The following is a 72,089-nucleotide window of genomic DNA, read 5'->3' as shown; positions in this document are numbered from 1 at the left end:
TCACACTTATCTTGCAAGTTTTAGAGTATCCACTTTCACTTGTCTATGAACTATGCAAGGGGTCCAAGTTTCCATATCCGAGGAATCCGGCTATTCGAATAGATAATGATAACCCTTCAGGGGTGTACTTCTTCACACATGCTCCCACCACTTACCGTCGTTTACACGACATGTACTCGGCAACCTTCAAGCGGAAGCCCAACGAGGGTGTCGGCCACGGCCTACCTAAACACTAAAGTCTCTAGTCCAGGTTTATCGCCTATCCAGGTTCCATCCGCAAGGAGTCCGACCGAGGTTTCCACATACGGCCCCGAACGATGTGAACAGGGTTCCTGAGACACCAAACGGGCGCCCGGTACACCATGCCACGGTGTATCTACTGCATCATAGCCCACCCCTAGGGTCAGCGCTACGCACGGCCGCCAACACATAACCTACAAACACCAGAAACTAGTTGCAACTCCTGGACAGAGTACTAGGGTGATTAAGAAGCCGAGAGGGTCAATTAAGGATCCCAATGAGTGGTAGTAGCTGTTCATGGATCACAGACACAGAACTCAGTTCCTGAGGACGTTTCAATGAGACAACCCACCATGTACTCCTACATGGCCTCTCACCACTACCTTTACCAAATCGTGTTCACACACTTAGCTCACACACAGTAGGACATGTTCACACACCTCCGATTCATCCCCGATGAATCAGACCTGACACAACTCTATGCAATAGCGGGCATGACAAACAAGCATGAATGAGTAGGCACATTAGGGCTCAAACAACTCCTACTCATGCTAGTGGGTTTCATCTATTTATTGTGGCAATGACAGGTCATGCAGAGGAAAGGGGTTCAACTACCGAGCATGTAACAGTTGAATCATTGTTGTCCTAATGCAGTAAAAGAGAGTAGCAGCGAGACAGTGGGATTGTATCGGAATGAAAAAGGGGGTTTTGCTTGCCTGGCACTTTTGAAGATAGTATAGTTCTTCATCGGTGTCATCGAACTCATTGTCGGAACCACGTCTATCGAGAGGGGACAAATACCGGCAAACAAAGAGGAACACAATCAATGCAATGCAACAATTATGATGCATGATAATGTCATGGCAATATGTTGTCGATTGAGCTAATGCAACTAGCAATCATATTAAATGAAGTTGGTTTGAACCAAGGGTTCAAATTCAAACTCCATATGTGCTTATTTAAATGCCAATCATGCAAATTGCCATGTACAGCAACCCTAGGTTGTTCAAACATGCATGCAAATGCCATAAACAGATTCCTTGAATTTTTCTGATAAATTTTCATATATAATTTATTTCATTTGGAGTTATAGATTATTTTCTATGATTTTTAGAAGTTTTAGCTATTTTCTGAAATAAATAAATCATTTCTGATTTATTTAAAATCCCAGAAAAGCTTTACTGTGTCAGCATTGCGCAAGGGTGATGTCAGCGGTTCAACTGGTCGACCAGGTCAAACCTGACCTGCGGGACCCATTGGTCAGTGACAGAGGCACTAATCCCGCGTTGACTTGGGCTTTGACCCGCTGCGGGGCCCGTTGTCAGCGTCTAAAAGTGGTTTAGCTGCTGGTGATTAGCACTAATTACTCGGCCACGTCAGCACACCGGAGTTTGGTCGGCGACGACCTCAAGCCACGGCGGAGTCCGCTCGGGATTGAGGTATGGGCGACGGTTTTGGGCGAGGTTTGCGGCTATGGGTTGCTGGCACACACGCGCATCCAGTGGTGGCCACAGGAGGGAGGGAAGTGGACTGTGGCGACGGTGGCGATGATGAGTGCGGTGGCCGGAGTTCGGCTAACAATGGTTTGGGCGATGCGGGGCACGGAAGGAGCCGTGGATGGTCGTGTTCGACTCGAGGGAGTGCGGTGAGTGCAGCCGTGAGCTCGGATGCGAGCTTGCGCGGCCGTAGCCATGGTGGTGACATGGCCGGCGACGGGGAGATCTCGACCTCAACAGTGGCCTGGTTAGGGCGTGCTATCGAAGAAGGGGACAGGGGGGAAGTGATCAGGGGCTCACTGGGGGCGGAGGAGAAGGCCAGCGGGCTCGGGGACGCGTCGGAGCGGAAGCACGGTCACCGGCGATCTCGGTGACCCGAGGAGGAAGAAGACGTCGGGGCGGCACTCCGAGGCTCTTCTCGTCACGTGGCTCGGTGGAGATGGCGTATGGGTCAACGGTGGAGCTCGAGGTCACGTCGGAGAGGCACGGGGAAGGTTGTGGTCGCGGTGGTGCTCGCCGGCAGTCTAGGCGCCCACGAACAGAGAGAAGGGAGGAAGCAGAGGAGGGGATGAGTGCGAGCGAGAGTGAGAGGAGGTCGGGGGAGCTGCGTGGCGTCATCCAGAAGCATTCGGGCAAGCAGGCAGAGAGGAGGTGGCGCTTGGAGGGCACGCGTGCGGCGAGCACACGCTCTGCGTCCTACTGGCGCAAGGTTGAAGACAACCTTGCCCCTGGTGGGCTGGGCTGGCTTTGCCCAGTTGGGCTGCTACAGAGGTGGGCCAGTTGGGGCGCCAGGTAAGCCCAGGTAGCTCTGCTGTCTCTCTCTTTTATTTCTGTTACCTTTTCTAATTTCTGCTTTTCTGTTCTGGTTTAAAATAAATAGAAAACCATTCATAAAATCCTGGAAATAATTATGGGTGCTTTCTGAGTTATTCCAGTGACCCTTAACAATTTCCAACATATTTGGAGCAACTAAAATATATATAGCATTTAAATAGCTCCAATTCAAATATGGTTGAATTAATTCAAAGTCCAAATATGTCCTGCAAAAATGTCAACCATTTTTGGTAGATGCTTCCACCTTGATCCAGAAATGATGAACATTTTTAAAGGGCATTTTGAAATCATTGAAAAAGATTTTAGTAAACCCTAGTTGGTTTAAGGCGGTGCTGGGGGTTCTGTCATCCCCATTTCAAGTTTCTGAGGAATTTAAACATGATGCAACACCAGATGCTAGCACTAAGCAGAACCAGAAGCTAGGGATGTGACATGGGGATGTTGCATCCCAAGGGGCGCCCCAGTAAGGTAAGCTAAAAATGCGGAAGGATACACGCCACAGGGACAGGCCCATGCGACCTGGGAATAATGAAGCCCAAGGGGCGCTCCCAGCTGAATGAACTTGGAAAATGTCACCTGGTTTTGTTGTCGAAGGAGTGTTGGGGTAGCTGAAGGCGCGCGCTGAGGAAGTCACTCCTCATGAGCCGCCAAGACCCTGATCCTCGGGAGGCTCTGGGTGCTCAGGTGGCTCCCTGAGGACCGTCTCCATCTCCGCTAGGGTCGCACGATGCCTGGCCTCCTGGGTTTCCAGGATGCTCCGTAGGTTGCGCTAGAAGGCGGCCGCCACACTCGGCAGGCCAAACGGCATGCGAACGTAGCTGTGAGGTGGACCCTCGCACCGGCCAGCGAGCGAAGGCCAGAAGCGCTCCTAAGATGCGGCCCTGTTGAGCCCTGGGATGTCAATGCAGACGCGCAGCTCGCCACCCTCGCCTGGATGGGGAGCTACACCAGGTGGGCGGCAGTCGCCGTGTATTGCCCTTGCTTCCTGACGCTCCTAGGTGGCCTTGACAACGAACTCCTGAGCGTCGGGCGCTCCTCACCCGGTGCCCTCCTGAGGGAAACGTGTCGCGAAGCACGCCTCCACATGGTGCCCGAGCGCCTCCCTCGTGATGTCGGCTGGGTCTAAGGCCCTCCAGAAGAGAGCCCCCAAGCCCTTCCCGAGGAGGGCACCGGGCACGCCTTCCTATGCGAGGGAGGGAGGTGCCTCAGGTGCCAGCGCCGATCCTGATGTGGCACCGCTAGAGGAGCCTCTCCCCTGAGGCCCTGTGTGGAGTAGTTGCTTCTTCTTCTTGGGGTGGCCTCAGGAGGGTACTGCGTGCCCTCACTATTAGGGTCTTCGATTGTTGCGGCCTGGAAGGCGCGCTCGAGGGAGCACACTGCATCTCTTTCTTCGCAGGGGACTGTGATGATCCCGCCGCTTCCTGGCATCTTAAGGATGTTATAGTCGTGGTGGGTCACTGCCATGAATTTGGCTAATGCTGGGTACCCGAGGATGGCATTGTACGACAGACAGATGTGGGCAACGTCAAAGTCGACGAGCTCGGTCTGGTAGTTGTCGCACTAACCGAAGGTGATAGGGAGACGAACTTGCCCTATCGGGGTGGCGGAGCCGTCATTCACTCCTGAGAAGGGCTTGGTGGGCTGAAGCTGATCGTATGGCACTTGGAGGCTGCCAAATGTCTCGACGGACAGGACACTGAGCCCCGCGCCGCTGTCGATGAGGGTCTTGGTGACTTGGACATTGCTGACGACGGGTGAGCAGAGCATCGGGAGGACGCCAGCGGTCGCCGCGCATTTGAGATGGTTCGTCGAGCTGAAGGTGATGGCATACTTGGACCAGCTGAGCGGGCGCGTGGCCTCGAGCCTGGGGAGGGCTGCATTCACCTCGCGAGAGAACTGATTGAAAATGCGTTGGGAAGCCGGGGCCTGAGCACCACCCAAGATGCAAGTGATGGCGCGCGGCTCCTGGAAGCCCCCGGCCCCCTCGTCCTGATGGTGGTCGTCGTTCCTTCTTGGTGGTGGCGGCAGCGAAGGGAGGCCAGGATTGCCCTGAGGATGGTCCTCACGAGGCTGGTCACGCCAGGCACCCTCACGAGGCTGCTCCTACCAATGGTCCTCACGAGGCCGGTCGCGCCACTCCTGGCGGGGGCTGCGATCGTCCTAGTGTCCTCCACCTCGTCCTCCTCCTCAGTCGTATCCCCAGTCATTGTGCTCGGGGCGTCGACCGAAGCGTCCATCTCGGATGGCCCTGAGCTCTTGCCAATCGTTGGTGTTGTGCCTGTGTACATTGTGGAAGGCGCAGAATGGACGACTGCTCTTGGATGACTCGAGGTGGTCCCGGCGGCGCTTCATGTCCAGCTCCGCCGCGAGTATGGCTACTCCCTTGCGCTTCACGTCCTTGGCCTTGGTTTTCTTCTCCTCTGGGTCGGCAGCAGGGAGCTCGAGGAGGGAGAGACACCCCTCCTCAGCTCTTGCACACTTGGTTACTATGTTGAACAGCTTCAGAGTTGTTGATAACCCACAAGTATAGGGGATCGCAACAGTTTTCGAGGGTAGAGTATTCAACCCAAATTTATTGATTCGACACAAGGGGAGCCAAAGAATATTCTCAAGTATTAGCAGATGAGTTGTCAATTCAACCACACCTGGAAACTTAATATCTGCAGCAAAGTACTTAGTAGCAAAGTAATATGATAATAGTGGTAACGGTAGCAAAAGTAATGTTTTGGGTATTTTGTAGTGATGATAGCAATAGCAACGGAAAATTAAATAAGAAAAGAACAATATATGGAAAGCTCGTAGGCAATGGATCGGTGATAGAGAATTATGCCGGATGCGGTTCATCATGTAACAGTCATAACCTAGGGTGACACAGAACTAGCTCCAATTCATCAATGTAATGTAGGCATGTATTCCGAATATAGTCATACGTGCTTATGGAAAAGAACTTGCATGACATCTTTTATCCTACCCTCCCGTGGCAGCGGGGTCGTAACGGAAACTAAGGGATATTAAGGCCTCCTTTTAATAGAGTACCGGACCAAAGCATTAACACATAGTGAATACATGAACTCCTCATACTACGGTCATCACCGGTAAGTATCCCGATTATTGTTGCTTCGGGGTTAACGGATCATAACACATAATAGGTGACTATAGACTTGCAAGATAGGATCAAGAACTCTCATATATTGATGAAAACATAATAGGTTCAGATCTGAAATCATGGCACTCGGGCCGTAGTGACAAGCATTAAGCATAGCAAAGTCATAGCAACATCAATCTCAGAACATAGTGGATACTAGGGATCAAACCCTAACAAAACTAACTCGATTACATGATAGATCCCATCCAACCCATCACCGTCCAGCAAGCCTATGATGGAATTACTCACGCACGGCAGTGAGCATCATGAAATTGGTGATGGAGGATGGTTGATGATGATGATGGCGACGGATTCCCCTCTCCGGAGCCCCGAACGGACTCCAGATCAGCCCTCCCGAGAGGTTTTAGGGCTTGGCGGCGGCTCCGTATCGTAAAACATGATGAATCCTTCTCTCTGGGTTTTTTCTCCCCGAAACACAATATATAGAGTTGGAGTTGGAGTCGGAGGAGCTCCAGGGGGCCCACGAGGTAGGGGGCATGCCCCCACCCTCGTGTACAGGTGGTGAGCCCCCTGGCCTTCATATTTTGTAGGTAATTTTTATATTTTCCAAAAAGTTGCTCTGTGAAGTTTCAGGTCATTCCGAGAACGTTTGTTTCTGCACATAAATAACACCATGGTAATTCTGCTAAAAACAGCGTCAGTCCAGGTTAGTCCAATTCAAATCATGCAAGTTAGAGTCCAAAACAAGGGCAAAAGTGTTTGGAAAAGTAGATATGACAGAGACGTATCAACTCCCCCAAGCTTAAACCTTTGCTTGTCCTCAAGCAATTCAGTTGATAAACTGAAAGTGATAAAGAATTTTTTTACAAACTCTGTTTGCTCTTATTGTTGTAAATATGTAAAGCCAGCATTCAAGTTTTCAGCAAAGATTATGAACTAACCATATTCAAAATAACGCATAGGTCTCATGTTTACTCATATCAATGGCATAATCAACTAGCAAGCAATAATAATAAATCTCGAATGACAACACTTTCTCAAAACAATCATAATATGATATAACAAGATGGTATCTCGCTAGCCCTTTCTGAGACCGCAAAACATAAATGTAGAGCACCATTAAAGATCAAGGACTGACTAGATATTGTAATTCATGGTAAAAGAGATCCATTCAACTCATACTCAATGTAAACTAATAGTAATGAATGCAAATGATAGCGGTGCTCTCCAACTTGTGCTTTTAAAAAAAGGATGATGACTCAACATGAAAGTATATAGATAGGCCCTTCGCAGAGGGATGCAGGGATTTGTAGAGGTGCCAGAGCTCGGTTTTGAAATAGAGGTGAATAATATTTTGAGCGGTATACTTTCATTGTCAACATAACAACCAAGAGATGGCGATATCTTCCATGCTACACACATTATAGGCGGTTCCCAAAAAGAATGGTAAAGTTTATACTCCCCCTCCACCAACAAGCATCAATCCAAGGCTTGCTCGAAACAATGAGTGCCTCCAACTAACAAGAGTCCCAGGGGGAGTTTTGTTTGCAATTATTTTGATTTGATTTGCAGAAAGCACGGGACTGGGCATCCCGGTGACCAGCCATTTTCTCGTGAGTGAGGAGCGGAGTCCACTCCTCTTGAGAATAACCTGCCTAACATGGAAAATACAGGCAGCCCTAGTTGATACATGAGCTATTCGAGCATACAAAACAGGATATTTATTTGAAGGTTTAGAGTTTGGCACATACAAATTTACTTGGAACGGCAGGTAGATACCGTATATAGGTAGGTATGGTGGACTCATATGGAATAACTTTGGGGTTTATGGGATTGGAAGCACAAGCAGTATTCCCGCTTAGTACAGGTGAAGGCTAGCAAAAGACTGGGAAGCGACCAGCTAGAGAGCGACAACAGTCATGAACATGCATTAAAATTAATCAACACCGAATGCAAGCATGAGTAGGATATAATCCACCATGAACATAAATATCGTGAAGGCTATGTTGATTTTGTTTCAACCACATGCGTGAACATGTGCCAAGTCAAGTCACTTAAATCATTCAGAGGAGGATACCACCCTATCATACCACATCACAACCATTTTAATAGCATGTTGGCACGCAAGGTAAACCATTATAAGCTCCTAACTAATCAAGCATGGCACAAGAAACTATGATCTCTAGTTGTCATTGCAAACATGTTTATTCATAATAGGCTGAATCAGGAACGATGAACTAATCATATTTACAAAAACAAGAGAGGTCGAGTTCATACCAGCTTTTCTCATCTCAGTCAGTCCATCATATATTGTCATAATTGCCTTTCACTTGCACGACCGAACGATGTGGATAATAATAATAATAATAATAATAATAATAATAATAATAATAATAATAATAATAGTGCACATGCATTGGACTAAGCTGGAATCTGCAAGTATTCAATAAATAGGAGAAGACAAGGCAATATGGGCTCTTTTGTCAGATCAACAATAATGCATATAAGAGCCACTTCAACAATTTAATCATGGTCTTCTCCTATCTACCCCCAAAGAAAAGAAAAGAAATAAAACTATTTACACGGGAAATCTCCCAACAAGCAAAAGAAGAACAGGAAATACTTTTGGGTTTTCTTTTTAATTACTACTACAAGCATGGAAAGTAACAACCCGGCGTCCACTTCAAAGGGACCATAAGCCGAGGCTTGATACCCTTCAGGATCTCTTGATTCGCCCTCTCAGCTTGACCATTAGACTGGGGGTGAGCCACGGACGCTACATCAAGCCGGATGTGCTCTTGTTGGCAAAACTCCTCCATCTCACCTTTGGAAAGGTTCATACCATTATCTGTGATGATGCTGTGTGGAAAGCCAAAACGGAAAATAATCTTTTTGAGAAATTGAACCGCCGTGGCTGCATCACATTTACTGATGGGCTCCGCTTCAACCCATTTGGTGAACTTGTCAACCGCCACCAACAGGTGGGTCTTCTTGTCCTTGGAGCGCTTAAAGGGTCCAACCATATCAAGCCCCCAAGTAGCAAACGGCCAAGTGATGGGAATCATGCGTAACTCTTGAGCCGGAACATGAGCTCGACGTGAAAATTTCTGACAAGCGTCACACCACTTTACCAAGTCTTCCGCATCAGAATGAGCTATCAACCAGTAGAACCCATGTCGGAAAGCTTTAGCCACCAAGTTGATACGAACTCAGAAAAATGCAAATAAGATATCAGGATGTTCAGAAAACATCACCTACATTTGCACGTAATTTTTATTCATGAAAAAAATATTGTTTATACATTTTTATTTTTTATAATGTTAATAACATTAATTACCTCAGGTAGTTTAAAGGGTGCTTTTGTCCTGTATGCAAATGATATGCACATAAAGGCAATGTTTATCTGAACATTTTGATATCTTATTTGCATTTTTCTGAGTTCATATGAATTAGTTATGAATTTTCAAAGTTTTGGTCAAACGGTCAAAGAACATTCGAGGGACCTCGACGAAAAAAGTAAGGGTAAAACTGAGCAAGCTCGGAAAGTAAGGGCAAAACCCGTGGGTAGGAACCAACTAGGGGTAAAAATGCAATTGTCCCTTTCTTTTTAATTACTACTACAAGCAATGAAAGTAAACTAATTAAAAACTACAACTAATTTTTTTTGGTTTTTTGTAAGGTTTATAAAACACACAAGAAGAAAGCATAAAAAGGAAAATAAACTAGCATGGATGATACAATGAAAAAGTATGAGCACCGACATCTAGCAATGAGTGTGTGAACATGAATATAATGTCGGCGAGAAATGCGTACTCCCCCAAGCTTAGGCTTTTGACCTAAGTTGGTCTATGGCCACGGCTGGCCTGGCGGATATCCATAATAATAGTTGGGGTCGTACTGAGATGCAGCGGCTATCGCCTCCTGAGCTGCAACATGGCGACGAACGGCCTCCGCCCTCCTCTCATATTCATCTGCCTCCTATCTGGTAATAACACGTCTTCCTTTTGCCTGATAATCAAAGAAGGCAGGAGCAGGGAGAGTAATACGGACAGCATGGCGTCTGTCAAAGATTAAGCGATACTGGAGAGGTGATTCATTCCTCTCGACAAACTAGTGGTGAACCATAGCCTCATAATCCAAATAAGCAGGAGGCAACTCAATGTCATCTGCTCGTATGGCTATACCAAGAAAGTTAGCTATGTGGGTTGCATAAATTCCACCAAAGAAGTCTCCATTAAATCTATTAAGATGCAACCTACGTGCAACAATGGCTCACAAATTATAAGATTTATCTCCTAACACAGCACTCCTAAGAATACTGAGGTCAGGGACACACATGTGACATGCCTCATCTTTACCATTGATGCATCTACCTATGAAGAGAGCAAAATAATGTATAGCAGGAAAGTGAATGCTTCCTATGGTAGCTTGCGTTATATCTCTAGATTCCACAACAGTTATACTAGCAAGAAAATCTCTAAATTCAGATAAAACAATGGAAATTTGCAAGCAGTGGTAAAATCCTCTAAGTCCATAGTGTAAGAATTTTCATAAAGATCAAACAGGACAGTTGGAGAATTACCTGAAGAAGAAAATTCAAACCTCCTCACAAAGGAACTAGTGAGATAGTGATACTGACTGCACTTTTCTTCCTCGAAGCTCACAAGATCAGTGTTACGCAAATATGTGTTAAATTCTTCCTTAATTCCCGCTCGATCCATAAAGTTTTCCGAAGGCCATTCACAAGGACGCACTGGAGCGTCTCTTGGTGGCTCTTCATCAGCATCACGCATTGCAAGCCTAGGTCCTTGCTTCCTTGAAGAACCACCTTGGTACATTTTCCTAAGCATATTTCTTCCTCAAGGAAAAATCTCCCCAAGCAGTTTTGTGAGATGTGCTTTGAGCAAGGAGATCGAATGTAGCGACCCGACCTCAAACGGCCAAGTCTCTGTGCTTCAGTGTCATCCCTGGATCGGTAATGCTGACACACACAGTACTCGAGGATTTATAACAGAGTAGCAATCACACACTTATTACATTGAATGTCTCAAAAGAGAACTTATTACAGTAAATATGGCTTAAGGCCATCTAATACGATAACAGCGGAAGGCTTGGAAGATAAAGTGAGTCCATCAACTCCAACGGCAGAGCTGAGCTGCACGGCATCGACCTAACGAACCTTACTCCTCCTTTGGCAGGTCTGCAACATGATATGTTGCAACCAAACAACGGGTCAGCACATGGAATATGCTGGCAAAATAACACAGTAGAGCAAGAACAGAATAATGCTATAACTACATGCATATTTGGCCGGTGGAAAGCTCTATGGTCATAGTTTTTGCGAAAAGCCAATTTTTTCAACAACAAAGGAATAAATTTTAATTTAACTATCATGGTAGTTGAAACATCATTGAGAAGGTTCCTCCAACTCAATCCCAATTAAAGTAATTAACAACCCAACAATATTAGTTTAGAGTGATGAGATACTTAGGATACTCCAAGTACTAGATACTCAAGATGTCCATAACCGGGGACACGGCTAACCATGACTAGTTTATACACTCTGCAGAGGTTTGCGCACTTTTCCCCACAAGACCCGATCTCCTCCGTTGGATTTCTCGCACTACATGGTGTTTGAGAAACGGATGACCGAGACACAGTCTTTCAGAAGCATTAACCCCTTACTTCGGGAAGACCATACCAAACCTACATCCAACTACCTGCTGATCCACCTCTTCGGGAGCTTCACGCAACTTACTCAACTATGCTAGAGCCGATAATAGCTTGTGGCTGCACACGGAAGTTTCTAGCATGAAAATATCTCAGTTCCCTTTGAGCCTGGGTAGCGGACCATAGGATTATCACACGGGTACTCCGGGATATCCTAGGACAACACTGGATTCCCCAGGTGCCCAACAAACAATCCACCCAGAGGTGTATTCAAGTTGCCACCTTAAGTTAAACCATTAATTAACAATCTCACATCTGTCATGGATTTCACTCACCCAAACCATGTCTACGAGCATAGCATAGCAATATAAGCAATACATAAAAGTAACTCCCAAGGGTTTGAATATAACAGGGCAATAGGTTCTACCTCATCAACTACTTCCCAACCCACATGTTAATCACATCCTAACCATGCAATGTTTGAGGATTGGAACTAATGCATAAAAACTGGGTGATAAAGGGGTATGATCAAAGTGTTACTTGCCTTGCTGATGATCCGCAAAACCTAGGGACTCGTAGTAGCACGCTTCACACTCCGGGTGTTCTATCGCAAACAAACAAAAGCATACATAAGCAATCAAGCAAAGAAACACAGGTAAAACTCAAATAAGAAGATCTAACCAGAAAGTTCAACTTAAGAACTCCGGTTTGCAAAAAGAATCTGATCAAAGGAGCAACGAAACTCAAACGGCGAAAGAAACTAGAACCGTTTACTAATCTGGACTAAGGTCAAATTTTATAGTAGCAAAAGCTCGTTCAAGTTGGTTAAACGGAAAGAGGGTTTCGAGACGAAGATCTAGGCGCTTGAATCGCCTGATTCCGACAAACGAGCGAAAAGATAAACTAAAACGAAAATCGGATCAGAAATCGCGATCGAAAATAATCGCGGAAAAATCCGAGAAAAAGAAAACTGACGGACAGGCTAATGAACGAACGTTCGTTGTCTGTAACTATCGAGCGAAAACCATTCGTTAAAACGAACGTACGGACAAACGCCCGCTAAATTGGTAAACCGAGAAAACCGGCAAACTGATCTAAAAAACAAACTAGGGTTTTTTCTTAAAAAACCGAATCGGTTTTCTAAAAAAAACCGGCAGCGACGAACGGCACGTTACCTCCGCCGAGGCTCCGGTGAGAGGCGGGGCTGCGACGGCGGGGTGGCGGCGGCGCGGTGTGGCGAGGGGCGGCGGCGGCGAGCTGCGGAAGGGGCGGCGGCGCGGCGCTGCGGTGGCGGGCTGCGGGGCGGCGGGGTTGGTGGTGGTGGCGGTGGTCCGGGGGGTATTTAAAGAGGGGGAGGGGGCGGCTTGGAGGAGCGGCAAGGGCGGCGGGGAAGAGGAGTCCCGGCCGGACTCCTGTCCGAGGCGGCCGCGCGGGGGAGTGGGCCGGCAGCTGGGCTTCGGCCCAGCTAGCCACTGCGCACTTTTTTTAAAATAATTCCGTCGAAACTAAAAAAATCCTAGAAAATAAAAAAAAATTCTAAAAATGCCAAAACAAATTTTCACCGTCTAAATAAAATATTTAGAACAAGATGAACATTTTCTTTGGCCCTAAAATGCAACTTTGAAAAACGTGCAATTTTTCTAATGCAATTAAAATTGCGATAAAACCCGAATAAAATCAAATATTTGATTTTAATATTTTTCCTCCAATATTTCAATTATTTTGGAGAAGTCATATTATCTACTCTCATATATTTTCATATGAAATATTTTAGGAGAGAAAAATAATTAAAACCAAAATCCTCGTTTCAGTATTTGATAAAACTCACAAACGAAAACTGGGAAATCCCCAACTCTCTCCGAGGGTCCTTGAGTTGCTCAGGATTTCGAGGATCATGAAACGAAAATGCAATAAAATATGATATGCATGACTGATCTATGTATAACATTCCAAATTGAAAATTTGGGATGTTACAAATGTACCCCCCTTAAGATGAATCTCGCCCTCGAGATTTGGGTTGGCTAGAAAATAGGTGTGGGTGGTCTTTGCGAAGATCATCCTCTCGTTCCCAGGTTGCTTCATCCTCGGTATTGTGATTCCACTGAACCTTGCAAAACTTGATAACCTTGCTGTGGGTGACTCGGCTGGCAAATTCGAGAATCCTGACTGGCTTGTCTTCATAGGTCAAATCATTGTCCAACTGAATCGCATCTAAGGGTATTGTATCTTTTAACGGTATATCGGCCATCTCAGCATGACACTTCTTCAACTGTGAAACGTGAAACACATCATGAACTCCTGACAGTCCTTCAGGTAACTCCAACTTGTAGGCAACTTCTCCCATCCGTTCCAAAAGACGATACGGTCCAACCAATCTCGGGGCTAACTTCCCCTTAACTCCAAAACGTTTCACTCCTCGCAGGGGTGACACTCGCAGATATGCTCTGTCCCCAATTTCATAGGTTATTTCCTTGCGTTTCGAATCTGCATAACTCTTTTGTTTGGACTGAGCTATCTTTAATCTATCTCTGATCAACTTAACTTTCTCTTCAGACTCTTTGATCAGATCTGGTCCAAACAACTGTCGGTCTCCTACTTCATCCCACATCAACGGTGTTCTCCACCTTCGTCCGTACAGGGCTTCGAACGGTGCCATCTTCAAACTGGCTTGGTAGCTATTGTTGTATGAGAACTCCGCGTAGGGCAAATTGTCATCCCAACTAGATCCATAATCTAGCGCACAGGCTCTCAACATATCCTCCAGAATCTGGTTGACTCTCTCGGTCTGTCCATCTGTCTGCGGGTGGATTGTTGTACTGGACTCCAACCTTGTCCCCAAAGTTTGGTGCAGCTGATGCCAAAACTTTGAAGTAAATTGTGTCCCTCTATCTGATACGATGGTCCTCGGAACTCCATGCAGACATACGATCCTGGTCATGTATATCTTGGCCAACTTCGCACTTGTATAGGTGGTTTTCACTGGGATAAAGTGAGCCACTTTGGTCAAGCGATCAACTACTACCCATAAAGAATCATATCCTGATTTGGTTCTGGGTAATCCGGTGATAAAATCCATGCCAAGTTTATCCCACTTCCATTCGGGTATTGGCATAGGCTGTAACAATTCTGCTGGCTTTTGATGCTTAGTCTTCACTCTCTGACATAGATCACATACGGCTACATACTCGGCAATATCCTTCTTCATACTCGTCCACCAGAAACGTTCCTTCAAGTCCAAATACATCTTGGTATTTCCGGGGTGTATGGAGTATGGTGAGTCATGAGCCTCTTGAAGTATTAACTTCCTGATCTCTGGGTTATTGGGCACATAAACTCGATCCTCAAACCATAAGGTGTCGTGCTCATCCTCACGAAAACCTTTGGCCTTTCCTTCGCTCATTCTCTCTTTTATCTCGGCAATCTCTTTGTCCTCCTTATGAGCTTCTTGAATCTTTCCTAGCAATGTCGACTAAACTTCCATTTTTGCAACAAAACCTCTAGGAACAATCTCCAATCGAAGTTCCCTGAGATCCTCTGCTAACTCCTTCGGCAATCCCGTGCTCACTAGGGTATTAGCATAACTTTTCCGACTCAAAGCGTCTGCTACGACATTGGCCTTGTCTGGATGATAATGAAGCGTCATGTCATAATCCTTTATAAGCTCCAACCATCTCCTCTGCCTAAGGTTCAGCTCTTTCTGTGTGAAAATGTACTTCAAACTCTTATGATCCGTGTACACATCACAACGATTTCCAATAAGGTAATGCCTACAGGTCATCAACGCATGCACTACGGCAGCCAACTCCAAATCATGCGTGGCATAATTCAACTCGTGCGGTTTCAGTTGTCGTGAGGCATACGAAACAACTCTTCCGTCCTGCATAAGCACACTTCCAAGTCCTAAGCGAGAGGCATCGCAATACACTTGGAACTCCTTACGTATATCCGGCAGAATCAGCACTGGGGCTGTAATCAAATGTTTCTTTAACTCCTAAAAACTTGCTTCACATTCTTCTGTCCATTTAAATTTGGTATCCTTCTTCAATAACTCCGTCATTGGCTTCGCAATCTTGGAAAAATTCTCAATGAATCTCCGATAGTATCCTGCGAGTCCAAGAAAACTGCGGATCTCGCTAACTGAAGTGGGTGCCAGCCATTTAGTGACTGACTGAACCTTAGTAGGATCTACTGCTACACCTTCTCCTGATATAACATGTCCAAGGAATCTGACTTCCTTCAGCCAAAACTCGCATTTGCTGAAGTTGGCATACAACTGATGTTCCCTGAGTTTCTCGAGAACTAAGCGCAAATGCTCTTCGTGCTCCTCCCCGTTCTTCGAATATACCATTATATCATCAATGAACACCACTACAAACTTATCCAAATATTCCGTGAACACTTTGTTCATCATGCTCATGAAGTAGGCAGGGGCGTTAGCCAGTCCAAACGACATAACCGTATATTCATACAACCCGTACCGTGTGGTGAATGCTGTCTTTGGTATGTACTTTTCTCGTATCTTCAGCTAGTGATATCCAAATTCCCTTCATTGATGTGGTTTAAACTTACTAACAGATGGGTCCTAAGGGTTTGGGTTGGTGGTTTAAACTTATCCACAAATTCCCTTCATATGTATGAATGCGATGCACCAGTATCAAAAAGAACAAGGGCGGTAAAAGACTTAACCAAAAACTTACCAATAACCGCGTCTGGCTGCTCTTCAACCTAACCTCGTCTGGCTGCTCTTCAACCTCCTCCACATTGATGTGGTTCACTTGTCCTTTGTTGAATGGATTGGGCTTATTTCCAGCGCTCCCATTTTCGTTTCCATTCTTCGCTTTAGGGCACTCCGTGGCATAGTGTCCAGTCTTCCCGCACTTGAAACAAGTAACGTGTCGTAGGTCTCTCTTGGCGGGTGTGGCTGGATTGGGGCGGTTCTGATTGTTGCTTGCTCCATTCCCATTCCCATTCCTTGGGCATGTATGATTATGGTTACTTCCTCCATTGTGGGTGTGGCCTCCATGGTTATGAACAATTCCTCCCGAGTTTGGGGTTAGGCGAGGCTTCTGCTGAGCTCCTGAATTATACCTTCCTTGTCCATACTTCCTCTTACGGCTCTCAATCTGCTGCTGCTTCCCTTCAATCATAAGAGCCTTATATACCAACTCCTGGTAGTTGTTGAATGTTGCTACCATCAACTGGATGCTCATCTCATCATTCAGCCCTTCCATAAACTTCTCATGCTTTGCGGAATCTGTGGCCACATCATCAGGGGCATGGCGAGATAACTTGCAAAACTCATCCTCGTACTGAGCCACAGTACGGTTCCCCTGGCATAAGTTGCGAAACTCACGCTTCTTCATACTCATAGCTCCAGTTGAGACATGGATTGTACGGAAAGCTTGCTGAAACTGATCCCATGTCACCGTGGCTATAGGGTAGGTGACAGTGTAATTCTCCCACCATGAGGCTGCTGGTCCATCCAACCGATGTGCGGCAAAACGCACCTTCTCAGCATCGGTACATCCTGCAGTGGTTAACTCCCTTCCAATCCTGCGGAGCCAATCATCTGCTACTATGGGCTCAGTGCTACTGGAAAACACCGGCGGCTGCAACCTCAGAAAACGGGCTAAGTTGTCAACTGGTGGTGGTGGTGGTGGATTGTTGTTGTTGTTGTTGTTGTTGTTGCCTTGGTTTCTGAACTAACAACTGCATCAGGGTATTCTGCTGATGGATCAACTGAGTGAGCTCCGGTGGGAAGGTAAATTCGGGGTCACGTCTCGGAGGCATCTGATGGGTTTAGAGGGAAGAGATCAGAATAGAAAAGGGGTATAATGAGAAGGCACTACCCATATGCACATGAGACAAACACAAACATTTCACTCAATCAATCAAGCAAGGGCATACAATCGATCTAACTATCATTTACAAAAGTGCTCGAACTATACTATTTACATGGTGGAATACTACTACTGATGTGGTGGTCTACTAGAAATATTCTTCGGTTGAAGACTCCGTGATGTCTGCTCTAGCTTCATCTTCATAGTCATCATCGCTATTGCCGGGTCTGAGTCGGTGTCGTCGATGATGATGTAGTCCTCCGGGCGAATCTCCTTGGGTTCTTCGTCTTCTCCTCCTGGTGCGGGGTCTCCCAGGAATACTCCTAACTTCCTTTCCAGATCGTCATTATTCTCCACTAGTACGACGATTTCCTCCTCATAATCTTCACGTGTAGCCTTGAGTTCTTCCTCCAATTTTGTGATCCTAGTCATTGCCTTCTTCAGATCTATCATTCCTGCGCACATCTGGTTCTCCTGGCGATGAATGTGTTGGTTTAACTCTTGGATGAAAGCTGCAATTGATCTATCCTTCCTAGTGCTAATCATCGCCCATTGCTCATCTCGGTGCCCATAAATCTGATAGATAGTATCCTTAAGCTCCTTATGATAAACTTCTCCAACGCGTCCCATGGTGACGTGAGCTGCCATACTCTTTCCTAGACTCCAGGTTGGTGCATCGAAGGAAAACTCTATGGGCTTAGTGACTGGCGTGAATGTCCTTCCTGGAACTTGAACTTGAATCATCCATCGCTCCTCTTCTGGCAGGGTGGCGTTGTAAGTCCCAGTGAAGCTTGGTATTCCAATGTTCAGGTACCTAGTGACTTCCTTCAAGTGTCGTCCAAAAGGTGCTTCTTCATCCGGTTGTGCAAACTTGTTCCTTTCGTCCGCCATCCTAAAGAGTAGAAAATGGTGAGTCAGAAATGAGGAGAGAATAGTGATCTAGGGCTTTAGCTTAGTGGTCGTGTCCTACACTCAGCGTGTGCTCTGATACCATCTTGTAGCGACCCAACCTCAAACGGCCAAGTATCTGTGCTTCAGTGTCATCCCTGGATCGGTAATGCTGACACACACAGTACTCAATGATTTATAACAGAGTAGCAATCACACACTTATTACATCGAATGTCTCAAAAGAGAACTTATTACAGTAAATATGGCTTAAGGCCATCTAATACGATAATAGCGGAAGGCTTGGAAGATAAAGTGAGTCCATCAACTCCAACGGCATAGCTGAGCTGCACGGCATCGACCTAACGAACCTTACTCCTCGTCTGGCAGGTCTGCAACATGATACGTTGCAGCCCGAAAATGGGTCAGCACATGGAATATGCTGGCAAAATAACACAATAGAGCAAGAACAGAATAATGCTATAACTACATGCATATTTGGCTAGTGGAAAGCTCTATGGTTATAGTTTTTGCGAACAACCAATTTTTCCCTACAACAAAGGAATAGATTTTAATTTAACTATCATGGTAGTTGAAACATCATTGAGAAGGTTCCTCCAACTCAATCCCAATTAAAGTAATTAACAACCCAACAATATTAGTTTAGAGTGATGAGATACTTAGGATACTCCAAGTACTAGATACTCAAGATGTCCATAACCGGGGACACGGCTAACCATGATTAGTTTATATACTCTGCAGAGGTTTGCGCACTTTTCCCCACAAGACCCGATCTCATCCGTTGGATTTCTCGCACTACATGGTGTTTGAGAAACGGATGACCAAGACACAGTCTTTCAGAAGCATTAGCCCCTTACTCCAGGCAGACCATACCAAACCTACATCCCACTACCTGCTGATCCACCTCTTCGGGAGCTTCACGCAACTTACTCAACTATGCTAGAGCCCATAATAGCTTGTGGATGCACCCGGAAGTTTCTAGCATGAAAATATCTCAGTTCCCTTTGAGCCTAGGTGGCGGACCATAGGATTATCACACGGGTACTCCGGGATATCCTAGGACGACACTGGATTCCCTAGGTGCCCAACAAACAATCCACCCAGATGTGTATTCAAGTTGCCACCTTAAGTTAAACCATTAATTAACAATCTCACATCTGTCATGGATTTCACTCACCCAAACCACGTCTACGAGCATAGCATAGCAATATAAGCAATACGTAGAAGTAACTCCCAAGGGTTTGAATATAACAGGGCAATAGGTTCTACCTCATCAACTACTTCCCAACCCACATGTTAATCACATCCTAACCACGCAATGTTTAAGGATTGGAACTAATGCATAAAAACTGGGTAATAAAGGGGTATGATCAAAGTGTTACTTGCCTTCCTGATGATCCGCAAAACCTAGGGACTCGTAGTAGCACGCTTCGCACTCCGGGTGTTCTATCGCAAACAAACAAAAGCATTGTAAGTGCATCTAGTGCCACCCCTAGTTGGTTTTGGAGTATTGACGACAAACCTGGTTGAGGGACTAATGTGTCTGTGAGAATTGCAGGATAACACAGGTAGAAGTCCCTCATTGATTCAGTTTTCCTACCAGAGATGACCCCTAAAAATGTATGAAGACATTGAAGTCAAAGGTGGTATGTGAAGACATTCACATTGAAGACTATGACAAGAGAAGACATCGCGTGAAGACTATGGAGCGCGAAGACTTAGTTGTTTCGTCGTTCTTTTTTCTTCTTTGTTGAGTCATAGGAACCGCCGTACTATCAAGTGGGGTGCAAGTGAACCAGTCAGAATGACTGAAATGATGCTTAACCAAAATCCTATGTCTTCGAGCGAAGACAATGAGAGCAAATCTTATCCAGAGCTGGATAAGTCAGCTTTGCTTGTAGCCCAAGTAAATTTGTTGTGTGTGTTTGAAATCTAACCGTTGGAACACGTGTCAGTTCCTTAGTGACCCAGGGTCATTTCGGACAAATTAGGTCGGGTTGCCTAGTGGCTATAAATAGCCCACCCCCTACAACCATAAACGGTTGGCTGCTCAGAGTTAGTGTACGGCTTTTGTCATTTGAGAGCAACCCACCTCGAAGCCTTCGAGAGAGAATTCCTTGCGAGGAAAAAGCCCTAAACACCCAGAGCCAAAGAGTGTTAGGCATCACTTAAGTCTTCCTGTCTGTGTGATCTGAAGGCTTATTACACTTGAAGACTGTGAATCCTCCAACCGGTTAGGCATCACGTTCTGAGCATCCAAGAGTCATTGTGGATCGCCGGTGAACGAAGTCTGTAAAGGTTTGGAAGTCTACCTTGAAGACTTACCAGAGTGATTGGGCGAGGACTAGGTGTCCTTAGCTCAAGGGGGATAAGGTGAAGACGCGGTCTTCTGAGTTGAATCTCAGCCTCCCTTACCAGACGTACAGTTGTCACAGCAACTGGAACTGGTCCAACAAATCATTGTCTTCAACGAGCCACTGGTTCTATCCTTCCCATCCCTTTATTTATAGTTGGTCCTTGTGAAGTCATTGCCTGTTTGCATTATCTTTTGTCTTCACTGAGTGACTGCTTGTTCTGATTGGCTTCATACTATCTTCCATCCTGATCTATACTGCCTAGCTGCTATCAGTCTTTGTGCTTTCATTTCATTGAATACTTGACTATGGCTTGCTTAGTGTACTCTACCTTCCGCTGCATGGTAATAGGTTTATTTCTATTGTTTGTCTTCAAAACTTCCATGTTTTGAAGACTTTCCCCAAAATCTCCTATTCACCCCCCCCCCCTCTAGTCGATCACTAGCACTTTCAATTGGTATCAGAGCAAGGTACTTCCTTGTTCTGTGTGATTTGGTTTAACCACCTGGAGTTTTAGCTATGTCGACTGCAGGGATAATCAAAGTCTCCGTTGCATGCCCAGTCTTCAATGGAACTGAATATCCCTACTGGAAGAATAAGATGCGCATGCATCTTGAAGCCATTGATGTCGACCTCTGGTATGTCGTCAAGAATGGCGTCCCCAAGGCCAATGAAGGTGTCACCGGTGCTGATGTCAAGAAGTTCGTTCAACTGGACTCCACTGCCAAGAACATCATTTGTGGTCATCTGACCAAAGGGCAGTATGGCCGTGTGAGTGCTTTGGAAACATCTAAGCTAGTATGGGACTGGCTCTCCAAGGTCAACGAAGGCGTCTCAACCTAGAGAGATCAAAGAATCAGTGTCCTTCGCAACCTCTTCAACCGCTTCAAGAGAAACGACAATGAGAATGTTCAGCTCACGTTTGATCGACTCACTGACATCACAAATGTGCTTCATGCCCTCGGCACTACTGAGATCACCAAGCATGAAGTCATCAAGACACTCCTGAGATCACTTGACAGCTCATTTGACACCCTAGCCCTGATGATTCAAGAACGCCCTGACTTCAAGACACTCGATCCGTATGACATACTTGAAAGGATCAACACACATGAGTTTCAGCTTTCTGAGAAAAGAGACATCTACGGTCCCAACTATGGGCGAACTCGTGCTTTGAAGGCAAAAGTTGTTTCCTCATCTGAAGAAGAATTTGATTGCAGTTCGGATGATCCTGAAGACATTGGAAAGGAGCTTGCTATGCTTGTGAAGAAGATTCAGAAATTCACCAAGAAGAAAGGCTTCAGAAAGTCCTCATGATCCAGCTCAAGGAATGATGAAGCTTCTGCTCATGACTACAAGAAGAGAACATGTCACAAGTGCAAGAAACCTAGTCACTACATCTCTGAGTGTCCGCAGTGGGACAATGAGAACAAGAAGAAGAAGAAGAAGAGCAAGGAATATGATTCTGACGACAAGAAGAATAAGAAATACTCAAAGTCTTCTTCCAAGTCTTCCTCAAATTCTTCATCACACAAAAAGGGCTCATCTGGCAAGGCTCGTGCGTTTGTTGGCAAGGAAATGGATTTAGAGGAGGAGTCCGCTTCTGAGGAGGCGGAGGTGGAGTCTGAGGAGTCCGATTGTAGAGTTGCAAGTCTGGCTACAGCATACGTTGCCAAGTCCATCTTCAACACTGAAGACAACGACTTCATCACCGACGCCGATGCTAATGACAAGGACAACTCCGCTCCCACCTACTGCTTCATGGCACGCGATGCCAAGGTAAAATCACGCACTACTCACTATCAAACATCCAGTGAAGATGACTCTGATTGTGGTTCCAAACCCAGCTACAAAACACTTGCTAAAATTGCAACTGAACAACAGAAAGCTATGGAACATATTCAAAAACTGTTAGACAAAAGCGATGACCTGTTAGACGCTGAAATGACTCGATCTCAGTCCTTAATTGAAGACATAAAAAATATTCATGTTAAGTATGAGGAACTTGAAAGTCGTCATGAAACGCTCTCAACAACTCATGAGAAGCTTTCCTATGATTATCTTCAAAGGAAGCAAGATCTTTAGAAATTGAGAGCGGCTCATGAAGATCTTCAAAAGGAAAACGAGTCACTTCGCGCCAAACAGATCAGTTCCGCTCAGGAAGGATTTGAACCACCATGTCTTAAATTCATTGAGCGTGACAATGCTACTTCTGTTGTTGGATGTTCTACTGATGCTACTATTGCAATGTCTTCAACTGTTGATGTGGTAATTAACCCCTCTGCTGAGGATACCACTGCTATTGCTGATGAAAATGCTAGGTTGAAGACATTGCTTGAAACAGGGATGTACAAAAGTCTCAAAGGGCATCAGACACTATATGATGTCCTCAAAAGGTAGATCCTGGACCGAAACCCTAGGAAAGAGGGTGTTGGGTTCAAAAGGAAAATGAATGATGATGGCTCTTACTGGAAACCTGAGCAGTACCCCAAAACCACATGGGTTGCTGCAAAGGAACCTTCAGTGGATCCATCCACCCTATCTGACTTCACTTGTGCTAATCCCATTGTTATTGATGAATCCTTTGATGCAAACTATAAACTGTTTAAGAATTAGAAGGGTGAAGTGTTTGCCAGGTATATTGGTACTAACTGCAGGTATGGGCCACCTATGAAGAAAGTCTGGGTGCCGAAAAAGTGTTTGGAGAATCTTCCTATGAATGTCGTCATGACACCACAAGTGAAGAAGAGAAACCCCAGACCACAGGCTTCATATGGTCCAAAGGCTTCATACAGACAGAGGACTCACCTGAGTCACACTAATGCAATTTTTTTGTAGGGAAATCATACTCAGGCCTATGAATATGAGCGGGTTTCATCAAACCTCCATGTTCATACGACCAAGAACTACTCTGCTTATTCTTATGAGTACTATTGTCCTCCTGCAAGACTATTTGCTAGGGCTCCAAAGCCAAAGTTCTCAGATGTTGCACTTAGAATCATTGCTTCGAAGCCACCCTTGAAGATGTGGGTGGCTAAGAAAGCTTAACTCTCTTTTGCAGGGAAGGGTCTCCAGCCGAAAATCAAATTCGTCTGAAGCTATTGCTGGGGACCTTAAACATCTTGTAGGGCGCAAGATCAAATGCCCAAATGGTCTTATTATGTATTTTGTTCTTGAGTCGCTTGCCACTTGCCCTATCAGTCCTAACCTCGATCTAAGCTTTCATAATCCACTTGCTCGTCAAATGTTTTTGCTTCACAATTCTCTTCGTGAAGCCTATCCCCCTAACTGCACTGTAGGGTGTGACACCAGCTGCTTCAGAATGGATTATTGATAGTGGGTGTACTAATCACATGACTGGCAAGCGAACTCTTCTCATGGGCTCAACTTTACGTCCATCTGACAAGAGTCACATCACATTTGCTGATACTGGTAAAAGCAAGGTATTGGGTCTAGGTAGAGTTGCAATCTCAATGGATCAACACATGGATAAAGTGATGCTTGTTGAATCCCTTGGTTTCAACTTAATGTCTGTCTCAATGCTTTGTGATTTAAACATGATTCTGATATTTGGAAAATATCATTGCCTTGTTCTAATGGAATCTGACAAGTCTCTAGTCTTTGAAGGGTATCGGAAAGATGATTTGTATGTGGTACATTTCTCAGCAGGACTACAGCTTCTCGTATGTCTTCTATCAAAAGCTTCAGAGTGTTGGCTCTGGCATCGAAGGCTAGGGCATGCTGGCATGAGGAACTTGCACACTCTTGCAAAGAAGAAGCATATCATAGGCATCGAGGGTGTCAAGTTCAAGAAGGATCACTTATGTGGTGCCTGTGAAGCTGGAAAGATGACGAGGGCCAAGCATCCCTCGAAGAAAATCATGACAACGACTCAACCCTTCGAACTGCTACACATGGACCTCTTCGGTCCCACTCACCACTCAACTCTTACTACTACTGCTTGTCTCTATGCTTCGTCATTGTTGATGATTATTCAAGATATACATGGGTGCATATAATCCTCTACAATACTGAAGTGCAGGATGTCTTCAGACGCTTCACCAATCGAGCCATGAACAACTATGGCGTCAAGATCAAGCACATCAGAAGTGACAATGGCACTGAATTCAAGAACAGCGGCCTCGACACTTATATTGATACCTTGGGCATCACTCATGAATTCTCAGCTCCGTACACGCCGCAGCAGAATGGCGTCGTGGAACGCAAGAACAGAACACTTATTGAGATGGCCCGGACGATGCTAGATGAATACAAGACTCCAAGAAAGTTCTGGCCTGAAGCCATTGATACTGCATGCCATATCATCAACCGTGTTTATCTTCACAAGCTTCTGAACAAAACATCCTATGAGCTCCTCACTGGTAAGAAGCCAAATGTCAGTTACTTCAGAGTATTTGGTGCCAGGTGCTGGATCAAGGATCCACATCACACTTCAAAATTTGCACCCAAAGCACATGAAGGTTTTATGCTTGGATATGGAAAGGATTCGCACTCCTACAGAGTCTTCAACCTCTTTCACTATAAAGTGGTTGAAACTATGGATGTGTGGTTCGATGAGACTAACGGCTCGCAAAGAGAGCACCTGCCCAATGTGCTAGATGAAGTTCCATCCAGTGAAACCATCAAGCTTATGGGAACTGGAGAAATCATACCATCTGAAGCTCAGTCTGAAGAGGAACTCATCATCTCTGCACCTGATCAACCTGAAGACAATGCTCAGCCTGAAGACAATCCTTCTAACGATGACAATGATCAGCAAGAGCAAAATCTTCGTCCTGTTCATCCTCGTGTTGCAAATGAAGTACAGATTGAGAGAATAATTGACAGCATCAATGCACCTGGTCCACTCACTCGTTCAAGGGCAACACAACTAGCAAATTTTTGTGGACACTTCGCATTTGTCTCAATATCTGAACCCAAGAAAGTAGATGAAGCCTTCATGGAACCTGAATGGATTCAAGCTATGCAAGAAGAGCTTCAATAATTTGAGTTGAATAATGTATGGGAACTGTTCAAGCGTCCTGATCCTCGTAAGCACAATATCATAGGCACTAAATGGATATATCGCAACAAGCAAGATGAGCACGGTCAAGTTGTCAAAAACAAAGCTCGTCTCGTTGCTCAAGGATACACTCAAGTTGAAGTAATTGACTTCGATGAAACATTTGCTCTTGTGGCTAGGCTTGAAGCTATACGCATACTGCTGGCCTATGCAAATTATCATAACATTCTTATGTATCAAATGGATGTGAAGAGCGCTTTTCTCAATGGTAAGATTGAAGAAGTGTATGTTGCACAACCGCCTGGCTTTGAAGATCCAAAATATCCTGACATGGTTTATAAGCTCAACAAGGCACTGTATGGCCTCAAACAAGCCCCTCGTGCTTGGTATGGCACACTCAAGGACTTCCTGAAGAGCAAAGGCTTCAAACCTGGATCTTTGGATCCCACACTCTTCACGAAGACATATGATGGTGAACTGTTTGTGTGCCAAATATATGTGGATGACATTATCTTCGGCTGCACCAACCAGAAATACAGTGATGAGTTTGGGTATATGATGCAAGAGCAATATCAGATGTCCATGATGGGTGAGCTGAAGTTCTTCCTTGCTCTTCAATACGACAGCAACGCAATGGCATCTTCATATCTCAAGAGAAATACCTAAAAGATTGCCTGAAGAAGTTTGGAATGCAAGACTGCAAAGGTTACACGACGCCAATGCTAGCTAAACACCATATGGGTCCCGACGACAATGGTAAAGAGTTTGATCAAAAGGTATATTGCTCCATGATTGGTTCTTTGCTTTATTTATGTGCATATAGGCCAGATATCATGCTTAGTGTTTTCATGTGTGCCCGATTCCAAGTGGCACCAAAGGAATTGCATCACTTAGCTGTGAAGCGAATACTTTGATATTTGGCTCACACCCCAACACTAGGATTATGGTATCCAAAGGGCTCAGGGTTTGATCTAGTTGGATTCTCGGATGCTGATTATGCTGGTGACAAGGTGGATCGCAAGTCTACATCAGGCACATGTCACTTTCTGGGACGATCACTTGTATGTTGGTCTTCAAAGAAGCAGAACTCTGTCTCTCTGTCTCCACTGCTGAATCTGAATACATTGCTGCTGGATCTTGCTGCGCTCAGCTTCTATGGATGAAGCAAACACTCAAGGACTATGGCATTCATCTGAAGCAAGTGCCACTCTACTGCGACAATGAGAGCGCCATCAAGATTGCTAACAACCCAGTTCAGCACTCAAAGACAAAGCACATTGAATTTCGTCATCACTTTATCAGAGATCATGTCATGAAGGAAGATATTGATATCATACACGTCAACACTGAGGAGCAACTGGCAGATATCTTCACAAAGCCCTTGGATGAGAAGAGGTTTTGCAAGTTACGGTGTGATCTAAATATCTTGGAATCCTCAAATGTCCTGTGATCTGGCACACATCCTAACACTTATGCATGTTGATGACTTAGATGTGCAACACATGAAGTAACGTATGTCTTCAAGCAATGAAGACTTACATTCTGAGTGTGAATACATTAACGTGGAATTTGACTTCGGAGCGCCATGATAATTGTGTGTCGTGTCTGGGTCTAATATTTCCTATACGGTGGGTAACGCCACCACCAAACTCCTGTTTGGAATACTTTCTGTTGGTGTTACATTGCAAAGTCTTCGCATTTCGTTTGTCTTCAATGTGAAGATGGCTTCGTGTTTATCTTCAATGTACTGATTTGGTTTCTGTCCTCTACAGCATTCACTTATAGCTATGTCTTCACGTTGAATCTTTTGAACTAAGTGAACGTGATCGGACCCTAACACCTCTATGCTTCTATATTAAGTCTATCTATGCAAATCATATGCATTCTATTGAAACTGTCAAAATGTCTTCTCTGCGTCCTTGTCAGCAGAAGACACAGAGACAAACATTAATCTGCTTTCAATGCTAAATCCTTCTACCTGAAACCCGGAGAAGTGGGAACGACCACCCGACAATCCAGGCATGCGTGGGAACGTGGAACAACCTCCAATGTGTTGCATGATCGCCACGTGTCCTTCATCTGTGAACCGCCAGGGGCACCTCTGTAATAACACTGTGTCGTCCCTGTCCCTATAAATACACGCCTCACCCCAGTCATTATCTCTTCTTCCACTCTCGCACAAACCCTAGCGCCACCGCTAGCCCTCGACGACGCCGGTGACGAAGCGCTTAGCTGCCGCGACCTCACCGATGCCGTCCTCACGCCAGCCGCGGACATCGTCTTCTCCGCCGTCGTCGTAGGTGTCCTCCGTCGCCAAGTTAGGGCACGGAAGATCGAACTGCTCGGCCTCCTCTCCCACTCCGTCTAGCAGTTCCTCGTGTGGTAAATAAAAACCTTCTTTTTGTAGCCTTTTCGATCCGATAGATTCATCCTTTTCAACCACAAGAAGTTTCGGTTCACACAAGTTGGATCTATCTCATACTGCATCTCATAACATGCCTAGTATGTTCACTTATGCTTCACAAAGTAGTTAGATTCCTCACTTGTACTTATTCGTGGATTCGTACAAATCTGGAACCAACTCTCTACCTATGAGTGAATGTCTTCGCACTATGAGGTCAATGTCTTCTAAACTAATTTATCTTCAAAATCTTCTGAGAATGCATATGACCTCTTCCCCTTCCCTCGCACCTCTAATGTTGTCACAGGTACATGTCCGTGGGAGAATCCCTTGGTTCTCATAGTTTGCATTCATTTGCAGAGTTCTTACAGCATCATATAAATTCTCATGAAGCCAGTTCTTGTCTGACCAGTAGACGGAAGACTTTGATAGCTTTGAAGCCTTTTAGTCTGAACTTCATGGAAAAAGAAAAATCTGCAAGGAAGGGCGGCAGATAGCGCCGTGGGGGTACATCAACGGACCTGCCCGAAGATCTTTATGAACTGTACAAAACTGACCCCGAAGAAAGCTATGGTCACCGCAAGACACGAATTCAATGGATCCGAAGATACTGGGCCGAGCAATGGTTCAAGTACAGGTTCGTGACCCAGGAATATGCTGAGAAGAATGCAATCAAGCGACCCTGGGGAGACATCTTGTACAAAAACATTCAACCCAGGTCCAGAGCTGAAGCCATTGAACAAGGCTTCTATCCTTGCATGGTCCGTGGACCACAGCCTGCAGATGCGGACCCATCTTCATTACTATGGTGCCGTGATGATAATCTGTTCAAGCGCAACTTCCAGTTTGCCAAGAATTCGGCCAAAGAAAACAAGAAGTCGCGGGGATTAGACTTCAATCCAGGCCCCTCTGCTCCTCGTGCTGATGGCACACGCGAAGCCAAACCCATCTTGTTGGGCCCTTCTACAACCTAGAAGGTCTCATCACTCATGTTATGGTTCAAGGGACAGCCGTGGATGAACCCGCAGACGATGCTGATTCTGACGAAGCGCCTGCACCATCGAAGCCAAAGAAGCTGAAGAAACCTAAAGCTTCGAAGCCTTCCCCTGCACCAAAGGTTTCATGGGCGAAGCCTCTGGCCACTGCATCTCCCGAAGATAGTGTGCAGTCTGAAGATCTGTCACGCATCTCCAAGCCCTCCAAAGTGAAGATGCCCATGCAACCCACCAGCCAAGAACTAACCCTTGCTGCTGTTCTGCGCAACGAGAATGACACCATTGATCTGTCCAGCGACGACGATCTTGGCGATGACGCTCTTGAGCAGTTGATCAAGAGCAAGCAAGAGGCGGAAATCTTCAATGACCTTGCTCTCTTTGATGTGGAAATCTTAAACAAGTTCATTGATGACTGGTTTGATATCCCAAATGTCAGCTTTGATGATCTTCAGCTTCCCATTGGCCTTAGCGTCGCCTTCCACGGAGCCATTGCTGTTGGGCTGGCTCTAGCTCAGAAAATTGTTGAGTTGAAGCATAAGATAGATTATGAAAAGGCTCAATTCAAGAAGCATATGGCCAAACTCAATGTTGAAGACATTCAGAACTTCCAGGTCATGATGCATGAGCTCAAGGAAGCATTCCACACGAAACACGAAGAAGCCAAAGGTTCTCATGAGCGCATGAAGGATCTTGCTGCTAAATTTGTTCAGGGATACAATGAAGCTGAAAAGCGCAAGGCTTTGGGGCGACTAGGCATCGACCCTAGAATGGCTGCCAAGAAGAAGAAGAAGCCAGCTGTGGCAGAACCCGAAGCACCAAGGCAGGAAGTACATCCAATTGTCTTCCCAGCCAGTATGACAGGCTCTAAGCCTAAGGTCCCCACAGTGGCTTCAGAACTCAAGAAAACAAGGGCAGCTGAAGCCGAATCAAGAAAACGCAAGACCAAGGCCACCACTGATGATGCTCCCCCAACCAAGAAACGAAAAACCAAGAAGAGAGACCGGGCTGCTCCCACAGAGCCCCTTGATGTCGAGCCAATCTCAGTGGCTCGTCCTGTGTTTGAACATCAAGAACGCCAAGTGATTGTTCATGAGCCTGCTTCCACAGAGGCTCCTGAAGCTGAAGACAATCCAGCTATTGACCCCACCGCAGCTGAAGACATTGGTCCTCACGAAAATGTTGAAGATGATGAAGTCCTTCCTCAGATCGAGCACCAGTTGGTATCATCGCCTGTGCTCACGCAGAGCGGACTCATCAACATTGGTCGTCCTCTGACGCCAACTGCTCAGGATGCATCGTGGGCTGATCACCCACAACAACAAGACACCCCAAGTTCTCCCCAACCACAATCACCTCACCTATGCAAGATGATGATGACTTTGAGGCCCGGCAAACTCCATCTCCGCAAGCGTCGCCCACATTACGCAGGCTTCGCAAAGGACCAAGGCCTCAAGTCACTCCCACTGTGCACGTGTCTGAGTCTGAAGCCAAAACGACTGAATATATTCCGGCTGCATCAGCCGATGAAGAGGAAGAACCAAGAGTTGAAGTAGAAAGAGTTGCTACAACCCTGTCCCACCAAGATGTTGTTCTCGAGGAGAACGTGTCCGACCCTCCAGCTTCTGAAGTGGAGGTTAACAATCCTGAGGCAGTCACCAACATCAACACTGAAGCCAATGACGTTGTCATGGCTGAAGTTAATGTGGCGCCTGAAGCTACTGCGGTGCCAGAAGTGCAAGCACCTCATGCCACTGCAGCGCCCGAAACCAATACTGAAGCACCTGAAGCCAATGTGGCCCCTAAAGCCCATCTCAACGACAATGTCAATGCTCCTGTACCCCCTCCAAGACCTCATACAATTGAGCTGGCATTTGATCATGGTCAGCCTGTTATGGTCCGATGGCCCATTTTGGTTCCTCCACCTGCTGCGGGTCCACAATTTGACTATCATGTCGAGCACAAACCTCAAGTCCAGAAGCCCAAGCCAAGACTTCCACGATTCCCAGGCACTGCAACTTCACCTGGGGTCTTCAATGTGAATGGCTTCGTGGCACATAACACCTTCTTCAACAGCGCCAAGAACCCTTACACCAAACCTCGCATTTCATCAGATCGGTTCTGGAGCTATCAGCAGCGCAGCTACTATTCCTGCGTCTTATACAATCAAGGGCGCATATTTCCACATATGCATCTCGACACTGAAGCTATAGCTAGCCTGCCCTGCCTAGAAGAAGCGTTGGATTGCTTCGGAGACGCTGGACTCCTGCAGTTTGTCACAGATAAGGAACACTAGAATGAAGAGCTTCTGCTACAGTTCTATGCAACTCTTCATATTCGAGGCTACAACAGGGATCCAAAGACTTGGGTCCTTGAGTGGATGACAAGAAATGTCCATCATGAAGCCAAAGCTCTTGATATCATTGAGCTCACAGGCTTGCCCACTTCTGGTGAATACTATGAGCCAGGTTGTCAACAACACCAGAATGCTTTGGAGAGCATTTTTCAGAAGCCAGAACCCAACATGAGTCAAATGTTGAGCATGATGAAGCCTTTGCCTCACGACGCTGACTACCCATATGAATTCTTTGTTGAAGACCTAGAGTATCTGCCTCGCACCATTTATCATATCATTAGAAAAACTCTATGGCCTGTCAAAGGACATTCATCTACAGCGAAGCTTGAAGGAGCAATGAAAACCTTGGTTTTCTACATCTTCGATGGCATCAGCTTCAATGCTCAAGACTTCTTCATCAGGCAGCTGGCTACATCTGGCTCCGACATTTTTGGGTTGAAGTTCTATGCTCCATGGGTCATGCGTCTTATCAAGCGTCACTCTGCCTTCAACTGTCAGCCGTTTGTGCGCAATCATCTTGTATTCTTGCCAGAGGTTGATCTGACTGTTGAAGCTATTTATCCAGAGCCTGCTAAGGATCCCATTTATCTTCACAATGCTGATCACCAAAGCTTCACCCAACCCATTGAAGGAGTTCAGGCAGTCTCGCATGTCTATCCCTTGGCTGGCAACACACGTGCCCCTCACGCTCAAACTGACGCCACTGAAAGCACCATTGCCTAAAGGCCTCGGAGGCGATCTCGTGTTCTCAATGACCGAGAGCTTATCGTCGCACTACACCAGAAGCAGGACAAGCATCACAACTTGCTCAAGCGTCAGATGCAAAGCCTCTTGGTGGATGTCAACCGCATTCGCAATCTTGCCACCAAGAATGCCTTTGTTACTCATGAAACCTGTCGGAGGTCGTGGAAGAGTTTGACATTTCTTAGTGCTGAAGCTGATCTGCAGGACGATGGCATCACCGAAAGATTCAAGTTTGACTCAACTCCTCCAAGGAATGCTCACTTGCGTCGGACTCCCTAACTTGAAGACTCTGACTATTCGTCCTCAGTTGCGACAGTGAATGCCAGAGTCATCGATGACCAAGATGATGCAACTTCACCTCCTCCAACTTCAGCGCGTGTCGACACTGCACCAAGTTCTTCTGCACCACCGGACCTCAACGACGACCCTGTTGCCTCGCCTACACCTCATGGGAATGAGTAGGCGCTCTATGTCTTCAAACCTTTTTGGTCCTCACTGATGAAAGGGGGAGAAGCATATGAGTTGATAGTCTTCAAGCGGGTCCATATGGGTGGTTGCTTTACCTTTTGCCAAGTTCTTACAACTCTCGCTTTTCAATACATTTGGTTCTTTGAGTTGTAACACTTAAACTCGATGGTCGTCTGCTACTTATTTGCTATTTTGTGATGCGATGATAAATTCCGCATGTGCGATGATAACTTCTACACTTAGGTCATTTTGCAGACGTACATTTTTCATTATGCATGTCATTATCTTTGTTATATCAAATCATGCATGATCCGTTACAATTTCACATATTTTATTCCCTGTTGAAAACTTCAACCAGTTTGTCTAGTGCATCTAGTGCCACCCCTAGTTGGTTTTGGACTATTGACGACAAACCTGGTTGAGGGACTAATGTGTCTGTGAGAATTGCAGGATAACACAGGTAGAAGTCCCTCATTGATTCGGTTTTCCTACTAGAGATGACCCCTAAAAATGTATGAAGACATTGAAGTCAAAGGTGGTATGTGAAGACATTCACATTGAATACTATGACAAGAGAAGACATCGCGTGAAGACTATGGAGCGCGAAGACTTAGTTGTTTCGTTGTTCTTTTTTGTTCTTTGTTGAGTCATAGGAACCACCGTACTGTCAAGTGGGGTCCAAGTGAACTAGTCAGAATGACTAAAATGATGCTTAACCAAAATCCTATGTCTTCGAGCGAAGACAATGAGAGCAAATCTTATCCAGAGCTGGATAAGTCAGCTTTGCTTGTAGCCCAAGTAAAGTTGCCGTGTGTGTTTGAAATCTGACCGTTGGAACACGTGTCAGTTCCTTAGTGACCCAGGGTCATTTCGGACAAATCAGGTCGGGTTGCCTAGTGGCTATAAATAGCCCACCCCTACAACCATAAATGGTTGGCTGCTCGGAGTTAGTGTACGGCTTTTGTCGTTTGAGAGCAACCCACCTCGAAGCCTTCGAGAGAGAATTCCTTGCGAGGAGAAATCCCTAAACACCCAGCGCCAAAGAGTGGTAGGCATCACTTAAGTCTTCCTATCTGTGTGATCTGAAGACTTATTACACTTGAGGAATGTGAATCCTCCAGCCGGTTAGGCGTCATGTTCTGAGCATCCAAGAGTCATTGTTGATCATCGGTGAACGAAGTCTGTAAAGGTTTGGAACTCTACCTTGAAGACTTACCAGAGTGATTGGGCGAGGACTAGGTGTCCTTAGCTCAAGGGGAATAAGGTGAAGACGCGGTCTTCTGAGTTGAATCTCAGCCTCCCTTACCAGATGTACAGTTGTCACAGCAACTGGAACTGGTCCAACAAATCATTGTCTTCAACGAGCCACTGGTTCTATCCTTCCCATCTCTTTATTTATAGTTGGTCCTTGTGAAGTCATTGCCTGTTTGCATTATCTTTTGTCTTCACTGAGTGACTGCTTGTTCTGATTGGCTTCATACTATCTTCCATCCTGATCTATATTGCCTAGCTGCTATCAATCTTTGTTCTTTCATTTCATTGAATACTTGACTATGGCTTGCTTAGTGTAGTCTACCTTCCGCTGCATGGTAATAGGTTTATTTCTATCGTTTGTCTTCGAAACTTCCATGTTTTGAAGACTTTCCAAAAAATCGCCTATTCACCCCCCCCCTCTAGTCGATCACTAGCACTTTCAAGCATACATAAGCAATCAAGTAAAGAAACACGGGTAAAACTCAAATAAGAAGATCTAACCATAAAGTTCAACTTAAGAACTCCAGTTTGCAAAAAGAATCAGATCAAACGGAGCAACGAAACTCAAACAGCGAAAGAAACAAGTTCCGTTTACTAATTTGGACTAAGGTCAAATTTTACAGTAGCAAAAGCTCGTTCAAGTTGGTTAAATGGAAAGAGGGTTTCGAGACGAAGATCTAGGCGCTTGAATCGCTTGATTCCGACAAATGAGCGAAAAGATAAACTAATACGAAAATCAGAACAGAAATCGCGATCGAAAATAATCGCAGAAAAATTCAAGAAAAAGAAAACTGACGAACGGGCTAACGAACGAACGTTCGTTGTCTGTAACTATCGAGCAAAAACCATTCGTTAAAACGAACATACCGACGAACGCCCACTAAATAGGTAAACCCAAAAAACCGGTAAACCGATCTAAAAAAACGAACTAGGGTTTTTTCCTTAAAAATGAATTGGTTTTCTAAAAAACCAGCGGCGACAAACAGCGCGTTACCTCCAGCGAGGCTCCGGAGAGAGGCGGGGCTGCGGCGGCAGGGTGGCGGCGGTGCGGCGTGGCGAGGGGCGGCAGCGTCGACGCTGCAGCGGTGGCGACGAGCTGCGGCAAGGGCGTCGGCGCGGCGCTGCGGTGGTGGGCTGCGGGGTTGGTGGTGGTGGCGGGGGTCCGGGGGGTATTTAAAGAGGGGGAGGGGGCGGATTGGAGGAGGGGCAAGGGCGGCGGGGAAGAGGAGTCTCGGCCGGACTCCTGTCCGAGGCGGCGGCGGCTTCGGTCTCCTGGAAGGAGACGGCTACACGGGGGAGTGGGCCGGCGGCTGGGCTTCGGCCCAGCTAGCCACTGCGCAATTTTTGTTTTTTTTTAAATAATTCCGCCAAAACTGAAAGAAATCCTAGAAAATAAAATAAAATTCTAAAGATGCCAAAACAAATTTTCACCGTCTAAATAAAATATTTAGAACGAGATGAACATTTTCTTTGGCCCTAAAATGCAACTTTGAAAAACGTGCAATTTTTCTAATGCAATTAAAATTGCGATAAAACCCGAATAAAATCAACTATTTTATTTTAATATTTTTCCTCCAATATTTCAATTATTTCGGAGAAGTCATATTATCTCCTCTCATATATTTTAATATGAAATATTTTAGGAGAGAAAAATAATTAAAACCAAAATCCTCGTTTCAGTATTTGATAAAACTCAAATACGAAAACTAGGAAATCCCCAACTCTCTCCGAGAGTCCTTGAGTTGCTTAGGATTTCGAGGATTGCGAAACGAAAATGCAATAAAATATGATATGCATGAATGATCTATGTATAACATTCCAAATTGAAAATTTGGGATGTTACATCAAAAATGGCAGCAAAATGAGCTTGGACTCGGGTTTGAGCTGGATATTCGCGTTTGTGGGAGGAAGGAGTGTGTGGGTGTAGGAATAAGTGGAGGAGGGTCACCATGGGCCCACGAGGCAGGGGCGCGCCCAGGGGGGTTGGGCGCGCCCTCCACCCTCGTGGCCAGGTGGATGCCCCTCCTGATGTGTTCTCAGTGCCAAATATTCTCAAATATTCCAGAAAAAATCATATTTAAATTTCAGGGCATTTGGAGAACTTTTATTTTTGGGGTATTTTTATATTGCACGGATAATTCAGATAACAGATGGAAAATACTTATTTTTATTTTATTTAATATAAATAACAAAAAGTAAAAGGAGGGTACAGAAGGTTGTGCCTTCTAGTTTCATCCATCTCATGCTCATCAAAAGGAATCCACTAACAAGGTTGATCAAGTCTTGTTAACGAACTCATTCCGAATAACATGGAACCGGAGAAATTTCGAATAACACTATCTTACCTCAACGGGGATATGCACATCCCCAATAATAAGAATATCATATTTCTTCTTGACAGTAGGAAGAGGAAATTCAAAACCTCCAAATATAATCGATGGAATTTTTCCAATTGAGTTGATACAATGAACTTGAGGTTTTTTCCTCGGAAAGTGTACCGTATGATCATTACCATTAACATGAAATGTGACATTGCCTTTAGTGCAATCAATAACTGCCCCTGCAGTATTCAAAAAGGGTCTTCCAAGAATAATAGACATACTATCGTCCTCGGGGATATCAAGAATAACAAAGTCCGTTAAAATAGTAACGTTTGCAACTACAACAGGCACATCCTCACAAATACCGACAGGTATAGCAGTTGATTTATCAGCCATTTGCAAAGATATTTTAGTAGGTGTCAACTTATTCAAATCAAGTCTATGATATAAAGAGAGAGGCATAACACTAACACCGGCTACAAGATCACATAAAGCAGTTTTAACATAATTTCTTTTAATGGAGCATGGTATAGTTGGTACTCCGGGATCTCCTAGTTTTTCAGGTATTACACCTTTAAAAGTATAATTAGCAAGCATTGTGGAAATTTCAGCTTCCGGTATCTTTCTCTTATTTGTAACAATTTCTTTCATATACTTAGCATAAGGATTCATTTTAAGCATATCAGTTAATCGCATACGCAAAAAGATAGGTCTAATCATTTCAGCAAAGCGCTCAAAATCCTCAGCATCCTTTTTCTTGGATGGTTTGGGAGGAAAAGGCATGGGTTTCTGAACCCATGGTTCTCTTTCTTTACCATGTTTCCTAGCAACAAAGTCTTTCTTATCATAACGTTGATTCTTTGATTGTGGGTTATCAAGATCAACAGTAGGTTCAATTTCTATATCATTATCATTACTAGGTTGAGCATCATCATGAACATTATCATTAACATTATCACTAGTTTCAGGTTCATTACCCGATTGTGTTTCAGCATCAGAAATAGAAATATCAATTGGATTCTCAGGTGTTTCAGCAATAGGTTCACTAGAAGCATGCAAAGTCCTATCAGTTTTCTTTTTCTCCCTTTTAGAAGGACTAGGTGCATCTATATTATTTCTCTGAGAATCTTGCTCAATTCTCTTAGGGTGGCCTTCAGGATACAAAGGTTTCTGAGTCATTTTACCACCTCTAGTCATAACTCTAACATCATTATCATTTTTCTTACTATTCAATTCATTGAGCAAGTCATTTTGAGCTTTAAGTACTTGTTCTACTTGAGTGGTAACCATAGAAGCATGTTTACTAAGTTTAAGTTCACCTTTGACATTAGCCATATAATCACCCAAGTGTTCAAGCATATTTGAATTGTATTTCAATTGTCTACCAAAATAAGCATTGAAGTCTTCTTGCTTAACCATAAATTTATCAAACTCATCTAAGCATGGGCTAGCAAACTTAGTAAATGGGATTTCGGCTTTATCATATCTATAGAGAGAATTTACCTTTACTACCTGTGTCGGGTTATCAAGACCATGAGTTTCTTCAATAGGTAATGGATTAAGATCATATGTTTCTTCAACAAGTGGTAAATTAAGACCGTGTATTTCTTCAATAGGAGGTAAATTCTTAACATCTTCAGCTTTAATACCTTTTTCTTTCATAGATTTCTTTGCCTCTTGCATATCTTCGGGACTGAGAAATAGAACACCTCTCTTCTTCAGAGATGGTTTAGGAATAGGCCCAGGAAGTGGCCAATTATTTCATTTGTCAACATATTATTCAATAGAATTTCAGCTTCATCCGGTGTTCTTTCCCGAAAGTAGAACCAGGACAACTATCCAGGTAATCTCTGGAAGCATCGGTTAGTCCATTATAAAAGATATCAAGTATTTCATTTTTCTTAAGAGGATGATCAGGCAAAGCATTAAGTAACTTGAGAAGCCTCCCCCAAACTTGTGGGAGACTCTCTTCTTCAATTTGCACTAAATTATATATATCCCTTAAGGCAGCTTGTTTCTTATGAGCAGGGAAATATTTAGCACAGAAGTAATAAATCATATCCTGGGGACTACGCACACAACCAGGATCAAGAGAATTAAACCATATCTTAGCATCACCCTTTAATGAGAACAGAAATATTTTCAGGATATAAAAGTAACGAGTTCTCTCATCATTAGTGAACAGGATGGCTATATCATTTAATTTAGTAAGATGTGCCACAACAGTTTCAGATTCATAGCCATGAAAAGGATCAGATTCAACCAAAGTAATTATATCAGGATCAACAGTGAATTCATAATCCTTATCGGTAACACAGATAGGTGAAGTAGCAAAAGCAGGGTCAGGTTTCATTCTAGCATTAAGAGATTGCTCCTTCCATTTAACTAATAACCTCTTAAGTTCGTATCTATCTTTGCAAGCTAAAATAGCTAGAGCAGCTTCTTTTTCAAAAACATAACCCTCAGGAATAACAGGTGATACATACTCATTAGAGAGAGAGTCTTCATCATCACTTTCATCAATATTATCAGATTCAATATTTTCACTCTCTCTAACCCTAGAAAGTTGTTCATCAAGAAATTCACCAAGTGGCACAGTAGTATCAAGCATAGAAGTAGTTTCATCATAAGTATCATGCATAGCAGAAGTGGCATCATCAATAACATGTGACATATCAGAACGAATAGCAGAAGCAGGTTTAGGTGTCGCAAGCTTACTCAAAACAGAAGGTGAATCAAGTGCAGAGCTAGATGGCAGTTCCTTACCTCCCCTCGTAGTTGAGGGATAAATCTTAGTTTTTGGATCTCTCAAGTTCTTCATAATGATAAGCAGATATAAATCCCAAGTGACTCAAAGAATAGATCTATGCTCCCCGGCAACGGCGCCAGAAAATAGTCTTGATAACCCACAAGTATAGGGGATCGCAACAGTTTTTGAGGGTAGAGTATTCAACCCAAATTTATTGATTCAACACAAGGGGAGCCAAAGAATATTCTAAAGTATTAGCAGCTGAGTTGTCAATTCAACCACACCTAGAAACTTAATATCTACAGCAAAGTATTTAGTAGCAAAGTAATATGATAATAGTGGTAACGGTAGCAAAAGGTAAAGGTAGCAAAAGTAATGTTTTTGGTATTTTGTAGTGATGATAGCAATAGCAACAGAAAAGTAAATAAGCAAAGAACAATATATGGAAAGCTCGTAGGCAATGGATCGGTGATAGAGAATTATGCCGGATGCGGTTTATCATGTAACAGTCATAACCTAGGGTGACACAGAACTAGCTCCAATTCATCAATGTAATGTAGACATGTATTCCGAATATAGTCATACGTGCTTATGGAAAAGAACTTGCGTGTCATCTTTTGTCCTACCCTCCCGTGGCAGTGGGGTCCTAACGAAAACTAAGGGATATTAAGGCCTCCTTTTAATAGAGTACTAAACTAAAGCATTAACACATAGTGAATACACGAACTCCTCAAACTACGGTCATCACCGGTAAGTATCCCGATTATTGTCACTTCAGGGTTAACGGATCATAACACATAATAGGTGACTATAGACTTGCAAGATAGGATCAAGAACTCTCATATATTGATGAAAACATAATAGTGTTGGAAATATGCCCTAGAGGCAATAAGAAAATGGTTATTATTGTATTTCCTTGTTCATGATAATTGTCTATTGTTCATGCTATAATTGTATTAACCGGAAACCGTAATACATGTGTGAATACATAGACCACAACATGTCCCTAGTAAGCCTCTAGTTGACTAGCTCGTTGATCAATAGATGGTCATGGTTTCTTCACCATGGACATTGGATGTCATTGATAACGGGATCACATCATTAAGAGAATGATGTGATGGACAAGACCCAATCTTAAGCATAGCACAAGATCGTGTAGTTCGTTTGCTAAAGCTTTTCTAATGTCAAGTATCATTTCCTTAGACCATGGGATTGTGCAACTCGCGGATACTGTAGGAATGCTTTTGGTCCACCAAACTTCACAACGTAATTGGGTGGCTATAAAGGTGCACTACAGGTATCTCCGAAAGTGTCTGTTGGGTTGGCACGAATCGAGACTGGGATTTGTCACTCCGTATGACGGAGAGGTATCTCTGGGCCTACTCGGTAATGCATCATCATAATGAGCTCATTGTGACTAAGTAGTTTGTCACGGGATCATGCATTACGGAACGAGTAAACTGACTTGCTCGTAACGAGATTGAACGAGGTATTGGGATACCGACGATCGAATCTCAGGCAAGTAACGTACCGATTGACAAAGGGAATTGTATACGGGATTGCTTGAATCCTCGACATCGTGGTTCATCCAATGAGATCATTGTGGAACATGTGGGAGCCAACATGGGTATCCAGATCCCGCTGTTGGTTATTGGCCGGAGAGTTGTCTCAGTCATGTCTGCATGATTCCCGAACCCGTAGGGTCTACACACTTAAGGTCCGGTGACGCTAGGGTTATAGGGAAAGTTTGTACGTGGTTACCGAATGTTGTTCGGAGTCCCGGATGAGATCCCGGACGGCACGAGGAGTTCTGGAATGGTCCGGAGATAAAGGATAATATATAGGAAGTGAGGTTTTGACCATCGGAAGTGTTTCGGGCGACACCGGTAATGTACCGGGACCACAGGAGGGTTCCGGGGGTCCACCGGGAGGGGCCACCAGCCCCGGAGGCTTGCATGGGCCAAGAGTGGGAAGGGACAAGCCCCTGAGTGGGCTGGTGCGCCTCCCACCAGGGCCCAAGGCGCAGCTAGGAGGAGAAGGGGGGAAACCCTAGGCGCAGATGGGCCTAAGGCCCACCCTAGGGCGCCCCCCCCTCTCCCCCTCTTGGCCGGCCCCCTCCATCCCATCTAGGGCTGCCGCCCCCTAGGGGTGGGAACCCTAGAGGGGGCGCACCCTCCTCCCCTCCTCCTATAAATAGTGGGGGTTTTGGGGCTGCCCAACACACGAGTCTCTCCCCCCTCTTGGCACAGCCCTACCCCTCCCCCTCCTCGTCTCTTGCAGTGCTTGGCGAAGCCCTGCTGGCATGCCACGCTCCTCCACCATCACCACGTCGTCGTGCTGCCGCTGGACGGAGTCTTCCCCAACCTCTCCCTCTCTCCTTGCTGGATCAAGGCACGGGATATGTCACCGGGCTGTACGTGTGTTGAACACGGAGGCGCCGTTGTTCGGCGCTTAGATCAGAATCGACCGCGATCTGAATCCCTGCGTGTACGACTCCACCAACCGCGTTCTTGTAACACTTCCGCTTAGAGATCTTCAAGGGTATGAAGATGCACTCCCTCTCTCTCGTTTCTAGTATCTCCTGGATTGATCTTGGTGACACGTAGGAAATTTTTGAATTATTTCTATGTTCCCCAACAGTGGCATCATGAGCTAGGTCTATGCATAGATTCTATGCACGAGTAGAACACAAAGCAGTTGTGGGCAATGATTTGTTCAAATTGCTTACCGTTACTAGTCTTATCTTGATCCGGCGGCATTGTGGGATGAAGCAGCCCGGACCGACCTTACACGTACGCTTACGTGAGACTGGTTCCACCGACTGACATGCACTTGATGCATAAGGTGGCTGGCGGGTGTCTGTCTCTCCCACTTTGGTCGGATCGGATTCGATGAAAAGAGTCCTTATGAAGGGTAAATAGCAATTGGCATATCACCGTTGTGGTTTTGCGTAGGTAAGAAACGTTCTTGCTAGAAACCCATAGCAGCCACGTAAAACATGCATCAACAATTAGAGGACGTCTAACTTGTTTTTGCAGGGTTTGCTTTGTGATGTGATATAGCCAAAAGGATGTGATGAATGATATATGTGATGTATGAGATTGATCATGTTCTTGTAATAAGAATCACGACTTGCATGTCGATGAGTATGACAACCGGCAGGAGCCATAGGAGTTGTCTTAATTTATTTATGACCTGTATGTCAATGAAAACGCCATGTAATTACTTCACTTTATTTCTAACCGTTAGCCATAGTAGTAGAAGTAATTGTTGGCGAGGCAACTTCATGAAGACACGATGATGGAGATCATGGTGTCATGCCGGTGACGATGGTGTTCATGCCGTGCCTCGAAGATGGAGATCAAAGGCGCAAGATGATATTGGCCATATCATGTCACTTTATGATTTGCATGTGATGTTTTTCATGTTTTTACATCTTATTTGCTTAGAACGACGGTAACATAAATAAGATGATCCCTCATTAAAATATCAAGAATTGTGTTCCCCCTAACTGTCCACCGTTGCTAAGTGTAACATCCCAAATTTACAATTTGGAATGTTATACACTAGATCATCATTGCATATCATATTTATTGCATTCTGGTTGATCCTAGAAATTTCACGCAACTCAAGGACCCTCTGCGAGAGTTTGGGATTTCTTTATTTTCATATTTGAGATTTCTCAAATTTTGAAAATAGGATCATTTGATTTTATTTATTTTATCTTCAATTATTTCTATCATAAAAATATGAGAGAGGGAATAAAATGACTTTCCCAAAATAAAGAAATATTGAGGATTTAATGATAAAACCAAATAATTTTTTATTCTGGATTTATTTGCTATTTTATTTGAATTTAGGAAAAATGCGCGTTTTTCAAAATTCCATTTAGGCCCCAAATAAATGTTTACCCTGTGCGGCTTGATTTTAGAAGCCAGGTAAAATTTATTTCGGGATTTTTGGAGTCCGTTTAGTATTCCTTTTGTTTTTTTCTGAGCGTAATTATTTAAAAAAAATGAACCGACCTTGGGCCGTGTCCGGCAAGGACTCCGCCTGGCCGGGGCTTTATATAGCGAGCCACCCGGGCCACCCCAGCCCATGCCACGCCGCCCGCAAACCCTAGCCGCCGCCGGAACTCGCCGCCGACGAGGTCGAACCGCCCGCCGTTTTTTTTAGAAAACCGTTGGTTTCCGCCGGTTTATTTTCGTTTTTTTTTAGATTCGTTTTTTTAGATAGATCGGTTTTTTTTCTCGGTTTAGTTCATTAGCGAGCGTTTTCTCGTTCGTTCATTTTAACGAACGCGTTCTTCGTTTAGATCCAGATAACGAACGTTCGTTCGTTAATCCGTTCATCGTTTTTCTTTTCTCGGGTTAAATCCGCGATTTTTCTGATCGCGATTTCTGATCCGATTTTCGTTCTAGTATAACTTTTCGCTTGTTTATCGGAATCATGCGATTCAAGCTCCTGGAGTATCGTCTCGAAACTCTCTTTCCATTTAACCAACTCAAACAAGTTTTTGCTTCTGTAAAATTTGACCTAGATCCAAAATAGTAAACGAAGCTTGTTTCTTTTGCCGTTTGTCTTTCGTTGCTTCGTTCGATTTGATTCTTTTTGCCAACCGGAGTTCTTAAGTTGAACTTTCTGGTTAGATCTCTTATTTGAGTTTTACCTGTGCATTAGTCGAGTACTTATTGTATGCTTGTTTGTTTGTGATAGAGTACCGGGAGTGCGCCGCTTGCTACTTCGAATCGCTAGGTTTCGCGGATCATCAGCAAGGCAAGTAACACTTTGATCATATTTCCTATTACCCAGTTTTTATTGCATTAGATCAACCCTCACTCATTGCATGATTAGGATCTAAATAAATTGTGGGTTTGGGAAGTAGATGAGGTAGCACCTATTACCTGTTTTATATTCAAACCTTTGGGATTTACTTATACGTTTCCTTATTATGCCATGTTATGCTAGTAGACGTGGATTGGGTGAGTGTATTCAAGACAGATGTGAGATTGTTAAAATAATGGTTTATCTAAGGTGGCAACTTAAACACACATCTGGGTGGATTGAGGCACCTGGGTTTTCCAGCGATTGCCTGTTTTTTTGGACCGCCACCCAGGCTCAAAGGGATCATGAGATTATTCATACTAGAAACTTCCGCGTGCAGCCACAAGCTACTATGGGCTCTAGCATAGTTGACTAAGTCGTGCGAACTCTTACAGTGGTAGACTAGCAGATGTAGGGGATGTAGGTTGGTACGGTCTACCCGTTCGTAAGGTGCAAGCGCTTCCGAAAGACTGTGTCTCGGTCATCCGTTTCTCAAACATCATGTAGTGCGAGAATTCCAACGGAGGAGATCGAGTCTTGTGGGGAAAAGTGCGCAAACCTCTGTAGAGTGTATAAACTAATCATGGTTAGCCGTGTCCCCAGTTATGGACATCTTGAGTATCTAGTACTTGGATTATCATGTGAATCTCATCATGTTACTCTAATTAATTTTGTTGGGTTTTAATGATGTTACTTAATTGGGATTGAGAATGCTGTCAACCATTCTCAATGTTCAACAACCACCATGATAGTTAATTAAAATGTATTTATTTGCAGTAGGGAAAAATTTGCTTTACGTAAAACTGTAACCATAAAGCTTTCCACTAGCCAAATATGCATGTAGTATAGTCTTATTCCTTCATTGCTCTCCATGTGTTACATTGCCAGCATATTCCACGTGCTGACCCATTTCGGGCTGCAACGTTAATGTTCCAGACTTTTTAGACGACGAGTAAGGTGCTTTTAGGTCGTGGTTCTATACTCAGTGATGCCGTTGGAGTTGATGGACTCACTTATCTTCCAAGCCTTCCGCTATTATCGTTATTAGATGGCCTTAAGCCATATTTATTGTAATAAGTTCTCATTTGAGACATTCGATGTAATAAGTGTGTGATTGCTACTCTGTTACAAATCCTTCAAGTATTGTGTGGTGTCAGCATTACTGATCCAGGGATGACACCAGAGCACAGAGATTGGATCGTTTGAGGTCTGGTCGCTACACTAAGGTCCGTTGTTCCGAAGCACCACGTGATGATCGGGTGTGATAGGTTCTAACGTTCGCATACAGCGGGTGTAAGCCAGATTTACACACGCAATACACTTAGGTTAACTTGACGAGCCTAGCATGTACAGACATGGCCTCGGAACACGGAAGACCGAAAGGTCGAACATGAGTCGTATAGTGGATATGATCAACATGAAGATGTTCACCGGTGATGACTAGTCCGTCTCACGTGATGATCGGACATGGCCTAGTTGACTCGGATCATGTATCACTTAGATGACTAGAGGGATGTCTATCTAAGTGGGAGTTCATTGAATAATTTGATTAGATGAACTTAATTATCATGAACATAGTCAAAAGGTCTTTGCAAATTATGTCGTAGCTCACGCTTTGGTTCTACTGTTTTAGATATGTTCCTAGAGAAAATTTAGTTGAGAGTTAACAGTAGCAATTATGCGGACTGGGTCCGTGAACTGAGGATTGTCCTCATTGCTGCATAGAAGGGTTATGTCCTTAATGCACCGCTTAGTGTGTTGAACCCCGAGCATCGTCTGTAGATGTTGGGAAACATCTGACATACATGTTTTGATGACTACGTGATAGTTCAGTGCGTAATACTAACGGTTTAGAATTGTAGCACCAAAGACGTTTTTGAAACATCGCAGAACATATGAGATGTTCCAAAGACTGAAATTGGAATTTCAGACTAGTGCCCACGTCAAGAGGTATGAGACCTCTGACAAGTTTCTTAAGCCTTCAAACTAAGGGAGAAAAGCTCAATCATTGAGCATGTGCTCAGATTGTGTGAGTACTACAATCGCTTGAATCGAGTGGGAGTTAATCTTCCAGATGAGATAGTGATGGTTCTCCATAGTCACTGCCACCAAGCTATTGGAGCTTTACGATGAACTATAACATATCAGGGATAGATATGATGATCCTTGAGAAACTCGCGATGTTTGACACCGCGAAAGTAGAAATCAAGTAGGAGCATCAATTGTTGGTGGTTAAACCACTAGTTTCAAGAAGGGCAAGGGAAAGAAGGGATACTTCATGAGACGGCAAATCAGGTGCTGCTCTAGTGAAGAAACCCAAGGTTGAACCAAACCCGAGACTAAGTGCTTCTATAATGAGGGAAACGGTCACTGAAGCAGAACTACCCTAGATACTTGGTAGATGAGAAGGCTGGCAAGGTTGACAGAAGTATTTTGGATATATGTTATATTAATGTGTACTTTACTAGTACTCCTAGTAGCACCAGGGTAATAAATACTGGTTCGGTTGCTAAGTGTTAGTAACTCGAAATAAAAGGCTACGGAGACAAGCTAAAGGTGAGATGACGATATGTTGGAAGTGTTTCCAAGGTTGATGTGATCAAACATCACACGCTCCCTCTACCATCGGGATTGGTGTTAAACCGAAATAATTGTTATTTGGTGTTTGCGTTGAGCATAGACATGATTGGATTATGTTTATCACCATATGGTTATTCATTTAAGGAGAATAATGGTAACTCTGTTTATTTGAATAATACCTTCAATGGTCTTGCACCTAAAATGAATGGTTTATTGAATCTCGATCGTAGTGATACACATGTTCATGCCAAAAGATATAAGATAGTAATGATAGTACCACATACTTGTGGCACTGCCATTTGAGTCATGTTGCTATAAAACGCATGAAGAAGCTCCATGTTGATGGATCTTTGGACTCACTCTTTTTTGAAAAGATTGAGACATGCGAACCATGTCTATTGGTAGATATGCATGAAGAAACTCCATGCGGATGGATCGTTTGGACTCACTTGATTTTCAATCACTTCAGACATGCAAATCATACCACATGGGCAAGATGACTGAAAGGCCTCGTTTTTAGTAAGATGGAACAAGAAAGCAACTTGTTGGAAGTAATACATTTTGATGTGTGCAGTCCAATGAGTGTTGAGGCACGCAGTGGATATCGTTATGTTCTTACTTCACAGATGATTTGAGTAGATGCTGAGTATATTTACTTGGTGAAACACAAGTCTGAATTATTGAAAGGTTTAAGTAATTTCAGAGTGAAGATGAAGATCGTCGTGACAAGATGATAAAATGTCTAAGATATGATCATAGAGATGAATATCTGAGTTACGAGTTTGGCACACAATTAAGACATTGTGGAAATTATTTCACAACTAATACCACCTGGACCACCATAGTGTGATCATGTGTCCGAACATCATAACTGCACCCTATTGGATATGGTGCATACCATGATGTATCTTATCGAATTACCACTATCGTTTATGGGTTAGGCATTAGAGACAACTGCATTCACTTTAAATAGGGCACCACACAATTCCGTTGAGACGACACCATATGAACTATGGTTTAGAGAAACCTAAGCTGTCGTTTCTTAAAAGTTTGGGGCTGCGATGCTTATGTGAAAAACTTTTAGGCTGATAAGCTCGAACCCAAAGAGGATAAATGCATCTTCATAGAATACCCAAAAATAGTTGGGTATACCTCCTATTTCAGATCCGGAAGCAAAAGTGATTGTTTCTAGAAACGGGTCCTTTCTCGAGGAAAAGTTTCTCTCGAAAGAATTGAGTGGGAGGGTGGTGGAGACTTGATGAGGTTATTGAACCATCACTTCAACTAGTGTGTAGCAGGGCACAGGAAGTTGTTCCTGTGGCACCTACACTAATTGAAGTGGAAGCTTATGATAGTGAACATGAAACTTCGGATCAAGTCACTACCAAACCTCATAGGTCGACAAGGATGTGTACTACTTCAGAGAGGTACGTAATCCTGTCTTGGAAGTCATGTTGCTAGACAACAATGAACCTATGAGCTATGGAGAAGCGATGGTGGGCCCGGATTCCGACGAATGGCTCGAGGCCATAAAATCCGAGAGAGGATCCATGTATAAAACAAAGTATAGACTTTGAAAGAACTACTTGATGGCCGTAAGGCTGTTGGGTGCAGATGGATTTTAAAAGGAAGACGGACAATGATGGTAAGTGTCACCATTAAGAAAGCTTGACATGTCGTTAAGATGTTTCCCGACAAGTTCAAGGAGTTGACTACGATGAGACTTTTTCACTTGTAGCGATGCTAAGAGTATGTTGGAATTATGTTAGCGGTTATTGTATTATTTATGAAATCTTGCAGATAGGATGCCAAAACATTGTTTCCTCGACGATTTTCTTGAGGAAAGGTTGTATGTGATACAACCAGAAGGTTTTGTCAATCCTGAAAGATGCTAACAAGTATGCAAAGCTCCAGCAATCCTTCTAAGGACTGGAGTAAGCATCTCGGAATTGGAATGTACGCTTTGGTGAGATGATCAAAGATTTTGGGTTTATAAAAAGTTTATGAGAAACTTGTATTTCCAAAGAAGTGAGTGGGAGCACTATAGAATTTTTGATGAGTATATGTTGTTAACATATTGTTGATCATAAATGATGTAGAATTTCTGGAAAGCATGCAGGGTTATTTGAAAAGTGTTTTTCAATGGAAAACCTGGATTAAGCTACTTGAACATTGAGCGTCAAGATCTATAAGGATAGATCAAAAACGCTTAATAGTATTTTCAAATGAATACATACCGTGACAAGATTTTGAAGGAGTTCAAAATAGATTAGCAAAGAAGGAGTTCTTGGCTGTGTTACAAGGTGTGAGTATTGAGTAAGACTCAAGACCTGACCACGTCAGAAGAGAGAGAAAGGACGAAGGTTGTCCCCTATGCTTTAGACGTAGGCTCTACAGTATGCTATGTTGTGTACCGCACCTGAAGTGTGCCTTGCCATGACTCAGTCAAGGGGTACAAAAGTGATGCAGGAATGGATCACATGACAGCGGTCGAACTTATCCTTAGTAACTAGTGGACTAAGGAATTTTCTCGATTATGGAGGTGGTAAAAGAGTTCGTCGTAAAGGGTTACGTCGATGCAAACTTTGACACTAATCCGGATGACTCTGAGTAGTAAACCGGATTCGTATAGTAGAGCAGTTATTTGGAATAGCTCAAAGTAGCGCGTGGTAGCTGCATCTACAAGATGACATAGAGATTTGCAAAAGCACACATGGATCTGAAAGGTTCAGACCCATTGACTAATAAACCTCTCTCACAAGCAAGATATGAACAAACCCCATGCGTGTTGGATTCATTACAATCACATAGTGATGTGAACTAGATTATTGACTCTAGTGCAAGTGGGAGACAGTTGGAAATATGCCCTAGAGGCAATAATAAAATGGTTATTATTGTATTTCCTTGTTCATGATAATTGTCTATTGTTCATGCTATAATTTTATTAACTAGAAACCGTAATACATGTGTGAATACATAGACCACAACATGTCCCTAGTAAGCCTCTAGTTGACTAGCTCGTTGATCAATAGATGGTCATGGTTTCCTGACCATGGACATTGGATGTCATTGATAATGGGATCACATCATTAGGAGAATGATGTGATGGAGAAGACCCAATCTTAAGCGTAGCACAAGATCGTGTAGTTCGTTTGCTAAAGCTTTTCTAATGTCAAGTATCATTTCCTTAGACCATGAGATTGTGCAACTCCCGGATACCGTAGGAATGCTTTGGGTGCACCAAACTTCAGAACATAACTGGGTGGCTATAAAGGTGCACTACAGGTATCTCCGAAAGTGTTTGTTGGGTTGGCACGAATCGAGACTGGGATTAGTCACTCCGTATGACGGAGAGGTATCTCTAGGCCCACTCGGTAATGCATCATCATAATGAGCTCATTGTGGCTAAGTAGTTCGTCACGGGATCATGCATTACGGAACGAGTAAAGTGACTTGCTGGTAACGAGATTGAACGAGGTATTGGGATGCCGATGATCGAATCTCTGGCAAGTAGCATACCGATTGACAAAGGGAATTGTATATGGGGTTGCTTGAATCCTCGACATCGTGGTTCATCCGATGAGATCATCGTGGAACATGTGGGAGCCAACATGGGTATCCAGATCCCGTTGTTGGTTATTGGCCGGAGAGTTGTCTCGGTCATGTCTGCATGATTCCCGAACCCGTAGGGTCTACACACTTAAGGTCCGATGACGCTAGGGTTATAGGGAAAGTTTGTACGTGGTTACCGAATGTTGTTCGGAGTCCCGGATGAGATCCCGGACATCATGAGGAGTTCTGGAATGGTCCGGAGGTAAAGGATAATATATAGGAAGTGAGGTTTGACCACCAGAAGTGTTTCAGTTCTGGGGGTCCACCAGGAGGGGCCACCAGCCCCGAAGGCTTGCATGGGCCAAGAGTGGGAAGGGACCAGCCCCTGAGTGGGCTGGTGCGCCTACCACCAGGGCCCAAGGCGCAGCTAGGAGGAGAAGGGGGAAACCCTAGGCGCAGATGGGCCTAAGGCCCACCCTAGGGCGCGGCCCCCCTCTCCCCCTCTTGGTCGGCCCCCTCCATCCCATCTAGGGCTGCCGCCCCCCTAGGGGTGGGAACCCTAGAGGGGGGCGCACCCTCCTCCCCTCCTCCTATAAATAGTGGGGGTTTTGGGGCTTCCCAACACACGAGTCTCTCCCCCTCTTGGTGCAGCCCTACCCCTCTCCCTCCTCGTCTCTTGCAGTGCTTAGCGAAGCCCTGCTGGCATGCCACGCTCCTCCACCATCACCATGCCGTCGTGCTGCTGCTGGACGGAGTCTTCCCCAACCTCTCCCTCTCTCGTTGCTGGATCAAGGCGCGGGAAACGTCACCGGGCTGTACATGTGTTGAACGCGGAGGCACCGTTGTTCGGCGCTTAGATCGGAATCGACCGCGATCTGAATCGCTGCATGTACGACTCCACCAACCGCGTTCTTGTAACGCTTCCGCTTAGCGATCTTCAAGGGTATGAAGATGCACTCCCTCTCTCTTGTTGCTAGTATCTCCTAGATTGATCTTGGTGACACGTAGGAAAATTTTGAATTATTGCTACGTTCCCCAACAAATAGGTTCAGATCTGAAATCATGGCACTTGGGCCCTAGTGACAAGCATTAAGCATAGCAAAGTCATAGCAACATCAATCTTAGAACATAGTGGATACTAGGTATCAAACCCTAACAAAACTAACTCAATTACATGATAAATCTCATCCAACCCATCACCGTCCAGCAAGCCTACGATGGAATTACTCACGCACGGCGGTGAGCATCATGAAATTGGTGATGCAGGAAGGTTGATGATGACGATGGCGACGGATTCCCCTCTCCGGTGCCCCGAACAGACTCCAGATCAGCCCTCCCGAGAGGTTTTAGGGCTTGGCAGCGGCTCCGTATCGTAAAACGCGATGAATCCTTCTCTTTTATTTTTTTCTCTCTGAAACCAAATATATAGAGTTGGATTTGAGGTCGGAAGACCTCTAGGGGGCCCACGAGGTATGGGGCACACCCTAGGGGGGCAGGCGTGCCCCCCACCCTCGCGGCTAGGGTGTGGGCCCCCTGGTCTTCATCTTTTGCAAGGATTTTTTATTATTTCCGAAAAGATGTTCCGTGAAGTTTCAGGTCATTCCGAGAACTTTTGTTTCTACACATAAATAACACCATGGTAATTCTGCTGAAAACAACGTCAGTCTGGGTTAGTTCCATTCAAATAATGCAAGTTAGAGTCCAAAATAAGGGAAAAAGTGTTTGGAAAAGTAGATACGACGGAGACGTATCAATCGTGCATAGCTCCTCATGGATGGCGAGCTCCTCCTTCATCTTGATGTCGCGGACACCATCGAGAAACGCTGAGATGATGGCCTCATCCATCACCTTGGGGATCTTAAGAAGAACGTTGTTGAAGCGCTGGATGTACTTCTGTAGGGTCTCTCCCAGCTGTTGCTTGACGCGGCGTATGTCACCCGCGGCTGGAGGGCGGTCGCGAGTACCCTGGAAGTTGGCGATGAAGCGGTTGCGCATCTCACCCTAGGAGGAGATTGATCCCGCGGGCAGGTTCAGGAGCCATGAGCGGGCGCCATCCTTGAGAGCCATAGGGAACCAGTTCGCCATGACTTTCTCGTCGTCGTTGGCCACCTCGATGCTCAGTTCGTAGAGCTACAGGAACTCCGCGGGGCCTTAGCGTGGAGGCAGATCCGGCTTGAACTTGTCTGGCCAAACAACAGTGCGCAGCTCGGGAGCGAAGGCGCTGCAGCCTGCGGTGGCCACTGGGGTCCTCGGCGGGGGTGGAGCCTGCCCTTGATGTCCGCGCACCACCGCCGCAGGCGGCACGCAGTCTTGTTGTGGTGGCGCCGGGAGCGCCGGAGCATTTTCTTGCTGTCGGGGAACCTCTTGGCAGCTTCCTTCTTCGTGTGCAGGCACATGGCGTGGCGGATCATGCCACGGGACCATGCGTCTTGGGGCGAGCACACCGTCTTGACGCGGAGGGGGCGGTGGTGCTCCGTGAGCTGTGCATCTCGGTGTGAGGGTGTCGTCCTGATGCGGAGGCGACGGAGGCGCTCCGTGAGCTACATCGCCCGCGGCTGGAGGTGGGCGAGGCAGTGAGAGTGATGGTGCAGGGGAGCCCCCAGACGCGTTGACGAGCTCGGCGATGCATTCTAACCAGTCCTTGTAGAGGTCGTCGACCGAGCGGTAGCGCAGGAGCTCGTGTGCCATGAGTAGCGCAGCCTGCGCGTCCGTGGGTGCGCAGGGAGCGTGAGACGATGAGCCGGCCGGAGTCAGCGACGGGGTGGCGGTGCGGCCGTCTCGCCGCACGGAGGGGTGCAGTGATGTGTTGGAAATATGCCCTAGAGGCAATAATAAAATGGTTATTATTATATTTCCTTGTTCATAATAATTGTCTATTATTCATGCTATAATTGTGTTATCCGAAAATCGTAATACATGTGTGAATACATAGACCACAACATGTCCCTAGTGAGCCTCTAGTTGGCTAGCTCGTTGATCAATAGATGGTTACAGTTTCCTGACAATGGACATTGGATGTTATTGATAATGGGATCACATCATTAGGAGAATGATGTGATGGACAAGACCCAATCCTAAGCATAGCGCAAGATCGTGTAGTTCGTCTGCTAAAGATTTTCTAATGTCAAGTATCTTTTCCTTAGACCATGAGATTGTGCAACTCCCGGATACTGTAGGAATACTTTGGGTGTCCCAAATGTCACAACGTAACTGGGTGGCTATAAAGGTGCACTATGGGTATCTCCAAAAGTGTTTGTTGGGTTGGCACGAATCGAGACTGGGATTTGTCACTCTGTATGACGGAGAGGTATCTCTGGGCCCACTCGGTAAGACATCATCGTAATGAGCTCAGTGTGACTAAGGTTTGGTCACGAGATGATGTGTTGTGGAACGAGTAAAGTGACTTGCCGGTAACGAGATTGAACGAGGTATTGGGATACCGACGATCGAATCTCGGGCAACTAACGTACCGATTGACAAAGGGAATTGTATACGGGATTGCTTGAATCCTCGATATCATGGTTCATCCGATGAGATCATCGTGGAACATGTGGGAGCCAACATGGGTATCCAGATCCTGCTGTTGGTTATTGGCCGGAGAGTTGTCTCGGTCATGTGTGCATGGTTCCCGAACCCGTAGGGTCTACACACTTAAGGTTCGATGACGCTAGGGTTATTAGGAAGATTTGTATGTGATTACCGAATGTTGTTCGGAGTCCCGGATGAGATCCCGGACGTCACGATGAGTTCTGGAATAGTCCGGAGGTGAAGATTTATATATGGGAAGTCATCATACGGTCACCGGAAATATTCGGGGGTATGTCGGTATTGTACCGGGACCACCAGAGGGGTTCCGGGGGTCCACCGGGAGGGTCCACCTGCCCTGGAGGGCCTTATGGGCTGTAGGTGGAAGGGAACCAGACCCTAGTGGGCTGGGCGCCATCCCACCCTAGGGCCCATGCGCCTAGGGTTTGGGGGGAACCCTAAGGGGGGCGCCACCCTTGCTTGGGGGCCAAGCCCCTCCCCCTTGGCCGCCCCCCCCCCCCTCTAGATCTCATCTAGAGGGGCCGGCTCCCCTTCCCCCTTCTCCCTATAAATAGAGGGGCGAGGGGAGGGTTGCAGCACCACATCCAAGGCGCAGCCCCTCCCCTCCCCAACACCTCTCCTCCTCCGCGTGAGCTTGGCGAAGCCCTGCCGGAGAACTATCACTCCATCACCACCACGCCATCGTGCTGCTATTGGAGCCTTCTTCCTCAACCTCTCCCTCCTCCTTGCTAGATCAAGGTGCGGGAGACGTCACCAGGCTGCACGTGTGCGGAACGCAGAGGCACCGTTGTTCGGTGCTTAGATCAGATTCGGCCGTGATCTGAATCACTACGTGTATGACTCCTCCAACCGCGTTCTTGCAACGCTTCCGACTCGCGATCTTCAAGGGTATGAAGATGCACTCCCCTCTCTCTCGTTGCTAGTTACTCCATAGATTGATCTTGGTGATGCGTAGAAAAATTTTAATTTCTGCAACGATCCCCAACAGTGGCATCATGAGCTAGGTCTATGCGTAGTTTCTATGCACGAGTAGAACACAAGTTGTTGTGGGCGTCGATTTTGTCAATTTACTTGCCGTTACTAGTCTTATCTTGATTCGGCGGCATCGTGGGATGAAGCGTCCCGGACCGACCTTACACGTACGCTTACGTGAGACCGGTTCCACCGACTGACATGCAGTAGTTGCATAAGGTGCCTAGCGGGTGTCTGTCTCTCGCACTTTAGTCGGATCGGATTCGATGAAAATGGTCCATATGAAGGGTAAATAGAAATTGGCATATCATGTTGTGGTTTTGGCGTAGGTAAGAAACGTTCTTGCTAGAAACCTATAGCAGCCACGTAAAAAACCTTGCAACAACAATTAGAGGACATCTAACTTGTTTTTGCAGCATATGCCGTGTGATGTGATATGGCCAAAAGGATCATGTTCTTGTAATAGGAATCACGACTTGCATGTCGATGAGTATGACAACCGGCAGGAACCATAGGAGTTGTCTTAATTTATTTATGACCTGCGTGTCAACATAAACGTAATGTAATTACTTTACTTTATCGCTAACCGTTAGCCATAGTAGTAGAAGTAATAGTTGGAGAGACAACTTCATGAAGACACAATGATGGAGATCATGATGATGGAGGTCATGGTGTCATGACGGTGATGATGATGATCATGGCGTCCCGAAGATGGAGATCAAAAGGAGAAAAATGATATTGGCCATATCATGTCACTATTTGATTGCATGTGATGTTTATCATGTTTTTACATCTTATTTGCTTAGAACGACGGTAGCATAAATAAGATGATCCCTCATTAAAATATCAAGAATGGTGTTCCCCCTAATTGTGCACTGTTCCTAAGGTCCGTTGTTCCGAAGCACCACGTGATGATCGGGTGTGATAGGTTCTAACGTTCGCATACAACGGGTGTAAGCCAGATTTACACACGCAATACACTTAGGTTGACTTGACGAGCCTAGCATGTACAGACATGGCCTCGGAACACGGAAGACCGAAAGGTCGAACATGAGTCGTATAGAAGATACGATCAACATGAAGATGTTCACCAATGATGACTAGTCCGTCTCACGTGATGATCGGACATGGCCTAGTTGACTCGGATCATGTATCACTTAGATGACTAGAGGGATGTCTATCTGAGTGGGAGTTCATTAAATAATTTGATTAGATGAACTTAATTATCATGAACATAGTCTAAAAAAACTTTGCAATATGTCTTGTAGATCAAATGGCCCATGCTAATGTTGCCCTCAACTTCAACGCGTTCCTAGAGAGAACAAAGATGAAAGACGATGGCAGCAACTACACGTACTGGGTCCATAACCTGGGGATTATCCTCATAGCTGCCAAGAAAGCATATTTCCTTGATGCACCGCTAGGTGAAGCACCTGTTTTCCCAGCAGATCAAGATGTTATGAACGCCTGGCAGACACGCAGTGATGATTACTCCCTGGTTCAGTGCGGCATTCTTTACAGCTTAGAACCGGGGCTCCAAAAGCGTTTTGAGCAACACTGAGCATATGAGATGTTCCAAGAGCTGAAAATGGTTTTCCAAGCTCATGCCCGGGTCGAGAGATATGAAGTCTCCGACAAGTTCTACAGTTGTAAGATGGAGGAGAATAGTTCTGTCAGCGAGCACATACTCAAAATGTCTGGGTTGCACAACCGCTTGTCTCAACTAGGAGTTAATCTCCCGGATGATGCGGTCGTTGACAGAATCCTTCAGTCGCTCCCACCCAGCTACAAGAGCTTTGTGATGAACTTCAATATGCAGGGGATTGAAAAGACTATTCCTGAGGTATATTCAATGCTGAAATCAGTGGAGGTGGAAATCAAAAAGGAACATCAAGTGTTGATGGTGAATAAAACCACTAAGTTCAAGAAAGGCAAGGGTAAAAAGAACTTCAAGAACGACGACAAGGGAGTTGTCGCGCCCGGTAAGCAAGCTGCCGGGAAGAAGCCAAAGAATGGACCCAAGCCTAAGACAGAGTGCTTTTATTGCAAGGGAAACGGTCACTGGAAGCGGAACTGCCCCAAGTACTTAGCGGATAAGAAGGCCGGCAATGTCAAAGGTACATGTGATATACATGTTATTGATGTGTACCTAACCAGCAGTCGTAGTACCTCTTGGGTATTTGATACCGGTGCAGTTGCTCATATTTGTAACTCAAAACAGGAGCTGCGGAATAAACGGAGACTGGCGAAGGACGAGGTGATGATGCGCGTCGGGAATGGTCCCAAGGTCGATGTGGTCGTCGTCGGCACGCTACCTCTACATTTACCTACGGGATTAGTTTTAAACCTCAATAATTGTTATTTAGTACCAGCTTTGAGCATGAACATTGTATCTGGATCTCGTTTAATGCGAGACGGCTACTCATTTAAATCTGAGAATAATGGTTGTTCTATTTATATGAGAGACATGTTTTATGGTCATGCCCCGCTGGTCAATGGTTTATTCTTATTTAATCTCGAATGTGATGTTACACATATTCATAGTGTGAATGCCAAAAGATGTAAGGTTGATAATGATAGTCCCACATACTTGTGGCACTGCCGCCTTGGTCACATCGGTGTCAAATGCATGAAGAAACTCCATGCAGATGGACTTTTGGAGCCTCTTGATTATGAATCATTTGACATGTGCGAACCATGCCTCATGGGAAAAATGACCAAGAGTCCTTTCTCCAGAACAATGGAGCGAGCAACCAACTTATTGGAAATCATACATACTGATGTGTGCGGTCCAATGAGTGTTGAGGCTCGCGGAGGCTATTGTTATGTTCTCACCCTCACTGATGACTTGAGTAGATATGGTTATGTCTACTTAATGAAACACAAGTCTGAGACCTTTGAAAAGTTCAAGGAATTTCAGAGTGAGGTTGAGAATCAACGTGATAGGAAAATCAAGTTCTTATGATCAGATCGTGGGGGAGAATATTTGAGTCACGAATTTGGCACGCACTTAAGGAAATGCGGAATTGTTTCACAACTCACGCTGCCCGGAACACCTCAGCGTAATGGTGTGTCCGAATGTCGTAATCGCACTCTATTGGATATGGTACGATCTATGATGTCTCTTACCGATCTACCGCTGTCATTTTGGGGTTATGCTATAGAGACTGCCGCATTCACTTTAAATAGGGCTCCGTCGAAATCCGTTGAGATGACACCGTATGAATTGTGGTTTGGTAAGAAACCTAAGCTGTCATTTCTAAAAGTTTGGGGATGCGATGCTTATGTCAAGAAACTTCAACCTGAAAAGCTCGAACCCAAATCGGAAAAATGCGTCTTCATAGGATACCCTAAGGAAACTATTGGATATACCTTATACCTCAGATCCGAAGGCAAGATCTTTGTTGCCAAGAATGTTTCCTTTCTAGAGAAAGAGTTTCTCTCGAAAGAAGTAAGTGGGAGGAAAGTAGAACTTGATGAAGTATTGCCTCTTGAACCGGAGAGTGGCGCAGCTCAAGAAAATGTTTCTGAGGTGCCTGCACCGACTAGAGAGGAAGTTAATGATGATGATCATGAAACTTCAGATCAAGTTGCTACTGAACTTTGTAGGTCCACAAGGACACGTTCCGCACCAGAGTAGTACGGCAACCCTGTCCTGGAAATCATGTTGTTAGACAATGGTGAACCTTCGAACTATGAAGAAGCAATGGCGGGCCCAGATTCTGACAAATGGCTAGAAGCCATGATATCCGAGATAGGATCCATGTATGAAAACGAAGTATGGACTTTGACTGACTTGCCCGATGATCGGCGAGCCATAGAAAATAAATGGATATTTAAGAAGAAGACAGACACGGATGGTAATGTGACCATCTATAAGGCTCGGCTTGTCGCTAAGGGTTATCGACAAGTTCAAGGGGTTGACTACGATGAGACTTTCTCACCCGTAGCGAAGCTAAAGTCCGTTCGAATCATGTTAGCAATTGCCGCATTCTATGATTATGAGATATGGCAAATGGACGTCAAAACGGCATTCCTTAATGGTTTCCTTAAGGAAGAATTGTATATGATGCAGCCAGAAGGTTTTGTCAATCCTAAGAATGCTGACAAGGTGTGCAAGCTCCAACGCTCAATCTATGGGCTGGTGCAAGCATCTCGGAGTTGGAACATTCGATTTGATGCGATGATCAAAGCATTTGGGTTTACGCAGACTTATGGAGAAGCCTGTGTTTACAAGAAAGTGAGTGGGAGCTCTGTAGCATTTCTCATATTATATGTGGATGACATACTATTGATGGGAAATGATATAGAATTCTCGGAAAGCATAAAGGCCTACTTGAACAAGTGTTTTTCAATGAAGGATCTTGGAGAAGCTGCTTATATATTAGGCATCAAGATCTATAGAGATAGATCGAGACGCCTCATTGGTCTTTCACAAAGTATGTACCTTGACAAGATATTGAAGAAGTTCAATATGGATCAGTCCAAGAAGGGCTTCTTGCCTGTATTGCAAGGTATGAGATTGAGCACGGCTCAATGCCCGACCACGGCAGAAGATAGAGAAAAGATGAGCGTCGTCCCCTATGCCTCCGCCATAGGGTGTATTATGTATGCCATGCTGTGTACCAGACCTGATGTAAACCTTGCCGTAAGTTTGGTAGGAAGGTACCAAAGTAATCCCGGCATGGAACACTGGACAGCGGTCAATAATATCCTAAAGTACCTGAAAAGGACTAGGGATATTTTTCTCGTTTATGGAGGTGACGAAGAGCTCGTCGTAAAGGGTTACGTCGATGCTACCTTCGACACAGATCTGGATGACTCCAAGTCACAAACCGGATACGTGTATATTTTGAATGGTGGGGCAGTCAGCTGGTGTAGCTGGTGTAGTTGCAAGCAAAGTGTCGTGGCAGGATCTACATGTGAAGCGCAGTACATGGCAGCCTCGGAGGCATCACAAGAAGCAATCCGGATGATGGAGTTCATTACCGACCTAGGAGTTATTCCCGATGCGTCGGGCCCGATGACTCTCTTCTGTGACAACATTGGAGCTATTGCCCTTGGAAAGGAGCCCAGGTTTCACAGGAAGACCAGGCATATCAAGTGTCGCTTCAACTCCATTCGTGAAAATGTTCAAAATGGAGACATAGATATGTGTAAAGTGCATACGGACCTGAATGTCGCAGATCCGTTGACTAAACCTCTTCCTCGAGCAAAACATGATCAACACCAGAACTCTATGGGTGTTCGATTCATCACAATGTAACTATATTATTTACTCTAGTGCAAGTTGGAGACTGTTGGAAATATGCCCTAGAGGAAATAATAAAATGGTTATTATTATATTTCCTTGTTCATAATAATTGTCTATTGTTCATGCTGTAATTGTGTTATCCGGAAATCGTAATACATGTGTGAATACATAGACCACAGCATGTCCCTAGTGAGCCTCTAGTTGACTAGCTCGTTGATCAATAGATGGTTACAGTTTCCTGACCATGGACATTGGATGTCATTGATAACGGGATCACATCATTAGGAGAATGATGTGATGGACAAGACCCAATCCTAAGCATAGCGCAAGATCATGTAGTTCGTCTGCTAAAGCTTTTCTAATGTCAAGTATCTTTTCCTTAGACCATGAGATTGTGCAACTCCCGGATACTGTAGGAATACTTTGAGTGTGCCAAATGTCACAACGTAACTGAGTGGCTATAAAGGTGCACTACGGGTATCTCCGAAAGTGTCTGTTGGGTTGGCACGAATCGAGACTGGGATTTGTCACTCCGTATGATGGAGAGGTATCTCTAGGCCCACTCGGTAAGACATCATCGTAATGAGCTCAATGTGACTAAGGGTTGGTCACGGGATGATGTGTTGCGGAACGAGTAAAGTGACTTGCCGGTAACGAGATTGAACGAGGTATTGGGATACCGACGATCGAATCTCAGGCAAGTAACGTACCGATTGACAAAGGGAACTGTATACGGGATTTGTCGTGGTTTTGTCACGGCAGATGTCCTAGAGAAAGGACTTAGTCGTGGAGCCATCACGACGGGTTAGCTTGAAGGGGTTAAAGCGGACACAGGGACGCAAAAGAGTTTATACTAGTTTGGCCCCTTCGATGAAGGTAAAAGCCTATGTCTAGTTGTGATGGAATTGATGGGGTTTCTATGACTAGGGAGCAAACAAGCTTCGCCTATGTCTCGAGTAGTTGTCTCTTCTCCTTCAACCGCCACCGGCTCGTCCCCTTATATACACGGGTGACGCCCGTCGGTTCACAAAGTCCCAATACCGGCTCATAGATGTGTCCGGTTTGGTCTCTACCTATTCCTAACTTACAATACAAGTTTAACTACTAACGCCGGTTTACGGCTACAGGCCTTGAACCGACCATGGGCTTTGAGCCCTCATCTGCCTTCTTGGGATTTAACATACTTAACTCCTGACGAAGTTAACCCGGCCCAGGTAGGCCGGTTTATGCCCAGTAGTAATATCCCCAACATTAGGCCCCAGATTGATTTGAACATGTTCATGTCAATCCTTTAGCAAAAATCTTCATCTTCAATATCTTCTTGTAGTTTGTTGAACCGCCGTGATGTCATCTTCTTTGGTCGTTGTAAACCGGGGTGACGTCACCTGTCATAACGAAGCTATCCATTATGCTTCCTTGTTTAATAGATCTGCGGAAATCGAGGCGACAACTCCTTTTCGTGGCCCCTTCATTGTCGCGCCTGACACATGTCCTTTTGCCTTATAAATAGGACCAAAGGGTCATTTCTTTTCTCCCCTTCATGCCTTTCTTCTTCGTCTTCCTCGCGTCGCCAGCCTCGGAGCTCCGCCGCCGCCGTCAACTTCTGCACCAGCCTTGGCCGCTGCATCAACCTGAACGCACCAGAGCACCGCGGCAACCTTCCACGTCTTCCTCAACTCTGGTAAGCCTTCTGTTCTTCTCAACATAGATTTGTTCTAGGGTTTCGTGTTCTTGCAGTGTTAATCACCTGTTCATGTTCATATACTAGCTCCTGGATGCATCTGTGAACCCCTACTCTGTGTAGCGGTAGCTTTTAGTATCCGCCTTTAGTTTCATGCCCAAGACCATAGATCTCACATATATTTCTGCCCATTGATTCAATATTGTTCTGCTTTGAGCTTTTGAATATTTTTATTATTTTCTGAACTTGCTTCAGATCCAACGCTGTAGAGAAATCTTGTGAAATCTGTTTCTGCATACTTATCCATCCACAATCTCAGCTGTTTCAATGCTTAGATCAGGCGGTTTAACCTTGTAGAAAAAATTGCCAAACCGGTATATACCATTAGTCCCCTTGTTGAACCGCCAGATGTTGCGGCTTCATAAAACTCCGGTTTAGATAGATCTGTCTCCGGTTTAACATTGCACATACCAATGTACCTTTAACCAATGCATTTTTGAACCGGGATCATCTACCTTGTAGATTTCATCATGGCCAAGCAAGTATATGAGTGCAACTGGGTTCCTTCTCGCGTCACAGAGGCTCAACTGGACGATTTAGTCCTAGTCGGCGCCTTAGGCAGCAAAGATACCATCCATTGGAGGGCTCCTGGCAAAGAATGCCCTCCCACACCTCAAGAAGGAGAGGTCGTCGTTTTCGTAGATCACTTAGCCCGGGTCTTTAAGCCGCCCGGTTCTAAATTTTACCGGGATGTTTTAGCCGATTTCCAACTCCATCCACAAGACACTGGCCCCAACTCTGTTACAAACATGTGTCACTTCCAAGTGCTCTTTGAGGCGTTCTTTCAAGAGGAGCCCACAGTGGAATTGTTCAGAGACCTTTTCCATCTAAACCGCCGTACTGAGTTTACTGACAGCTCCAATACGGAGTTGGGTGGCGTGGCGATTCAGAAAAGGAAAGAGGTCACATACCCTCACGCCAAACTGCACAGCCACCCCAAAGAGTGGAATCAAACATGGTTCTATTGCAAAGACACCTCCCCTGCTGGTGAAAATCCCTTGCCTGGCTTTCGTCCGGAACGGCTCAGCAACACACACCCCTTTCCGCAAAGGTTGACTGCCCAGGAGAGAAGCAAATATGCTCCTCAACTGTCGAAGCTCAGAGCCTTTATGGCCAACGGTTTAACAGGGGTTGATCTCGCTCGTTGTTGGATATCATGGAGCATACTGCCCCTTAGTCAGCGCTCCGGTTTGATGTGCGAGTATACTGGCAGTGTTGATGACCCACTGTGACATTCCAACATCCAGCTCACCTATGAAGAAATCTCAGAGGCTGTGAATAAAATGCTGAATGAACCGGAACACATCTGTGCTAAAACCGGCCTGCTTCCCTTCTGTGCCACCAACAAACCGCCAGCTGTAAGACTTTGATTTTTCTTTTTGCTGAATCTGTTATTGATATATCTGGTCATTGTTTAATATCAGTGTCGGTGTAACCAGGGCAATGATCCGTTTTGGAGAAAGAAACTGCCACAGGAGAAACCAGAAAAACCAGACAAACCGGAAAGAGCAACCCGGCAAAAGACTAAAGCTGTGAAGAAGACTGCCCACAGGAAAAGAACCACTGCATCCTCTAATCCGGCCCCTGATGATGATGTGGATAATCCGGACCTTGAGGTAGGGCTTGACTCACTTGGCTTATTTTTCATGCGTCTTATTGATGATGATATTTGTCAGGATGATGCCGAAGCCAGTCATGCTGATGCTGCAGAGGTAATTATTCTCTCTTCCGATTCAGAACCTTTGCCTTCACTAAAAATCCGTCAGGCAAACCGGAAAGTTAAATTTTCTCATCCTCTTGCTTATTTGGATCCCAAATTTCTTATGAAGACCCAACAGCACGAAGCTCGTCGCACCACCCGGCACAGCGGCCAGGTAGTTACCTCCGCCGGTTTACCGAACAGTCCGGTTCAGAAACGCCACTCAGAGGTCTCTAATTTGCTTGTCAATGCTTGTCCTAAAGCGGGCTGGTTTCATCAACCTCTTAATCCATCTGACTTCGATTACCATGTTACTTCCCACTCATCCTCTGGCGAGTCATCGGCTACTCAACTGCCACCGCTCAAACGGTGCTTGGGTAAGCCATACTTATCATAATATTTGCAGTACATTACCTTGGAACATATGTTGTATTTGATTTTGTTATTCCTTTCAGGGCCAAGCCTAGGCCAAGCAAGAAAGATCGCCTGGACAAAGCGGGCGAAGGGGATGCCGTCCTTGAACCGAGCAAAACACCAGATCCTGAAGCGGCTATTCCTGAGGATATACCCAATGATCCGCCGCAGCAAGACGACGATCTTATTGCTGAAGAGAGACCTATTGATACTTCAAGTCTAGTCAATCAGCCCACAAGTTCCATCCGGATTGAGAAATCCACCGGTCCAACAAAGCCTACTGACAAGCCAACAGCCCCAGTGCAAACCAGCGATGCCAAGGATGATGATGTTGTCATTACTGGCATTGGCCATACAGAGCCAAGCAATCATGTTGCTTTGTCCAAACATACTGCCAAGGAAGAATTTGCTGCCTTTGTCAAAGGCAAGTGGAATGCTGATCTGGCGACTTACGCTGCTCTGAACGCCCCCAAGATATCCATTCTGGCTACCTGAACCGGCTGTATACCAGTCGTGACTATGAAGCCGGTCTGGTTAACATGATGAAAGATAAATATGAGGTAACTTCCATATGCTCTTTCCTGCTTGTATGCTTCAATTCTTGCTGACTCTCCTAGCCCCCAAGGGCCGGTTTGTAATCTTCTTTCAAACCGGGACTTACTAATATAAATCTTAATGCTTTGAAATTCGCTGATGTAGCCCCCAAGGGCCAATTCAACTTAGCGTAGTTAAACCGGGACTTTAAGTGATTGAGATTGCCGCATCAGAATATATACGAGCAAATAGCCATTAGCCCCCAAGTGCCAAGTTGAATACTTGTATTGATCTTGGGACTTTGTAAGCAATTGAAAGATGAAGATCAAATATGCATTAGCCCCCAAGTGCCAAGGGCATAACTTGTTATGTGGTTGGTACTTCAATCCTTGTACCATTTTGCTGAAGCATATAAATGTCTGCATGCAGGCTGAGCTGAAGACGAAAGAAAGCCAAGTCGCCGATCTCCAAGAAAATCTGAAATCCCAACAAGCTGAAACCTCCAAAGCAAAAGAGGAATTAGCCAGCGCTTTAAGCGCCATGGAACAGCTTAAGGAGAGCTTCAAGAAGAAGCGGGCGGATTGGGCCACTGAAAAGTCCGCTTTAATCAAACGAGCAGAGGATGCCGAGGCTGCACTAAAACCGGTGGCGGATGAACTGACCAGCATAAAGCGGCACGTGCATGCCATGACCACTGCTATCTTTGGTAAGCCAGTTTGACTTCTGAATTGATTAAAGCATTGGTCACTTGGGGTCAGATGTGCCGGTTTGTTAACCCTTTATGATATTTCAGGGACACGCATTGGTCACTTGGGGTCAGATGTGCGGAAGAAATTGAAAGCCGCCTATACGTTGATCGAACAACTGTACACTGGTGCACAGCGTATCATCTGTACTGCATCCCACAACAAACCGGCGCCCACTTTGATTCAAGACACTCTGATGAAACTGTCGGTGCTTCATGCCCGGGTTGAAGAGCTGAAGAAATCTGCTGCTCGAACCGGTGCGATCAATGCCTTAATCCGGGCAAAAGCTTGGGTGCCAGATTTTGATCCTATTGAAGTGGCTCAGGGCTATCCCAGCTTGAAGGAAGACGGGTCAGAGTTTGGTGAAGCGGATCTGCGAGCAATAAACTGGGAGGTGCGTCCGCTAGCTTGTCAATTGGCTGAAGAAGCAGACTTGTCTCATTATCAAGCCCAATATGACAATCAAAACAAGCGAATAGCTGCACCAATCCATGAATTGGAAAATCTTATCCCTCCAATCCATAAGCATACTTACGCTCCCGATATTGATCTGTCATTGTTGATCCATGATGAAGCTGTCTTTCAAGCATTAATGGGAATCGACTGGACAACTGTTGATTTCCAGCCGCTGGGTAGAGAAACTGAAGCTGAAGCGGCGCGTGATGATCCACAACCATCAAGCCAGGCTGGTGGCCAAGCTTGAACCGGAAGCCGGTTTAAAACTGCTTCTCTCTTGCGAAAAACAATGATTTTATTGTGGGCACCATGTTGCCTTGTAATAGGCTAGCTGATACTTTTGATGTTGATATGCCTTCGTGCATAATTACTGCAACTTGCTCTTCCTTTGGGTGATGAACTTTCCAAAGTACTTTCTGGAATAAAAAATCTTAAAATGCCACCGCGGTTGTACCGTCGGGCGGAATATGATGTCTGCATACATGAAATCAAAACATCCGAAATTTTTAAGTATATGACCAAATTTTTCAGATACATAATACCTGCCATCGTTGAACGTGAAGTTGGCTTGGCCAATCTTGAAGCGGAGCTTTATAAACCCACACTGTTGGAGGAGATAGCAGTTCCTATATATATGATGCCGGTTTACCATGTAAACTATGCCGGGTTATAATAAACACCGTGTTACTCCATAATAGGATGTTAACAACAAAAAAAATCAAACCGGGCAAATAGTTTCCGGATTAAAATGAACCGTGTTCCGTCAATTGACAGTTTAAACCGGCTTACAACTTTGTCGGTTTTAAAAAACGCAATAAAAAGAAAGAAATATCTTTTAAAGAAAAATGTGAAGCAAAGGCAATGACAAAACCGTTTTGCAAAAAAGAGGCTTATTTGAGCTGATCAGATGGCGTTACCATGGCCGAACACGACCAAGCTCCCGATAGGTGTAGCGATGGTTCTAGTCAGCCAGGTCCCCAAATGAAACCGTGGCATTTATGCCAATCAAGTGGCATGGCAATGGTTCGGGTTCGACCAAGCCCCCAAGTGATTCTGTGGCCTTAGGCCAATCAAGAGGCATGACTGGTTCATACGTGACCAAGTCCCCAAGTGATCTGGTGGCTCTCGCTTATCAAGAGGTATTGTATTGGTTCGGACACGACCAAACCCCCAAGTGATATAACATGATGCTTTTAAAAAGCTAACTCAAGGGGTAAACCGGAGGCTGCTTTAGAACAACTCCGTGTAACCACACATGATGTAAAAGAACAGATACCCCACTTTAGCTGAGGTTTCGGTTTATTATATTTAATCATAATATATACATCGTCGTAATATGTACATAAGTAGAGCCAATGGCTCAGGTATAGTAAGGCCGAAGATGAGCTATGTTCCATGGCTTGTTGGTCTCCTCCTCTGATGTACGTGAGTCCTTATACTCTCGAATATCGATCAGATAGTATGACCCGTTGTGCAGATTCTTGCTGACCACAAAAGGCCCCTCCCAAGGTGGGGATAGCTTATGCATATCAGTCTGATCTTGGATGAGCCGAAGCACCAAATCTCCTTCCTGAAAGGTTTTGGTTCTGACTCGGCGACTGTGATAACGATGAAGATCCTGTTGGTAAATCGCCAAGCGGGCAGCTGCTATGTCACATTCTTCATCCAACATGTCCAAAGCGTCTTGCCGTGCTGTCTCATTGTCCGCTTCAACATAAGCCGCCACACGGGGTGAATCATGACGGAAATCACTGGGGAGAACCGCCTCCGCTCCGTAAACCATGAAGAACGGTGTGTATCCTGTTGATCTGTTGGGTGTAGTATTGATGCTCCATAACACAGATGGTAACTCTTCTACCCAACAACCCGGTGTTCTCTGCAAAGGAACCATAAGCCGGGGCTTGATGCCTCTCAAGATCTCTTGATTAGCCCTTTCTGCTTGACCATTGGACTGTGGATGCGCCACCGATGAAACGTCGAGCCGGATGTGCTCCCGTTCGCAGAACTCCTTCATGGCACCTTTGGACAAATTGGTACCATTATCTGTGATGATACTATGTGGAAAGCCAAACCGGAAAATCACTTTTTTGATGAACTGAACCGCCGTGGCCGCATCACACTTGCTAACAGGTTCTGCCTCCACCCACTTTGTAAACTTGTCAACAGCCACCAGGAGGTGGGTTTTCTTATCTTTGGACCTTTTGAAAGGCCCAACCATATCCAGCCCCCAAGTCGCAAACGGCCAAGTAATTGGAATCATTCTCAATTCTTGAGCCGGTACATGAGCACGTCTTGAAAACTTTTGGAAACCATCACATCGTCTGACCAGATCCTCCGCATCAGCATGAGCAGTTAACCAATAGAAGCCATGGCGAAACGCTTTAGCCACCAGAGATTTTGAACCGGCGTGGCGACCACAATCTCCTTCGTGGATCTCACGCAAAATTTCACGGCCTTCTTTAGGGGACACACAGCGTTGAAACGCCCCTGACACACTGCAATGATGCAACTCGCCGTTGATAATAGTCATGGACTTGGATCACCGGATTATCTGTCAGTCCAGAGTCTCATCCTCTGGTAACTCGCCCCGGTTCTTGTACGCCAGGTAAGGAAGCGTCCAATCCGGAATAACATGAAGAGCTGCCACCAATTGAGCCTCCGGATCAGGAATAGCCAAATCCGCTTCACCAGGGATCTTGACCGACGGGTTGTGGAGCACATCCAGAAAAACATTGGGCGGGACCGGTTTGCGCTGAGAGCCCAGCCGGCTTAAAGTGTCCGCCGCTTCATTTTTCCGCCGGTCCACGTGGTCCACCTGATAGCCTTTAAAATGACCTGCAACAATATCCACCTCACGACGATATGCTGCCATGAGTGGGTCCTTGGAGTCCCAAGTGCCAGACACTTGCTGAGCCACGAGGTTCGAGTCATCGAAACACTTAACTCGACTTAGATTCATCTCCTTAGCCATCCGGAGACCATGGAGCAAGGCTTCATACTCAGCTGCATTGTTAGTACAAGGGAACATTAAGCGGAGAACGTAACAAAACTTATCACCCCGTGGGGAAGTTAATACGACTCCAGCCCCTGAGCCTTCCAATTGCCTGGATCCGTCAAAATGGATGGTCCAATATGTGTGATCCGGCTTTTCTTCAGGTGCTTGCATTTCCGTCCAATCATTGATGAAATCAACAAGTGCTTGAGACTTAACCGCCGTCCGAGGCACATACTTCAAACCATGCGGCCCAAGCTCTATAGCCCACTTGGCAATCCGGCCAGTTGCTTCCTGGTTCTGGATGATATCCCCCAAAGGAGCAGAACTGACCACCGTAATTGGGTGCCCTTGGAAGTATTGTTTAAGCTTCCGGCTTGCCATAAAAACTCCATACACCAGCTTCTGCCAGTGCAGATACCTTTGCTTGGACTCAATGAGTTCCTCGCTGATATAATAGACTGGACGTTGAACCGGATGCTCCTTACCTGCCTCCTTTCGCTCCACCACAATAGCCATGCTGACCGCCCGAGCATTAGCAGCAACATATAGCAGTAACGGCTCCTTGTCAATGGGAGCGGCAAGCACAGGCGGATTGGCCAATTGCCGCTTTAAGTCCTCAAATGCTTCATCAGCAGCAGAACTCCAGACAAACTGATCCGTCTTCTTCAACATCTGATACAAAGGGATTGCTTTCTCACCAAGACGACTGATAAACTGGCTTAACGCGGCAATCCGGCCTGCCAGGCGTTGAACATCATTGATACACTTCGGTTTAGCCAGGGATGTAATGGCTGTGATCTTCTCCGGATTAGCCTCAATTCCCCTATTGGACACCAGAAAACCCAATAACTTGCCCGCCGGTACACCAAAGACGCACTTGTCTGGATTAAGCATCATCTTGTATGTCCTCAGGTTATCAAAGGTTTCCTTCAAATCATCAATCAGAGTCTCCTTCTCCCTGGATTTAACCACGATATCATCCACGTAAGCATGTACATTATGGCCAATCTGTTTGTGAAGACAATTTTGCACACACCGTTGATAAGTTGCCTGGGCACTCTTGAGCCCAAAGGGCATAGACACATAGCAGAAGGCTCCAAAGGGAGTTATGAACGCCATCTTTTCCTGGTCCTTAACTGCAATTTTGATCTGATGATAACCAGAATATGCATCCAAAAAACTTAAACGCTCACAACCCGTCGTAGCATCAATAATTTGATCAATACGGGGGAGGGCAAAAGGATCTGCTGGACAAGCCTTATTAAGATCTGTGTAATCCACACACATGCACCAGGTGCCATTTTTCTTAAGGACCAGCACCGGATTGGCAAGCCACTCAGGGTGAAAAACTTCAACAATAAAGCCAGCTGCTAAGAGCCTGGCTACCTCTTCTCCAATCGCTTGGCGTCTTTCTTTGTTAAACCGGCGGAGGAACTGTTTCACTGGTTTGTATTTAGGATCCACATTAAGGGTGTGCTCAGCGAGTTGCCTCGGTACACCTGGCATGTCAGAGGGCTTCCAGGCAAAAATGTCCCGATTCTCACGGATGAACTCGATGAGCGCGCTTTCCTATTTCGGATCCAAGTTGGCACTGATGCTGAACTGCTTGGACGAATCACCAGGTACGAAGTCAACAAGCTTAGTTTCTGCTGCCGATTTGAACTTTAGGGACGGATCATGCTCCGTAGTTGGCTTCTTTAATGGAGTCATGTCCGCCGAATCAACATTGTCCTTATAATACTTCAGCTCCTCGGTGGCACAAACCGACTCTGCATAGGCCGCATCTCATTCCTCGCACTCCAAAGCAATTTTGCGACTTCCGTGAACCGTTATTGTCCCCTTGTGACCCGGCATCTTGAGCTGCAAATACACATAACAGGGTCGTGCCATAAACTTGGCGTAGGCCGGTCGCCCAAACAGGGCGTGATATGGACTTTGGATTTTCACCACTTCAAACGTCAATGTCTCCGACCTGGAATCATGATCATCCCCAAAGGCCACTTGCAGAGCTATCTTACCAACAGGATATGCTGATTTGCCAGGGACTACAACGTGGAACACCGTATTAGACGGTTTGAGATTTTTATCTACTAGTCCCATACGACGGAAGGTCTCATAGTACAAGATATTAATGCTGCTCCCTCCATCCATGAGCACTTTGGTGAACTTGTAAACTCCCACCTGAGGCGCCACCACCAGAGCCAACTGACCCGGATTATCAACCTGGGGAGGGTGATCCTCTCTACTCCATATGATTGGTTGTTCAGACCAGCGTAGATAACGGGGTATGGCCGGTTCAACAGAGTTGACCGCCCGCCTCTGAACCTTCCGGTCTCGCTTGTCCAAGCTAGTGGTGAAGACATGGTACTGCCCACTACTCAACTGCTTTGGGTTGCTCTGGTAACCTGACTGTTGCTGCTGTTGGTTGTAACCACCCTGGTTGTTCTGACTATTTTGATTATTATGTCTGCCCAGATTACCATTAAATCCTGAACTGGAACTTCCTCCACCGTAACCCAGCCCGGACCCTGATCCACCACCGGAGCCGTGATCATACCGGAAAGCATTAGAATTCTTGAACTCCTGCATAATGAAGCAATCCTTCCAAAGGTGGTTCGCTGGCGCCTCCTTCGTCCCATGTCTTGGACAGGGCTGGCTCAGTAGATAGTTTAGGCGGTCCGGGTTAGGGTTGGGTGCCCCGTTGCGATTTTTCGGTTTACCCTTGCGTCACTAGCCATTGTCCTGCGTGTTGGTATTAGCCACAAAGTCCATGTTACCATCCGCTTCACGCTTGCCTCCACCACCATTGCCTGCCCAGTGATGTTGCTGACCTTTGGAGTTGCTGTTCCTCTTTCCCTTTCCTGCCTTGTCATCATCAGATTCGGGATCCTTGGTACTATCAGAATCAGCATACTTTACCAAAGCAGCCATGAGGGTTCCCATGTCAGTGCAATGACGCTTCATCCGTCCCAACTTCAGCTTTAGGGGCCCAAACCGGCAGTTGCCTTCTAGGGTTAATACGGCGGTGTCAGCGCTGATGCGGTCTGATGAATGCAACACTTGTGAAACCCGGCGCACCCAATGAGTCATCGATTCTCCTTCCTCCTGGACGCAGGGAGCTAAGTGCACTATCGACATAGGCTGTTTACATGTATCCTTGAAATTGCTGATAAACCGGGCTCGTAATTGGGCCCATGAACTGATAGAATTAGCCGGCAAGCTTTTTAACCAAGTACGGGCCGTTCCTTCAAGCATCATGGTGAAGTATTTCGCACACGCCGCGTCATACACATCAAGCATCTCCATGGCCATCTCATAGCTCTCCACCCAAGTCTCTGGAGGTTGATCCGCTGTGTAATTTGGTACTTTGCGCGGGCCTTTGAAATCCTTGGGCAGGCGCACATTGCGTAAAGCAGGGACAAGGCAAGGCACCCCCAAAGAACTAGAAGTAACACCAGGTTCGATCGAGATGGTTGGACGAACCGGCGTGAGCTGCTGAGCCTGATGCTGTGCGGCTAACTCGGCCTCCCTGCGCGCTCGGGTCCGGTCCACCACTTCCTGAGCGTTATCAGCACCACCCGCCGGGTTGTTGCCACAGGGTGCTCCACGTCGTTCATTACTCGACACTGCCGGCTCATCCATATGTCTGCTATAGCTCCGGCTTGGATGTGGGGTCGAGTGGATCCGGTCGCGGTTGTACGAGTATGCTTCTTGTTGGACCAAAGCTGTCCTCAGAAGCTCCTTGACCCGTCGCGTCTCTACTGCCTGCGGCGAGTCACCTTCAATTGGAATGGCCTCCAGCCGTGCAGCAGCGGCAATGAGATTGTCCATCGGGTTGGAGTAGTGACCCGGAGGTGTCAAAACAGCCTGAGGTATAACAGTATTTTGACGAGGCAGATCTATCCGACGGGGCTGAACCAGCGCGCCGGTCGCAGGGGCTTCCGTCCGGTTTACCTCCAACGGATTATCGGTTCCTGCTCCTGGGGTGTTGAAAAGGTCTCTGGCCTCGAAAACCGAAGG

Source organism: Triticum urartu, chromosome 7A (genome assembly GCF_056163025.1).
Source record: "Triticum urartu cultivar PI428250 chromosome 7A, HENAU_Tu73, whole genome shotgun sequence".
Classification (NCBI taxonomy): Eukaryota; Viridiplantae; Streptophyta; class Magnoliopsida; order Poales; family Poaceae; genus Triticum; species Triticum urartu.
Note: the sequence above shows the minus strand (reverse complement) of the source record.